Consider the following 66,826-nt stretch of genomic DNA (forward strand, 5'->3'; position numbering starts at 1 on the left):
TTAAATTAACAAAACATTAAAAACAAACTTTTTTTCAAGAAAACCGAAAACATTAAATATTCACACAGAGTCAATTAAATTAATATACTGCAAAATAAAACAGAGACATGATTTGCGGTAGGGAAAAGGAAGCATATAGAGAATCACAAGTGTAAAGTATTACATACCCCAAGAAACCACCTAATAGTTGCACTCATAATTGGCATAAATTTTGGGCATTCATGAACCTCGAATTTGCGAAATTCCCCTGTCTGCAACGTAAACCCTTGGCAAACATTAACAAGTCTTGGAAGACTCCAAAGTTAACAAATAATATAAGGCAAGACGCAAAGAACAATTATTTCCATTCGTTTTTAGATTGATTGATTTAGATTTAAATTTTGATTTGAATTTAAAATCTTAAATTTAAAATTCATACATTTAAATTTCTTTGTTTGGATGGAATAAAAAATTTTAAACTCAAAGACAACAACAACAACAACAAAAAGCAAGATGTGAAATGAAAAGATGAGGAAAATAAGAGATAAGAGTGGCTTAGATTTCAAATGACATTAAGTTTTTTTAAAAGAAAAAATGTTAGGGATTTTAGTAGTGAGGATATCACAGTAAATTGATTGTCATTTAATCCCTCATTTTATTTATAATTTAAACAGTTTTTCACAGTAAATTTGATTTTGACTCCTATATGTTATTTTGTGTAGTTTTTCATATAACAATCCCGTATCAGTCAGAATTTTGAACAACTTTTGCATTGTCACTTAGCTTTTCGAAAAATTAATTGATACAATGCAAGCGTTATTGGCTTAATTATTAGAAAGGATATTGATAGCATAAAAAATGATGAAAATAATTTATGAAGCTACTCAAATATAATCTGATGCATTCGACGAGAGAGAATCTTTTAAAAATACATGATACACAAATATATCATAAAATTTTAAAACAATTGAATAATAAATTATTTTAATAAAACAAAAATCAATGAAGATTTCATAAAATTTAAAATTAAACAAACTAATAATCACTTTTCATTATTCTAACTGAACATAAAATCATGTTTAATTACTTTATATAAAAACCTCTACAAAATAAATCTCTTTCTATAAAATCTCTAAACTATTTAAAAGTCACTTATTTTTTAATCTTAAACAAAAAGATCATTAATTTATGCACTTCCAGCCAGCAAAATGGTACATATGATTCCAATCCACATATTATTCCATGTCATTTGAAGACTCTAATCAACATGATATAGAATATTCTTTCTTACCGAAATTGTTCCCAATTGTTGAAGAGCCCATCCCAAACTTGAATCATGAAATTTGGCGCAGTTCCGTATGCGGATCTCACTCAGTTGCATCTGAATTTGCATCCCTTGACAAACATTGATGAAATTTGGCAAATTTTCAAGCTCTATCTCCCTCAAGCTTGAAAGCACAATTTTCCCACTGTAGTTGGCTGCATCTTCACTACTGTCTCCAAAAATCACCTCTAATTGATCAGCCCCATTTACACGCAAAGAGTGTAGTTGTGGAAAACTAGTGGACATGGATATAGGGAAGAGTCTTATGAGCTTGTCGCACCTCTGAACCTTCAACTGTCCTAGTTTTGGGAAGTGAACTTGATCATTAGACATGACCTGATGTTCCTCGTTATCTTGAATTATTTCCTCCAATTCCTCACAGTCACGTAAAGTCAGGGAACTCAAATTGGAAAGGCTGTTATGAACAATGGTTCTTATTGAGAATAAAAATTTCAACTTTTTGCATCGAACCATTTCTAAGGAATGGAGATATTGAAAGCTCAAAACTTGGGTGGGAACAAGACCTCCAAGCATGCGTTGTTCCGATCTCAACATTTCTGAATCCTTGGTTTCTTCTTGGTCATCATCACCCATGACTTGAACCTCATCATCAACTTCAGGACTTTGAATATCAAGTTCTCCAACATTTAAAACAGGGAGTGGAAGATTGTGAGCTTCATTATTATTTAATTGGCTCCATTTCAACACATACTTCCTTTTAAGTCTCTGTATCCATCAAAGATCAAAGGAGGGGGGAAAGTATTATTAGTTCCTTCAAAAGATAAGGAAAAGAAAAAGAAATCAAATTAACCAGCATATTCATTTTATATTTAATTTGGCAGCTTAAATTTGCACACGCAAGAATATAAGATGTTTCCGTCATTATTTTGTGTACATTTACTAAACTAGAAATATGGAATGCATTGCATGGATGAAAGTTTTCTGCTCTCCAGCTTCTGTTCTTAGAACTTGGACCAATAATTGATAATGATTATTGTCACGTAAATTATTATATTATAAGAACAACTAACATCTTCTATTGGCAGCACTAAAATAGTCTCTAATCGATAAGCTCAACCTCAATTAGTCTTGCGCGTTCTATGTACATATAATAGGATGAAAATACATGTAAAAAGGAAAGAAAAATTACGTGAAAATAGAAACACATAAATAAAGAAATACAAAGGAATATTATATTAACATGTGCGTGTGCAGATATCTAGCGCATATGCATGTGAAAGTAATGAATTCATTGGACCAGATGAAATTAGCTTAAATTAACAAAACATTATTCCAAAAAAAAAACCCAAAACTTTTTTTCAAGAAAACCCAAAACATTAAATATTCACATAGCGTCAATTAAATTAATATACTGCAAAATAAAACAGAGACCAGATTTGCGGTATGGAAAAGGAAGCATATAGAGAATCACAAGCGTAAAGTATTACATACCTCTTTAGTCCACCTCCTAATAGTTGCACTCGTGATTGGCATAAATTTTGGGCATTCATGAATGTAGACGAGGCAAAATTCCCCTCTCTGCAGCTTAAACCATTGGCGAACATTAACAAGTCTTGGAAGCTTTACAAGTGTTACTTGTTTCAAGTTTGGGAACATAACCTCCATTTCATTGTCAATGTCATGATCTTCAATATTAGAGCATCTGAAAATTTCTTCCAACTGAGAAGAATTTGATATGGTCAAAGTGCTTAGTTGTGGAAGCATCGAGGTAGCAACCTTGATCACGAAAGATAAAACGAATTTCAGCTTGTTGCACCTTTCGATTTCCAAATAACTCAATTTCGGCAGACAAGCTTCAGTTATGGATACATTCTTCTCATTTTCTTCATTTCCTAGAAAAATTGCCTCCAATTCTTCACATTCAGACATGGTTACCTTATCTAACATCGGAAGACTTTGACAAATATGAGTAGAGAACACAAATTTCAATCTTGCACATCTTTTCAAAGTTAAAGATTTAAGGTATTGAAATGTTGGAATATGTTCTTCAATCCCAGTCTGACAGAAGAAATTGGATTCTACTGCACAATTATGAAGATCAATCTTTTCAATAACTGCCAGTGGCTTGTATTCTTCATTCCTCAAATGAAGGCCCTTAAATTCCTGCCATTCCTTGGTGAAAGAGGGGAGGAAAGGGAAGAAAAGAAAACAAAAACCATTAACACATTTCTTTAAAAACAACAAATCAGGATTTATTAAAAATTTATGCGTGCACTTGTAGTATTCTAGCATAGACTCAGTATCCACTTTTAGGCAATTTAAACAAAAAAAAAAAAAAAAGCCGTATATCAATAAATTTCACGATAAAGTTAAGGAAAAAAGTATGATGATGGGCCCACAAGAGTGAATTTTTTGTGGGCCATAAAAATGATAAATAAATTGAATGACCAAATATTAAATAACAACATATAATTGTTTGATTATCCGTGCATTAAAATATTTTGCAATGACGGCGGTGGTGGAGTACAAGGACAAATTGGAGCACCAAATTAAGAGTGATAGCAAATAATGTAAGGAAAGATACAGAACAATTACTTCTATTAGTATTTAGATTGATGGACTTTGATTTCGATTTTCATTCGCATTTAAAATTTCTTCATATGTGTTTTTAAAAACTTAAAAAAAAAAATCTTACTTCTATTAGTATTTTAATTCCTTTGTTTGGCTAGTATAAAAAAATTTTAAATTCAAAAATAACAAAAAAAAAAGATGTGAAATGAAAAGATGAGGAGAATAAGAGGTTAGAGTGGCTAACATTTCAAATAACATTTAAGTTTTTTTTAAGGAAAAAATTTAGGCATTTTAGAAATGAGGATATCAAAGTAAATTGATTGTCATTTAGTCCCTTATTTTATTTATAAGTGAAATAGTTTTTCATAGTAAATTTGAATTCTATATGTCATTTTGTGAAGTTTTTCTAAAAATTAATAGATATAATACAAGTGTTGGCAGCATAATTATTGCAAAGGATATCGATAGTTTAAGAAATGACGAAATGGAGCATAATGTACATTCTTTGTTGATATTGGTAATTTTATGTTCACTTGCATAATATGCGGAGCACTTCTAAACCAAAAGCAAAATGAGTTAAAATAAAATGATAGATGACGTTTGACATTTTCTTGACATCGAGATAGTAGGCTTTTTATGAATGCAAATTTATGGGTCATTTTCTTATTTCATTTCTCATTCTAAATAACAAAATGCGAATGAGTAAGTACAAATTAATAGACTAGATCATCACTTAAAATAAATTGACATGAACACTGCTACTTTGTTATATCACGCATGCTTAAAAAAACCCATAATTATGCAAACAAGGATATTTAAAACAACTTTAGTTCTTTTAAATATTGTATAAAAATAAAATTAAAGCATCAAAGAGTAAATGCATACCATATTTGGACAATCCTGGCAGACTACTTCCTTAATAGATGGGCACCTTAGATGATACCTTTCTGAGCAAATCCTGACAAGATTTGGAAGATTTTGTAGTAAGAGATGTTCCAAGCAAGGGAGCTCTATCAAAGTCTCAATTTGAGCACGCAATGCTTGTTCTTCCTCTCCCTCTAATACATTCTTCAATTCACTACACTCCTTTATCTCGAGCTTCTTTAGGGACAACAGAGTGCGAGCAACAGAGACAAGGAACACGGGGAGCAACTGAGGGCATTTGGATATACTTAGACTTTCAAGCTGTTGGAACAAGCTAAGACGAGAAGGACCACGGCATAGTTGTTTTAGATTAGCCATATCCTTCAATTTCAACTCCTTCAATTTTAACTCATCCAATTTTGGGACAACCACATTGTTACAAAGAGTAGTTTCATCAATAATGCAATCTATCTCTGAACAGCATTCAAGATGGAGTTTAGTTAATTCATTCATGCCTCCCACAGCTTGAACTACATTAGGAATGAAAGTTTTGCAGCCTCCTTGAAGCTTGTAAAAATAAACTGAAGTTGCTCTTTGCACAAGATCCTTAATTATTTCACCTAAGATGGAGATATTTAGCTTACCCAAGCATAAAGATTGTGTGCCTTCATTCCAAAATTCGACGTCATAGCCATGATCCCCCATGTCTAACTTGTACCTTTTCAATTTCGCCAAAGTATAGTCATGGCAACTTTTGCCTTTTGGATGCGGAGAATGTGGATAAACATACAACTCTTCTAGCTGCAAACAACTCCCTAATACTTCATAACAACACTCATCTATTTTACACTTTGATAAATCCAGCAACTTCAACTTCTTTAATTTTTCAATTCCATTTGGAAGTTTTTCAAATTTACTACCTTGCAAGTCAAGAATTTCAAGTCTTGTAAGGCTTACCACAAAAGAGATGTCACCTAAATCCCAACATCGCAACCTCAAAGTCCGAAGATTAGACAATTGTTGGATTGATTGAGGCTTTACCATCAATGAGGGAAGACTATATCCTTTGTTAATAATAGCCACAACCTTGAGTCCTTTGGCACCTTCAAATGAAGCATGTGATAAATCCAAGGATAAGGTTGAATGTAACAGTAGAATCTCAAGTTTTGGAGCATTCAATTGAGAAGGAAATTGAAGTGATTCCTTGTGATGATACCATGAGCCTATTGCATAGCAATCTTTTACCACATCATCATCAAGAAATTCTTCCAGTTCTTTTGTACAATTTACCTTGATGGCACAATCCTGATTAGATGCTATCCATAATGCTACATCACGAACCACGTCATGCATTGTCAATTGTCTTTCCCCTCTAAAATTTGGAGAATACATCAATAATGAGGAGTCAACAAGAATTTCTATGGCTGTTGCAACATAGCTCCTTGCTATTTCAAATGAGTCTACATCTTTGCAAAGGTCCAACCCTACTCCATATCTAAAAAGGTCTTCAATGACAATTTTATGATCTTCAGGAAACATTGCACACATCAAGAATAATGACTTGGCTTCTTTGGATTTCAAATAACTGTAACTTAGTTCGAGACAAGCAAAAGCATCTCTCACACTTTTATCCTCATGGTCTATTGGTTTTGAATGCTTCAACTTGTGCAGTACCACCTTCATCTCATCAAGTCCTTTTGCTTTCAGGCAAGTTCCAACAGCTACAATTGCAATGGGAAGTCCTTTACATTCCTTAGCAACTTCCCGTGCCACGACTTCTTTAGCACCAGCATCAACATTAGCATGAGTTTGAAATAGTGTCCAAGCTTCATCTTCTTTTAAGATGTCTAACCGAATTATATTTCCACAATTCATCAATGTACATACCTCTTTTCGGCGTGTGGTTAGGACAATTTTGCAATTTCTTTGATGATTTCCCCCAAAGAGAATCCCTATATCCTCAAGATTTAGCTTACCCCATACATCATCCAATATTATCAAAATCCGTTCTCCACTTTGTAATCTTTCTGCTATTCTTTGTGCCCTTCCAATTTCAGATTTTTCCTTCAAGTCAAGTCCAAACATGTCAGCAATTTCACCTTGAACTTTTCTGATTTCCAGGTTTTGAGAAATTGTAATCTTCACAACTCGATCAAATAGCTTTGATTCTTTGGCTTCCTTCCCTACTTCTGTCACCAAGGTGGTTTTCCCTGAACCGCCCATGCCCCATAGCCCAACTATGGAATTGCCATCATCTTTCAATGCCTCCAGCAGATCATCAAAAGCCCTTTGCGTAGAGTTGAAGAACGTAAAATTGGGAGAAGAGTGATACTCTATACCTGGGATAATAGTAGGATGAGAAAATGGATTAAGATTACCACTTTCCGTATTTAGCACTACCATCCTTTGAGTTATCTTGGCCAACTCTTTGCAAAGACAATATCTCCTCCAAATAGGACACCACCTTTTAAAGCAGCCATTGTTGACCTTTAGTTTTTCCTCCAAATTCTCCAAGTCTGCTATGAGGCTCTGCACATCATCCATCCACTTGTTAACCACACCATCAATCCTCTCAGTCTTGTTGATGGCCTCTTGAACACGTGCTTGCACCCTCTCTTGTGTGAGCATGAGCTTCTCCTTTTTTATCCTGACATTTTTGGTGATTTTGCCGACACAGAACAAATATTCCAGCTGCTGTAAAGTTGGATCCACCAAATATTCAGCAAGTTTTGCTGCCACAGATACTCCCACCTCTGCCATTTTGAATTAATAGCAACCTGAAAGAGAGTCATTCATCATCGTCGAATGATTATTTCAAAATTTCATTTTGAAGAACTGAGGCATCTTTCAAAATTATATAAAAGAATGACTTTTTTACACTCGAGTAAAACAAGAAAAATCAATTGTTCTTGTACAACCTTCTTGCTCCGGTATCTTGCTTGTTTTTCACCCAGCCATGTTAAGAGATTAGAGTAACTTCATTTAATGTTTTCTTTCTAACAGATCGACCAAAAGGTGAAGTAAAGAAGAAAAAATGTAGTCTACAAATGATAGCAGCAATTATTTGGAACTAACAAGCTACTCATACTTTGAGAATTGAGAGCAATCACATATATGTATGGAAAAACAAAAAGAAACATAGTGGGGAAAAGACAGAAAAAGAAAAATCTGAAAGAAGAAAGCGATTCGGGAGAGATCTTGCTTCATTCATACCTAATAAGATGAACTTCCACTTGCAAAATTTCAAAGAGTGAGATGAACAGAATTGCTCTGCGATGACCAAAATTTCGCTTGAGATGAGTCGTCAACTTAGTTGGAACTTGAGGGTTCAGGAGTCAGTACCTAGTTAAGATGTTGCAGGCTTTGACCAGTAGGTGGGTGGTGTACATTTTCTATTTCCAAAAATTCAAAAGTGAAAAGGCAATCTTATGATGCATTTTTTTACTTTCCAAACGTTCGATGTATTTGTATTTGAAATTGAAATTTCAGATTTTCATAACGTTTTAATGTTATAAATTAGATTGTATCGTTTTAAAAAAATTAAAAAAAATATTATATAAAAAATAAATGTAAAATTTTAAATATTCTTAAATTTATAATTTAAGAGCTAATTTATTCTTTTACTCAAAAAATTTACCATAATTTAAAACAAAAAAAAAAGTTATCTTTTTTAAAAGCAATAAAATTAAAATAGAAGGATGGGTTTTCGTTTAAAAAAAAAAAAAAGAAAGAAGAAAGGAAAGAAGGGCGTGCCATTTAAAAGTGGATTTTTTTTACCTCAAAAGAAAAGTAACTAATTTTTTTTCTTTTTATTTGAAGGTATGATTGTGAAGGATAACTGCACTAAAAAAAAAAGTTTGATGTCATCTCGTTTTATAGCGTATCAAGCACCAAAACTACTCTTGTAAAGGAATGAGTTATGGGCACCTTATCAGAGATGAGATTTGAATCATTTAAATTTTAATTTAAATAATTAAAAATTAAAAAATTTTTATTATATTTATTAAAATAAAAAATTATAAAATAATTTTACTAAATTTTTTATTTTAAATTTGGTCTATATTTAATTTATAAAGTCTAATTTAATATTAAAATTTTTATAATTGATATATATTGATTATTCAAATATGCTCTAAATAATTAATTATAAAATCTTTTGAATTATAAAAAGTCAGATTAAAGATAAAAATTTATTAAAATTATTTTATAATTTTTTATTTTAATAAATATAATGTAAAAATATATAATAATATTTTAAATTTAAATTATTCAGATTAAAATTTAAATAATTTAAATTTCATCTTAAATATGAGCAGTAAAGAGATACGCTGCCCCCTTACCAAGGAGGGTGCTTACTTTAGTTTCTAAAGTTTATGGAACCAAAAAAAGAAAATGAAATTGGAACTGAAAAAGTTAAAAAGAAATGACGCGTTCCAGCTGGTTGTTGTCCGGTTTTTGGGTGCAAGTCAGACTGTACTGTTTCAGGGTTTGGACCCCACAACACTGCAATCCTTCGTAAAAGGCAATCTCATTGCTGTGTGAAATTTCTGAGACATTTTTCTGGGATATGTGTGTTTAAAAATACTCAATTTGTTTAAAAATGTAATATATTTTTTAAAAAATTAAATATTTAAAAATATAAAATATTTTTAATTTTTTAATGTGTAATTATTTTTTTAAAAATATCTCTATTAATAATAATTTTATATTTATTATAGAATATTTAATAAAAATAAATATAAAAAAATAGGGTTAGTTTGAAAATAAATTAAAAGGTAAATCAAATCATAGACTTATTATGATTGCACATGGGGTTAATGGTGGTGAAGCTAATGGAAGGAGCCTGTTTAAATATCATGCAGCCTGGGCATTAGAGGAAGGTTTTGGGGACTTAGTCAAGAATGCCTAGTCTAGCAAATCATAGCTTGACGGTCTTACTTCTTTTCAACAGGAGGCTGATGAGTGGAATCATAAAACTCTTGGAAACATTCCGAAACAGAAAAGGAAAATTATTGGGAGGTTAGAAGGTATTGACAGATCAAGACTTTCAAGGAATAGGACTAGTCTTTTCCGTATCGAACAAAAGCTTTGGACCAAATACCAGAAATTCACAGCCCAGGAAGAGTTAATTTGGTTCCAAAAAGCTCGTTGCAAGTGGCTTCAATGGGGGAATAAAAATTCTAAATTTTTTTATGCCTCGATCAAAGCACGGCGCGGGCGCAATAATATAGATGCTCTTCAAAATGAACATGGAGAGTGGATTCCAAATCAGTATGTCCTACAGAACATCGCAAGTGACTTCTTCCATAAACTATATTCCTCTGAAACTACCTCTCATTCTGTCACATCTTGGCCTACAAACTTTCCTCCTCTTTCAGATATTCAGATTTATGAAATTCAACAAGAGGTATCTGACACTAAAATTAAAAATGTGGCTTTCTCCATTGGTGCCTTTGAAGCCCCAAGGCCAGATGGTATTTCTGCGCATTTGTTCCATACCCAATAGAATGTCCTAGGTTCTCGAATATACCAGTTTGTTAAAGAGGTCTTTTTTAACCTAGATAAGATTAAGGAATACAACCAGACCAATATTGTGCTTATCCCTAAAGTTGATTTTCCTAATTCCTTAAAGGACTTCCAACCTATCTCTTTGTGTAATGTTTGCCTCAAGATAGTGACCAAAATTCTTGCCAACGGACTATGTGTGCACCTTGACCATTTAATCTTACCTAACCAATGCAACTTCATTCGTCGGCACAACAGTGACAACGTTATCCTGGCACAGGAGGCTCTTCATACTATGAGGTATAAATATGGACAGAAAGGGTATATGGCTTTGAAGATTGATCTAGAAAAAGCCTACGATCATCTAGAATGGTCTTTTATAGAGGACACTCTTACAAGCTTGGGTCTGGGACCTTCCTTTATCAACATAATAATGAAGTGTGTCTTTACAACCACTATGAGGGTCCTTTAAAACGGGACAAAAACTAAAGCTTTCTCTCCAACAAGAGAAATACAACAGGGCAATCCTCTAAGTCCATATCTGTTCGTCTTATGTATGGAAAGACTAGGACAACTAATTCAAAGAGAATGTAATAATAGAAGATGGAAACCTATCAAATTCAGTGTCAATAGTCCCCACCTTTCACACCTCTTTTTCACCGATGACCTTATCCTTTTTGTGAAGCCTCCACTTCTCAAGTAGCTCTTATAAGGGATGTTTTACACAAGTTTTGTCTTGTCTTGGGGCATCAAGCTAATTTACTGAAATCTAAGATCTTTGTTTTCAAAAATGTCCATTTTAATAGAAGGTTGGAGCTCAGCCACATATTGGGTATTGGCCTTACTGCAGATTTAGGGAAATACTTAAGTATTCTGCTAATTCATAAACAGTCACTAAAATAATGTTCTCACCCATCCTCACAAAAGTTCATTAACGTCTTTCCTCCTGGTAGAGCATATTCCTAATCATAGCAGGGAAAACTACCCTGATTAAGGCCGTTCTATCTGCTATGTCCTCGTATCACATGCAAACAAATCTCTTACCATCTGGGGTGTTGAAGGAGATAAAGAAACTCTATCGAAGCTTTCTTTGGAGTCAACAACCAGAAAAAAGGAAAATCCATCTGATCGCTTAGGATACCGTGAAACGGACTAAACCAAAAGGAGGGCTAGGCATTAAAGATCTTAAACGCCAGAACACTGCATTCATTATGAAACTCTGTTGGGCCTTAATCACAAAACCATCTGTGATGTGGGTTAAATGCCTGAGGACCAAATATAAGTGTGGGGAGAACGAAATGCCTTCTGTCATCAGAAAGACGAGGTTATCTGCAACTTAGCGCAACATTTGCAATGTATGGGAAACTTTCAAAATGGGTATGGGTTGGAAAATCAATAACGGGTGAAATACCAAGTTTTGGTGGGATCTTTGGTTGCCTCTAGACCAACCTCTAATCCACTATGTAACACGTAATGAGAGTAGCTTGAATCCTATTGATGCTGTTGCTGATTTTGTGTTGCCCTCTAGAATATAGGATATAAACAAATGCCTTCTATTTCTCCCACGAGAGGTTGTTAATAAAATTCTTAATGTTCGTGTATCAATGGGAAATAACCCGGATGTGTTTTGTTGGCAGGAATCTGGAGATGGCTCTTTCTCTGTGAAGTTGGCTTATCAGTTTATCCATCATCCTGATAGAGGCTTGACTAATAACTTCCTAAAAAACCTCTGGCACTGGCCCCTTCCAGAAAGGATTAAATTCTTCCTATGGCAAGCTTCCTAAGAGAGGATTCTCACTAATTCTCTAAGAGTGAAAAGGGGTTTAGCCGAGAGAAACACTTGTGTTTTTTAGTGTAACTGTGAAGAGAGTGTTATCTATATCTTGAGGGATTGCTGTGAGGCTAAAATTTTTTGGAACCATTTACTTAACCACAATCTCTCTTCTATGTTTTTTGACATGAGTTTACAGGGTTGGCTTAAGAACAACATGACAAACTCTTTTGGAAATGAAACTTTTAGCAAATGGCCATGGTTCAAAGTTTTCAGTCATACTTGCTAGCTACTTTGGAAAGCTAGGCATAAAAAAGCTAAGGAAGACAAATATACAAGACGTCTAGACTTGAAATTCCAGTGCCTTTACAAGCTAAGGAAGTTTGTAGTGCAGGGAAAATACAAACGAAATATTCCAATGTGAGGGTTCCAACCTCACCCGCTGGACCCCGCCGCCAGGTAATACTCTTAGAATGGATGTCAATGGTTCTGTTGACAACCAAAGGCATGCGGTATGTGGAGGAGTCATACGTGACAAAAAGGGAAACTGGGTTCTGGGCTTTAAATGCTCGCTAGGGTTTTTACCTAGTGTATTAGATAAAATTCAAGTTCTGGTCTTGAAGTTTGCCAACGGTTTAATCTTAATCATGTTACCATCTGCTCGAACGCTGCTAAGGCTATATCTCTTCTTAGAACCGGTGTTTATGATAACCACCCAATGTGTGCTAAAATCAATTCAGCAAGAGACTTCCTATCCTCCAACTTCAATGTCAGACTAGTTTTGCTAGGCGTGAAACAAATAGGGTTGTGGACTGTTTGGCCAAGAATGCTCACTTGGAAAGTGATAATCTGATCGTGTTGGCAAATGTTCTTGCTAAATGCAGCGATCTAGTTCTTGTGGATAAGCTACAGTTTGCTTAGTTCGATTTGGGTTTATTTCCTTTCTAACTTTACTTAACTGTTTGTTTCTCCTTCAGGCTTTAGCCTATCGTATCTATTAAAAAAAATACTCGGTTTATTTAAAAATGTAATATATTTTTTAAAGAATCAAATATTTAAAAATATAAAATATTTTTAATCTTTTAATGTGTAGTTGTAATTTTTTTAAAAGTATCTCTATTAATAATAATTTATATTTATTATAGAATATTTAATAGGGATAAATATAAAAATATAGGGTTAGTTTGAAAGTAGGTAATTACTTTATTGAGGAATAAAATTTAATTAAAAATACCTTACATTTTTAAATGGAGGGAGTATAATGTTCTTCCAAGATGAAATTATTATTATTTTTAAAGTGTTCCTATTAAGTAAATAATTTTATATTTATTTTAAAATAAAATATTTTATTAAATAAAAATAAATATGAAAAATATCATTAATTTGAAATTAAAGTAATTATTTTATTAAAAGTAAGATTTGGTGCAAAAAATATTTTAATAGATGAAGTATTTTTTTGCATTAACTTCGTCGGTGCTTAAAGTGGCTGGCAAGGATATGTAATTAGTACTTTCTCCATTTAAAAATGTAAGATATTTTTTGAGGAGTTGAATATTTAAAAATGTAAGGCATTTTTAATATTTTGAGGTGTAATTATTGCCTTTTTTTTAAAAGTGTCCCTATTGATAATGGCTTTATATTTATTCTAGGGTGTTTAATAGGAGTAAATATGAAAAAATAAAGTTAGTTGAAAAGTAGGTAACTACTTTATTGGGAGTGAGATTCGATTAAAAATGCCTTATATTTTTTAGCAGAAGGAATATATTTGTATTTATATTTTGTATAATTGAAAAAATTAATTCTTAAATTATAAATCCAAAAATATTTAGGATTTTTAATTTATGTTTTGTATAATATTTTTCAATTTTAATCATTAATTGATCATAAAATAATTTAAGAATATTAAAAATTATTATAAATATTCTAAAAATTATAGATAAGGGCCAAAAAAAATTAAGAAAATTTTATTGATTCTTCTTTATAATTTTTGAAATTATTTTCTTATCAATCAATAGTCAAAATTAAATTATATTAACAGTGAGATCAAATTGTATCATTTTCAAAAATTAAAGAGAAATTACATTAAAAATAAATTTAGAATCTTAAACACTTACCTTTTATTAAACATAATTAGTTCACTGCTTTCTATCTTAATTTTAAGATAAATTTAATGAACTTTGTGATTATTAAAAAAATGGAGTTATTTCTTTACAGTTGTTAAAAAAATATATAACTTCTCAATTTTACTCTTTTTTACTATCAATACCATAATAAATTACTATTTAGGAACTAAAGTTCTCACAAATAATTTGTTACAATTATCAACATAAAAACTAAGCTAGTAAGCCAATAAAAACCATAAGTTTTTTTTGGCCAAAATATAAAACCGTAAGTTATTGTAAACATAATTAAACTCTAAATAAATAAACAAGAGATAAAATTGAAAAAAAAAAAATAACTGCTTCAATTTTGCCCTAGACTCCATCTAGCCTTTAATATAAATAGTACTTACATCTTTAAAATTGTAAAAAAAATATAAATTTTCAATTTCATTTTATTTTAATTAATAATCATAATAAATTATTTTCTAGAAATTCAAACAATAATAAATTAACAAAAGATAAAATATCAATAATTAAAATTTTAAAATTTATCTTATATTCTTTCAGTCCTCTTTATAAGTCATTTATATCAACTTCATCAATACCAATATAAAAAGATACGAAGAATAAAAGTGTATAAAATTTTAAATATGCTCTGATAAATTAAAAAAGTAATATCATTAATTTTTTCTCTTTCATGATGGATAATTTTAAAAATATTTTTAAATACTATCTAAAAAGCTATATCATGATTTATAAATAAAATTAAGTGAATTTTTTAAAATGTGATTTATAAATAAAATTTAAGAGAATATTAAATATGAAAAAAATATTAAGGATGATAAAACTTTTAAAAGTTTTTCTTATATAATTAGCACACGAGAGAAGAGAGTAGATATTCCATGTTTATTAAAACAAAATCTGAAGACAGCCAATATTGTAAGATGAAATTTGGTTATTGATAAAAAAATATATAGTTTTATGAGTGTAGAGATATTAAGTTTCCTGAAAATAGAAAAGGAGAAAAAAGGCTTGTGGGGGGACAAGGCACGGCGTTTCAGCTAGCCACAGTCCTTTATCAATCTTTATTAGAAGTGAATGCAAAAAGATTCTTGAAAATGACCCTTCTTTGTTTCTTCACTGTCACGTTTCGCTCCTTGCACTTTCGTTTTCTTTTTCTTTTTCTTTTTCTTTTTGAATAAAATTAGAGCCCTTCATTCATGAAAGAATGTGCCCGAGAAAGAAGCCTATATACAAACGAAACGTAAAGTGAAAAACAACAAACCAAATCAAATTATTATTTTACTTGAATGATCACAAAAATTTAAATAAAATTTTATCTTTTATTTTTTTTAGTATCATCCTTGTAAATATTTTTAAATAAGAATTTTTGAGTCTCTTTTTTTAAAATTGAGACTAAGATCCAATGTAAAAATATGAAAAAATTAATCTTTTAATCCTCTAACTATTAATTCACTTGTAATTTAATCCCTCAATTATAACTCATTGTGACTCAGTCCTTCAACTATGATTCAGTCCTTCAACTTTTGAATCACTTACAAATTAGTCCCTGAACTTTTGTTAATTTTTTTTCATATTAGCTTATATCTCACATCAATGAGTAAGAAGAGGGTATTTTAGAATAATATATGAGCATTTTTTATCCCTCTTATTTGATAAGAATTTTTTTTAAAAGAATAAAAAATAAAGACCAAATTATAAGTGAATCAAAAGTTGAGGAACTGAGTCGCAGCGAATTATAGTTGAGAAGCTGAGTCGCAGCGAGTTATAGTTGAGGGACTGAGTTACAAGTGAGTTAAAAGTTGAACGATTAAAAGATTAATTTTTTCTAAAAATATTGAATAAGTTGATGCATTGTGAGTTTTGTAAACCTGAAAATAAATGACCTTTGATTAAAATTGATGGGAAAGTATTAGATGATTTGTTTTTTTATACTTGATAACTTTCTTTACACCAACAAATGGTAAAGGATACTTAGTGATCTTTTAAAAAATAATTTATGATTAAATTTATATCTTTAGCTTAAAAAAATACTCCCTTAAATTTCATTTATAAGGCACATTTGATTTTATTTATAAGTTATAGTATAATTTTTTTGGTAATATTAAAAAGATATTTTTAGAATTATCTTTCATGAGAGATAAAAAGTGACATAAGATCACTTTCTAAATTTGTTATATACAAGTATATTTAAACTTTTACATACTTTTATTTCTTGCTTTTTTTATATTAGTATTAATAAAATTTATAAAAATGATTTATAAAGAAAATTAAAATAGTCGTTATTTGCTGAGTGCTGTGTCATGTTTTTTGGTTAAAATTTTATCAGCCTCACATAAAAAGTTAAAGTCCCTAGAGTAAAAATTCACAACATCTTTTGCAACACCTCTCATTAAGGTGCTGCATGCTTTATTTTGTAAAAGTTAAAAAGTGTATTTCACAACATCTTATATTATAAGTTATTTAATATTTCTGAAAAAATAATTAATGGCGAAATTCGCACTTGATCTTTTTAAAAAGGCAAAAGTCAGGACCCAGGACCGAAAGGACGGACAGCAGATGCTTTATGGGACAGGACACGACGCTACAGGCTCAGGGCTAGACCTTGTCCCTTCTAACATGCTTTCTTTGAATTCGAAAGTTAATGCAAAAGGAGCCTTCGTTACTTTTTTTCCCCACCCCCCCCCTTAAAAAAGGATTCAATTCATTAAAATAAAATAAAATATATAATAATCTTATGCAAATAAGTTTGTGTGTGTTTGGATAGGGGAAAAAATTCCCTCCAAAATCGATTTCTTCAGTCAATTAGCCAAACGGTCAGAAAAGGTGAAAATTGATTTTGACCCCCATACGCGCGTTTTCCCGTAAACTACTTCGATCAGCTTTTTGATAAACGTTTGTAAAAAATGTTGGGGAAAATTACAAAAACAGGCCCAGGAAAAAATTACAAAGAAAACACATAATTTAATAAAAATAAAATTAAACTCTCTTCTTTTTCCTTAATAAAATTTAAACTTTGTATATTTAAAAAATTAATATTTGATATTTAAAAATTAAATTATATAGTAATTTATATAGGTAAAAATTAATTTTGATTAAATTATCCAAATATCTTTAATTCTATTAAAATCAATTTTAGAAAAATAGTATCCAAATAGATTGCGTTATAACATAATCAATTATGATTAAAATTTACCACTTAGTCAATTATTTTCATAATCTATTATACCCAACTGAAATCTAAACGGACCCTTTAAATGGGGGTTTTGAATTCGAAAGGATATCACCCAACAAAAATAGAAAATAAGATTAAAAAAAGTGCTGAAAGAAACTACTCTGTTTAAAAATATAAAATATTTTTTAAGAATTAAATATTTAAAAATATAAATATTTTAAATATTTTAAAATATAATCATTGTATTTTTTTAAAAGTATACATATTGATGAATGACTTTATATTTATTATAGAGTATTTAATAAGGGTAAATATAGAAAGATAGAATTAGTTTAAAAGTAAATAATTATTTTATTAAGAAGGGTGAGATTTGATTAAAAATATCTTACATTTTTTAACAAAAGGAATATTTATACCTCTTAATTATTGTGGTGCAATTTTTTTTAATCGTTTGAAAATAGTGAAATTTTTACTATTAGTTCACTTAGAAATTATAAAAATTGATTCATAAAATTACACACAAATATATATAAAAATTAGTATCAATTAAATCTCATAAATTACATATAAATTATAGAATATAAATGTTATTTCTTGCTCATGTAAAATTTTAAAATATAATTTTGATCCACCATTATTTTAGAGACTTAATTAATATTAATTTTTTATAAAATTTTTATTTACAAATTCATGGGTCTTTTTTTATAATTTTTATATTTTTTTGTAAATTTTGTAATTAACTAATGACCTAAGTTAACGCTTTTTAGTGAAGGAAAAAATTGCACTACTTACAAATTTAAAATACTGAACATTTCTAGTTACATAATTGAGGGGTAAAAAAAGTGCTTTAATCCGTAGCAAAACAAACTAAGCAAACAATTGAACAACCCATTTTACAAATAATTTCTCATGAATTTATTGGTGCTTTGATTTTTTTTTCAATGAGTTATGATAGAATATGTCTAAATTATCTCACCAAATGGGCAGAATGGCTAATCCAATGCTAAAAATATTCACGGTTTTCAATATTTTATCAATGGCTTCTCTTGCGTTGCCAAGCATGAGCGATTTTCTTGAAAAATTGATAGGTCTTTTTGGAATAATTACTAATCAAAAATATCTTTTAATAACAAAAATACTAATCACTTTTGTAATGGCAATTGGAATGATATTGATTCCTATTTATTTATTATCTATGTTATGCCAAATAGGGGTGAGCAAAACCGAACCGAAACCGAATTGAACCAAATTGCGTTTGATCTGTTCGGTTCGGTTTATTCGGTTTAAAAGGTCGGTTCAGTTTTTTTAAAAAAAATATTATGGTTTGAATGGTTCGGTTTGGTTTGAAGATTGTGAAACTGAATAAACCGAAGTAACCGAAATTAATTAGATACATGTATAAATATTATAATTGATTTATATTATTAAAGATTATATCTTTTAAAATACTAATATCATATATTTATTGAAAGAGGGTAGGGAAAAAATGTAGCCTAGTTGACAGCCCAGTCCATTATCAGTCTCTGCCACGGACCCACAGTGCCATTATTTTTTTTAGCAAAAGCTACAGTGATCAGACATTATAAAATTACTAAATCCACACAAAGACTCAGATTCAGTCTCGGCCCATGATCAGTCTCAGCCCAGTCCTCGTCAGTCATCACTTCTCGCTCTCGGCTCTCGCTCGATTGCTCCCAGAGTCTGGAGACTCAGATCAGACATCAGAGTCACTTAGGTTCAGCTTCTATCTCCCACTCGGCCACTCCATAATCCACACAAAGTCGTGATTCACGACTCACGAACCCTAACAAATAGAAATCTCTGCGAGATTGTGACTCTGTATCTGAGTATCTCTATCTCGCATTCACGATTCACGATCCTTTGCAGACTCTGTATCTGAGTATCTCTATCTCGCATTCACGATTCACGATCCTTTGCAGACTCTGTATCTGAGTATCTCTCTCTCGGTCTCGGCTTTGTATCTGAGTATCTGTGAGACCGTGACTCTATATCTGAGTATCTCTCTCGGTCTTGGCTTTGAGTCTTTTTTCTCTTTCAGCCCCACTCCACGAAGCACGAACCATAGATCGCCTCAGGCTTCGTCTCCCTCAACTCTATCATTCTCTCGATCTCGGCTCAGATCAGCGTTAATTTCCCTTTGCCTCAGATCAGCGTTCATCTCCTTTCATTTTCTCAAGTCCAGTTTGTCTAAGCTCAGGCTTCATCTCCCTTCTCAGATAAGGGCAACTCATAGATGCAAGGTATGGTTCCAGCTAGCAACTTTCTTCATCTCATGCTGATCTCTTCTTCCTTCTCTAAAATGTCTCTATTTTTAAACTTTTGATAAGTGTGTCTCAAGCTTTGTTTTGTTGAATGGTTCAGATGTCTGCCTCCCGTGAAGGTGAAGGACAAACAATCACTCCAAATAGCCAAACACCAACTCCATCTTCAACATCTAATACTAAAGTGAGTTGAAGAAAAAGGAAGGCCATACAGCCAAGGTTTGAAGTTTGGGAGCATTTTCACAAATATGTTAATGAGCATGGAGAAACCAAAGGTAAGTGCAATTATTGTGAAAGGGAGTTTTTCTGTGATCCAAAAAGGAATGGGACTACTGTACTTAAAAATCATATGGGTGTGTGTAAGAAACGGCCTCCTCCTAAAGAAAGCATACAAACCCACTTAAATTTTGGTATAGATGATAATGCTTCTATTCTTGCTAACTAGAAATTTGATCAAGAAGCAATTAGGAAATCTTTGGCAAACATGGTTATAACTGATGAACTTCCTTTCAAATTTATTGATGGGTTTGGGTTTAAATGCTTTATGGTTGCTGCTCAACCAAGATTTAAGGTTCCTTCTAGATGGACAATGGCTCGTGATTGTTTTAAAATTTACATGGATGAAAAAATTAGATTCAAAGACCACTTGATTATAAACAAACAAAGGGGTTGTCTAACAACTGACACTTGGACTTCTATTCAAAGAATCAATTACATGTATATTACTGCTCATTTTATTGATGCTGACTGGAATTTGACTAAGAGGATTTTGAATTTTGTTCCAATATCTAGTCACAAGGGGAGGGATATTGGAATAGAAATTGAGAAGTGTTTGCTTGAATGGGGAATTGATAGAGTGTTTACTATTATAGTAGACAATGCTGCTTCTAATGATGTTGCTTTATTGTACTTGAAAGAAAAAATTTCTAATTGGGGCTTTTCTATCATGCAGTGTCAGTTTCTACACATAAGATGTGTTGCTTACATTGTAAATTTGATTGTTGTTGATGGGTTGAGATTAATAGGGAGTTCTATGAAGAGACTTAGGGAGGTTATTCAGTCTGTTAGGCAATCTGCCTTTAGGATGACAAAGTTTAAAGAGAGTTGTGAGGATGAGAAGATTCAAAGTAAGAGCCTTTTAACTCCAGATGTCTTTACTAGGTGGAACTCCACTTATTTAATGTTGGAGAGTGCTCAAAAATTTGAGGCAGCTTTTAAGAGGTTTGAGGACAAAGACCCTTACTTTCGCATTGATCTTGAACAAGGGGAGGGGGTGCCTGATGCTGCTGATTGGAGGAATGTTAGAAGGATGGTGATGTTTTTGAGTCATTTTTATGAGATGACCTTGCGTGTGTCTGGTGCTTTTTATGTTACATCCAATAGCTTGTTTTATGAGATTTACATGATATATCGCCTTTTGGATGGATGGACAAAGTGTGATGATTTTGAGCTATCATCAATGGCTTTTAAAATGAAAGAAAAATATGACAAGTATTGGGGAGATCCTTTAAAGATGAACCAACTCATTTATATTGCTGCTGTTCTAGATCCTCGATATAAGTTGGAATGGGTTCAATTTGCTCTTTGTAAAATGTTTAATGATGAAGGTGAAAATTTGGCAAAGCAAGTGAAGGATGTTTTCATTGCTTTATATCATGAATACAAAGAACATGTCTCTCCATTTAAGCAATCTGAAAAGGAGCAGCTTGTGGATGAAATCCAATTTGATTTTGGTAATGAGGATGACCCTGCTATGAAGGTTAGAAAGTTGCTTGAATCAGAAAAGAGAAAATCTTTAAGTGACCGCCTTGGTGGAAAAAGTAATAGGATTGAAGTTGATAAATATTTGAATGAGAAAATTGAAATAGATAGACCTAACTTTGATATCTTGGGCTGGTGGAAATTGAATGGTCCTAGATTTCCCATTCTTTTAAGGTTGGCAAGTGATGTTTTGACAATACCAATATCCACAGTTGCTTCAGAATCTACGTTTAACACTGGAGGACATGTTTTGGATGCATTTAGGAGTTCTTTAACTCCTAAAGTTGTGCAAGCCCTTATTTGTGTTGAAGATTGGCTTCGTTACTCCATTCCTGTGGTTGTGGAAGAGAAATTAGATGAAATTGAAATGATTGAAAGAGGTAAAAATTTTATAATGTTATGTATATGCAATGTGACCTTTAAAATTCATTTGTTTATGATTTAATTTAACTCCTAAATTGATTTATTGATAGATTTCTAAAGAATTAGATTAGAATCAGCAATGGATATAGTTTGAACTCTTTAAGGTAACTCTTCATTATTGCTGTCCATAGAAATTGGTTCATGTAGTTGTGATGTTTGTTTTATTGTTGCTTTTTGTAGTTTTCTAACTTCTGGTGCCTGGTGGACTGTTGGTTCTGTTGCTGTCTTCTTCTAGTCTTTTTGGTGGTTAGTTTTGTAATAAGCTTGTTTATTTTTTTAATTTTGTAATATTTTGGCCAGGTGTTTAACTATTTTCCTTTATAATGTAGGTTGGAGCAAAGATTTTGTGTTATTGACAGCTGACAACTTGTGATGAGCTAATGGATTAGTTATTTTAGATTATATTAAAACTCTTGAACTTATTTGCAATTTTTTAAGGGATTATTGTTGTTATTTGGTGGATTATTTTGGATTGTTAAGAATTTATATTAGATAAATTATCAATTTATAAATTATGTGTCTTTTGCTATGCTTCTTCAACTTATAGGTGTAGATCTGAATGACTGAATTTGATTATTTTATTTTTTGACATTTCCAGATTTTACAGCCTCATAAGGTCTATTTAAAAATCCCTTAATTCCCCCTTTTAGGATTTAGTGTTTTAAATTATTTGTTAATCAATATTTTTTTTGGATAAGCCCAAAATACTACCAAAAAAGGTCCAAAATGCTTCGAAAAATAGGCCCAAAATGCTGCCAAAATCAGGCCCAAAGTGTTGTAAATAAGGCCCAGTAACCGAAATACAAAAGCCGAACCGAACCACTAAACTTCGGTTCGGTTTTACTTCGGTTTTTATAAACTTTCGATTTGGTTCGGTTGAATAAATTGATGAATTTCGGTTCTTTCAGTTCACTTAAATCAGAATCGAACTGAACCGTTGGAACCGATGCTCACTCCTAATGCCAAATGTTCTATGATACAAGTTTTTTAATAAACCAAACTCTTTATTTCTTAATTCTAGACCCCAAGAGTTATTTATTTAAATTTCTAACCCTCTTTACTTCTCTAGTGGCAACACACCTGCCCGACTGTTCGTCGTTGTAATCCTCCTCCTCTCATTACCTTCATCAGATGTTCAATCTTTGGACAGAGCCCTTCTTCTTCCACTTAATCTATGGGACAAGTTTGGATATGTGTGGTTGTGTTGGTTAATCATGAGTTCACGAGTGATTTTTTTCCTGTCAATTCATATATAATTTGATACATCACCTTGAATTTACTTTTATCTAGACATGATTGCACGTTTCAGGTAACTTTAAAAAAATGTTTCTATAAAATTGAGACATCCACTTATCTATATTACACTGTTTACCCCACTTATATTATTGTACAATAATCACATGTTTGTGTTGGATATTTTGAAGTCGTGTTGATTATTTTTACCCGAATTTAAGAGAAAATATAACTTATAATTCTTAAACTTTTACTCAATTATTAAGTTAATTCCTAAATTTTAACTCAAAATAACTTAATTTTTATGGTTTATTAACTTAGAACGACAAGGTCATTGTAGTTTCTTAATTTGGTATAACTCAATCTGTATAATTTCTTAAACTATCACAAAGATTAAGTTGTAATAAATCAAAATTTAAAAAATAAATTGATAATTAAGGGAAAATTTTGGAATTAAAAGTCATATTATTTTTTTAAATTTAATTATAAAAAATTTTATACTCGGATGATTATGATTCCATGCATTACTGAAATTTCTTATAAAAAAAATTAAATGCACAACACTGATTGTTAATAAAAGTTCTTTGCATTAGGGAACAGAAATGTCTTTTTTTGTCTAATTTTTTTCTTTTTTTTCTATTTTCTTCTCATCATACATGACATGGGTTCTCGTTTAAAAAAAAAAAATGATTGCAGATTCAATTTTCTAACTCTTATGTATGTAATTAACTTAATTATAAGAAGCACGCCCTTTGGCCTCTATAAAATCTAAGATTTTACTCAAGGGAGAAATGTGCTGAAAGATCTAAACCAATTGTTATTAGTACTAGATAGCTTGTTGTTCTTCGCTTTCTAGCTAATTTGTAAAAACACACACCTACATATTTGTGTGTGTTAAGTTTGTTATTGATCATATTTATAAGATAAAGAGATGTGTTTATTTTAATTATATTTATAGGACACTTTAATTATTATTGCATCTATCTTTATCCTTTTATTTCTTTTAAATATTGCAAAAATTATTAAATGCTAGGGTGTTTTATTTTTAAAGTATCCATATTTAATATGAGTAAAATTTAAAACTTGTTAATAATTTTTAGACATAGTTAATGAATGTTAATGTTTTTTTATTTTAGTGAAAATATTAAAAGTGATTTATAAAAAAAAAATAAAGGGCGTATAAAAACACGGATAAAAAAAAATCCTCTCTCACCATACAATCATATCGAATGAAATCGTAACTGAGATTTGCCAGATAGATTGCTCAATTGCAATTGAAAAATGAGGTACTCGCTTAATTTTTCAACATTAGAGAAAGTGTTTCATTATATTTGTTTTTATAAAATAAAATTACACATTTCAATAAATATTTATTACAAGTTTTCTAAACTACCCCTAATAAAATTATATTTTGAGCCAAATATTTTTTAAAAATATCTTATAATTTAAAATGAAAAGAGTATTTTATACATTATAACTTGGGCTAAATAGAATATTTATGTTTGTATTTTATATACATTTTGGTAATACAACTAAAAGTATACTGCTTTCTATCTTAATTATAAAATAAAGTTAATCAACTGATTATTAAAAAAATTGGAGTTATATCTTTAAACTTGTTAAACAAATGTATGACATTCCAATTTTACTCTTCTTTACAATCAATATCATAATAAATTACTATTTAGAAATTAAAGGGACTCACAAATAATTTGTTGCAAGTATCAATAAAAACACTAGTTATCATAAATATAATTAGACCCTCAATAAAAAAATAAGAGATAAAATTGGGAGGGAAAAAAATAACTACTCCAGTTTTGCCCTATACTCCATCTGGTCTTTAATATAAAGGTAAACGTAACTATCTCCACATTTATAATCTTTTCAGTTCAAAAATATATTCAGTTTAAAATATAAATAGATTTTAATAAAAATCTGCATATTCATAAAGTTTTATTCTCAAAAATATATACTCCATCTATTCAAAAATATAAGATATTTTTTGAGGAGTTAAATATTAAAAAATGCAATGTATTTTTAGTTTTTTTAAAGTGTAATCATTATTTTTTTAAAGTATCCCTATATTTTATATTTATTTTAGAGTGTTTAATGAGGGTAAATATGAAAAGATAGGATTAATTTAAAAATAAGTAATAACTACTTTATTAAAGGATAAAATTTGATTAAAAATACTTTACATTTTTTAACGGATGAAGTAATATTGTATTTTTATTCTTAATCTGAGTTATCAATATATTTCTAACTTTATACAAGAATTTAGGTTAATAAATATAAGGAATAAAATGAGAAAATAATTTTATATGTACTAAGTTATTTATATTTTAAACTAAAATTAGCTAATGAAAAATGCTCATATTTTCTAACAAAAAACTTTTATTGGTCTTTTTGTAATTTTTAAGGTTTTATTTTTTAGTGAACTAATAATAAATATTAATTTTAATTAATATTAGGGTTTAGGGTTAAATTGCACCATTTTAACAGTTGAGAAATTAATTAGCTATTTTACTCAAAGGATAACCATAATTTAAAACAAGACACCCCCCTCCAAAAAGTTACCTGTTTTAGAAGCCATAAAATTAGGACAGAAGGACGTGTTATTTAAAAGAAAAGTAATTAATGTAATCCTTTATTTTTTCCTATAAAAGAAAAGTAACTAATTTTATTATTTTATTTAAAAGTTGAAGGATAATAGAAAAGTAATTATAGTTACTCAAATTAAGTTGAATTAATGTTTCTATTTTTTTCTCAAAAGAAAAGAGGCTAATTTTTTCTTTCTTATTTGAAAGTATGCTTATGAAGGATAATCTGCAATGAAAAAATAACTTTAATTCTTTCAGTCTCATTTATAAGATATATTTTAAAAAATTTATTTAATTTTATTTATAAATTACAATGCATCTTTTTAAGTAATTTTTAAAAAATATTTTTAAAATTATTTTTATGAGAGAGAAAAATAATATAATATTATTTTTTAAATTTATTATGTAAAAATATATTTAAAATTTTATCGCTTTTAGTTTTTATATTTTTTATATTAATATTGATAAAATTTATGGATATAATTTATAAGAGAACTAAAAGGATATACTTTATGTCATCTCACTTTACAGCGTATCAGGCACCAAAACCACCCTTACCTAGGGGTGAGCATCGGTCGGTTCGATTCGGTTCGGTCTCAAAATATGCAGAACCGATTGATCGAATAACACTGAAAATGAAAACTGAATCGAACCGAATAAGCCAATCGAACCGAACAAGAACCGAACCGAAATTTAATAATTCGGTTCGGTCGGTTAATTCGGTTTTTCGGTTTGGGCCTATTTTTTAAATATTAAAACAAACAACACTATAAAATTGGGCCTTTTTTTCTATTCATTTCTTTAATATGAGCCCATTCTAATTATACCCATATGACATAAAGTCCAAATATTATAAAGGCATGGATAATCAAATAAACAACCATAAATAAACACCGATGATCAAATAATAGCCTCATAATCCAGTCACAATACCTACTGATGAGAGTGAGTGATTGAAATGGGGTTTCAAGTGATGTTATTATTTTTTATTCTTTATTAAAATAAAAAATAAAAATAAAAATAAAATAATTTATAAATTAAATATATTTTATAAATTAATAAATTATATATAATTCAGTCGGTTCGGTCTATTCGATTTTAAATTTTACTAACCGAATCGAACCGATCAATTAAAATATTTAAAATAAAAAAATTGAATCGAACCGAAAAATCAAATAGACCAAATCAAATAGACAAAATTCAATTCGATTTTCGGTTTCGATTTTGCTCACCCCTACCCTTACCGAGGAGGGTGCTCAGTTAACTTTCTAGATTATATGGAACTAAAAAATAAAATGAAATTGGAACTGAAATTTTTTTTTTAAAAAAAAAAAAGTGTTCCAACTGCCTCTTGTCCTGTTTTTGGGTGCAATGCATACTGCACATGTTTCAGGGTTTGGACCCCCCAAGACTGAAATCCTTCGCAGATAGCAATCTCGTCGCAGTCACTTCTTTGAGTGACTTTCATTAATGACGGAATCAGATTGCATTCTTTTTAAAAAAATTAAAAAATAAATTCAAAATCTTAGACGCTTAATTTTTATTAAGCGTAATTAGTATACTGCTTTTTTTCTTAATTATAAGATAAATTTAATGAACATTGTGATCATTAAAACATTGGAGTTATATCTTTACAGTTGTTAAAAATATATATAATTTCCCAATTTTACTCTTTTTTACTATCAATATCATAACAAATTACTATTTAGGAACTAAAGTTCTCATAAATAATTTGTTACAATTATCAATAAAAACACTCAGTTAGTAAGGCAATAAAAACCATCAAAATATAAAAACCATAGGTTATTGTAAACATAATTAGACTCTAAATAAATAAACAATAGATAAAATTGAAAAAAAAAATAACTACTTCAATTTTGCCCTAGACTCCATCTTGTCTTTAATATAAATAGTATTTACATTCTTAAAATTGTAAAAAAATCACTTTTTAATTTTACTTTATTTTGAATTAATAAGTATAACAAATTGTTGTTGAGAAATTCAAACAATAATAAATTAACAAGAGGGGAAAATATTAATGATCAAAATTTTTAAATTTGTATTGTATTAAATATCAGAAAAATATCAAGGATAATAAAATTTTTTCTTATATAATTAGCACATGAGAGAAGAGAGTAGATATTCCATGTTTATTAAAACAAAATCTGAAGACAGCCAATATTGTAAGATGAAATTTGGTTATTGATATAAAAATATAGTTCTGTGAGTGCAGAGGTGTTAAGTTTCCTAAAGATGGGAAAGGGAAAAAGAGGTTTGTGGGGAACAAGGGACACTGTTACAGCTAGCCGCTGTCCTCTATCTTTATCAAAAGTGAATGCAAAAAAGGAGGCATGAGCAATTTTGTTGTTGAATTGATAATTTTTTGGAATAATTGCTTTTTTGGAATAATTGCAAGTTAAAAATAATTTTATCTTCATTGTAAAGAATGAAGGAGACCTTGATTGTGTATTATACACCAATTATGATTTTATTAAGGGTAAAATTAAAATAATTATTGTAATTTATATGATTTTAATTAAATAATAATCTTTTATTGATATGTAAGATCTAACTGAAAATTTCTTATATTATATATAGGAAGGCAAAGAGTATTATTTTGCATTAGTTTCATCAATGACACGTATAGAGCCAGTAATTCAGGTAAAGTAGATTTATTTGGATCCAGATTAAAATATTATATTCCTATTTTTTTAAAAAAACTTATATAATTAAACTCGACTCTAATATTTTTTAATCGAGTTCGAACAGACTCGTCGGACTCGATCAAAATTATGACTCAAAAGCAAATGCAAAAGGACTCTTGAAAATGACCATTCTTTATTTTTTAACTTTCACATTTCACCCCTTGCACTTTCTTTTTCTTTTTTCCTTTTGAATAAAACTGGAGCCCTTCATTCATGAAAGAATGTGCACAAAAAAGAAGCCTATATACGAACGAAAGCTTAAGGGAAGAACGACAAACCGAAAGCAGAAACCAACCCCAATCAAAATTTCATTCGGATCGCAATTCAAATGATTACTTTGCTTAAATTGTCATACAGATTTAAATAAAATCTTATTTTCTTTATCTTCTTCTATTTCTTTAATATCATTCTTATAAATATCTTTAAATAAAAATTTTTTGGGTCTCTTTTTTTGAGCTAAGACTAAAAAAAATAAGAAGATTAAAAATATTAACACGTTATGAGTTTCACAAATTTAAAAATAAATAACATTTAATCAAAATTAAAGAAAAAATATTGAATGGTCTGCCTTTTATAGTTGATAATTTTTTTTTACCATCTGACATTAAAAGCTGTCTAGTACTCTTTAAAAAATAATTTATTGCTAAATTTATATTTTTACCCTAAAAAAATAGTTATTTGCTAAGGTGGCATGATATGTGTCATTTTTTAGTTAAAATTTTGTGAGCCCCATATGAAAAGCTAAAGTCAATCAAGTAAAAATTAATTATGAATGTTGGATGCTTTATTTTTAAAAATTAAAAATTTATTTCACACCACCTACTATTAAGTTAGTTAGTGTTTCTAAGAAAATAATTGATGGAAAAATTTATACTTTATCTTTTTTTAAAAAGCATACTTAGTATGTTTCTTTCTGTCTTAATTTCAAGACAAATTTAATGAACTTCGTGATTATTAAAAAAATTGGAGCTATATCTTCACAATTGTTAAACAAATATTCCCTCCATTTAAAAATAAAAAATATTTTTTAAAAAGTTAAATGTTCAGCATGTTTAACCTTTTGAGGTGGAATTATTGCCTTTTTTCAAAAGTGTTGCTATTGATAATAACTTTAGATTTATTGTAGGGTGTTTAACAGGAGTACATATGAAAAGATAAAGTTAATTTAAAAATAAGTAATTACTTTATTGGGGGTAAAATTCAATTACAAATGCTTTATTATTTTTAACGGAGGGAGTATATAACTTCCCAATTTTACTCTTTTTTACTATAAGTATCATAATAAATTACTATGTAGGAACTAAAGTTCTCACAAATAATTCGTTACAATTATCAATAAAAACACTAAGTTAGTAAGACAATAGAAACCATGAGTTTTTTTTTTTTTGCCAAAATATAAAAACCATAAGTTATTGTAAACAAATTAGACTCTAAATAAATAAATAACAGATAAAATTGAAAAAAAAAGTTAACCACTTCAATTTTGCCCTAGACTCCATCTAGTCTTTAATATAAATAGTATTTACATCTTTACAAGTGTAAAAAATATACTCCTTTTATTTAAAAATGTAAGGCATTTTTAGTCTTTTGAGATATAATCATTACTTTTCTTAAAAGTGCATCTATTGATGAATGACTTTATATTTATTGTATCGTATTTATTAGAGATAAATATAAAAAAATAGGGTTAGTTTGAAAGTAAGTAACTATATTGGGGTGAGATTCAATTAAAAATGCTTTACATTTTTTAACGGAGGGAGTATAACTTTTTTATTTTATTTTATTTTATTTTCATTAATAATTATAATAAATTTTTGTCTAGAAATTTAAATAAGAAAAAATTAACAAGAGGTAAAACATTAATAATCAAAATTTTAAAATTTGTCTTATATTAAATATCAAGGATAAAAAGTCAAAAAAATATCACATGAGAGAAGAGAGTAGATATTTCCTGTTTTTTTTTTAAAAATCTGAAGACAGCCGACAATGATTAGTTTAGTTAATAAAATTTGATACGTAATCTATTGTAAGATCAAATTTTATTATTGATATAAAAAATATTGTTTTATGAGTCCAGAGATGTTAAGTTTCCTTAATAATATAAGGAAAGGGGAAAAGAGGCTTGTGAGTAGCAAGGCATCATGTTACATACAGCTGGTTGTTGCCCGTCCTTTTTTTTTTTTTTTAACAAACTGGCTGTTGTGCTTTATCTTTGTCAAAAGTGAATGCAAATGGACTCTTGAAGGGACCGAGGAACCTTGTCAAACGTGAATTTCCGGAGTAATTCAATTAGTGCGGACATGAAGGGATTGAAAGGGGTTCCAGTACCGTAGAATATGCATGGATTGGGAAAACGTCAAGTTTCGATGACTCATCGTGGGGCTACATGTTACCGTCTTAGAACTCTTCAATTATGGAACCGTGTTTAAAGTGATCAATCACTTAATTTTTATTAAATCAGCTGAATCCTTAAAATGTAAGAAAAAAAATTAAGAAACTTAAACATAAAAGAGAGTTTGGATGAAAAAACTTAAAAGTTTAAAACTTTAATTATTTTTTTTTGTTGTTTTCAAATGAGGAATTGTAAGAGTATTTATAGGCCTCTCTCTTTCTCTAAAAAATTCTCACCTCTTTAATAGACGGTAGAGATTAATCTAATCCTGCGATTTATATTCATTCTCTAGAGTGTTCCATAAAAATATCTACAACAAATATCTAAATATTTATAAAGATATTTCTAGAAACTAACCTTCAAGCTATGTGTGAAATATTTTAAAACATCTTAGATTATTCTAGAATATTCTAGATATATTCACCTTCCTTCATAAATTTATAGAACTTTTTAAAAAATTTTAGATCTTTTTAGATTTTTCTAGATAATTTTAAATTATTCTAAATACTTTTAAAATATTTTAGAATATAACTCTTCCTGAATATCTTAGATTCTCTTAAAAATCTCTCCATGATCCTGGACATCTCCAAAAATATCATAATCTTATAATTTTTTTTTTTGGACAGAGATTGTGACATACAGCTGGGGAAAGTCAAATAATGGATGCAAGAAATCAAGATTTTAAAGATATGGTGGGCCTGACGCAATAATTTGGGAAAGGGAGGTCAAAAAGCTAAATATGAGTAGGCCCCTGATGGCACTAAAGTAAAAACATTAGCAAGTTCAAGCCCCATTGCAGAGAAAATATACCCCTACAGGGAAGGATAATAAGAAATTGGGCCGAGTTAGCAACTAAAAATGTTATAATTTTATTAAAATTTTTAAATTTTTTTATTATTAATAAACTATATAAATGAACAAATTATCTTCATTAAAAATAAAATGATAACAAGTTTTATTTAAATAATAATAATAATTTTTCTTATATTCACAATAATGTAATAACAAATCATAATTTTGCATGTTAAATTTCTAATTTATTGTTACATTATTATGAATGTGAGAAGAAAAGTTGTGATTATTTAAACAAAATTTATTATCATTTTATTTTCAACAATGACAATTTAATTATTTATATAAATTCATTAATGATAGAAAAATCTCTAAAGACTTTAGTAAAATTATGACATTTTAAAAGATTAAATTATCATTTATATATTTCAGAGAAATTTTATTGTCATTTTTTTAATGAAAGCTTCATCTTTACAATCTATTTTCACACTTTATTTGTTGTACTGTGGGTAATTAATATGCTTAGCTTCCTCAAGATATCCACAGCTTAGCTTGAAATGGTGTTCTTGGATTATTTGCAATCTGAAAGGAAGAGTGTCGGGGGAAAGTATTTTGATGTGATAATGCAAAGTATGGAGTTATAGTAATGTTAGATTCATAAGTACGCAAATATTAAATGATTAATCTCGGGGTCTAATTATAAATGAATCAAAATGCTTCAGAGACATGAATTGGTGGTGTGGAAATAGAAAAGAATCAAGAAAAACAAGAAAAGTTTTACGTTTAATTATTTTTAAATTTTTTCCATTTTTTGTTAATATTAATTATTTTATTACTATTTTTCATGAAATATATGGATCTTAGGATTATCACGAAATTTTTTAAATTTTTTTGAAATTTTAAATTAATTTTTAATGTGTTAAAATAATTTATAAATGTTAATATATATATATATATATATATATAATTTAAAAATGATTTCTATTTATTACATTATTTTGATTACTATTTTTCATATAACATATGGATCTTATGATCATCTCCAATTTTTTTATGTTTTAAATTTTTTTTAATTTCACTTGAAATTTTAAACTAATTTTTGCTAAAGTGTATCTTTAGTTATTTAATTTTACACAAATTTTTATTTTGATCTCCTAATTTTATAAAATATTTTTTAATTATTTAACTCTAACACCATTATTTTTATCACAAAAAAATTTTATATTAGAATTTCAAATAGTAATAAAATTTTTAAATATTAATATATTAATTTTAATTTTTAAAAAATAATAATGGTTGGCACAAAAAATAATCATTTTAAAACAATGGTGTTAGGGCAAAGGACAGAAAAATACTTAATAAAATTAAGAGAACAAATTAAAATCTCATATAAAATCAAAGGAATAAAAATATACTTTAACCATTAATTTTTAATATGTTAATATATATAATTTAAAAATGAGTTATACAATTATTTTGATATTTTTTTAATAATTATTTTATTTTATTTTTGAAGTTGGGCTAGGCCCAGTCGAAACTGGCTTATGTATATTGGGATGATTACTGTGACCTTACTTGTTATGCATATCGGTTTACGAGAGTGGCCTTAAATGTAGATAAATTTTCAATAAAGATCCCTTAACTGTATTAATAGAAAATAGAACCTTAAAAATTCTAAAAATTTACTGCAATCCAAGGGTACTTAATTGAAATTAAAATGATGAGGGGAATTTACCAGGATATCCTTACTGAAAGGTAGTTTATTAATAGAAATTGTTTATTTCCTTACGTACTACTGTTTATTATCCTATATTAAAGTGTTCATTTTGTTATTATCTGTTGTTTATGCATTATTTTCAATTGGTTTAATTCCAAATGTTATCATCATGTTAATATGAGTTGTTTGTTTTTTCATTGTCTATTATTTATCCCTTACTTTTAGATTTACATTTTTAGGGTTGTCATCATGCTAATACGATTTGTTCATTTCTCTACTCTCTGTTGTCCATTATCTCATATTATGTTTATTCATTGTTTTGTTCATTTCTCTACTCTCTATTGTCCATTATCTTATATTATGTTATTCATTGTTTTACTGTTTGTTTTTAGTTGAGAGTGTGACTGAGAGGGGATGAGGGACAATCAAGTAATTTTACTCAACATTTTAATCTTATTGTAGTACCGTTGAATTGCAGTGAATTTGTAAAGTTTTTGGGGTTTTCTTTTTCACTCACTATGGTCAAGAAATATTTTTTTAAAAAATTTAAATTTATGTGACCAAATTTTTTAATAATATTATAATATAAACTCAATATACTCTAATAAGACTGCTCAACCAAAAAAATAATACGAAGTCTTTGAAAATTTTATTCATTGAATTGGAAAAAGCATTGACATGTTAATTTCATCCATCATTTTTTAATCACGATAACCTTTTAATTCTTTTAAGCAAAAAGTAAAATAAAAAAAAAGGTAAAACTCTTTCATTGTGAAAGGTAAAAGGAAAAAAAAAACTTTTTATAAAAAAAAAAAATCATATATCCTGCATCACCAAAACTATTGCACCGAAAATGAATCAACGATTATTATATTCACATAAAAATAGAGTAGTCAAAGTCAGAATGTACTTGTTAAGACTATTTGTTCAAAATCACATATATTAAACTTCTTCTTGTGTCTCTGGGCGTGCGAAGTAGAAAGCGATTGAAGATATTAAAGGAGTACATGAAATGGTAATCTTAATTTACGTGAAAACGAAGGATACAAAAATTGGACGACAATTATCACAAATACTAATCGAATTCATATCCACCTCCGTAATAGTAAGAGTCATGTTTGTCATCATCTGTGGCTTCGCTTTATTGTCGTTACCGCCTTCTTCGACTGTGCAAATACGAGAAAAATTGCAAATCCCAAAATCAATTTACAATAAGCATTTACCATATGTAAAAAAAAAAAAACATTTCATAACTATAATAGGGTCAAAACTTAATTATATATCAACTACATCTTTTCAAAAAGAAATTGGAAGAATGACGGAGCACATAAATAAAGTCAAAAGTAAAAATGAACAAAAAATTTGAAGTTGCGTAGAATAGCTAGAAAGATATCGCACCTGTCACCAGAGAAGAAAAAAAGCTCTCATGCTATCAAATATGCATACCTGCGTATGGAGGTTCGAAGAGCAGCGAGTGTGGTTTCGGAGAACATGGGGCAACCCTCAACTACAAGTTTGAATAGCTCTGGAAGTGGGCTGTCGTAGAACCATTCCTCTTGGATTTCAACTTCACGACTAAAAACTCCCTCCAGCTCAGAGCACTGTGTTATGTCTAGACATCCCAACAGTGGAAGATGTTGAGTAGAGGGCAGAGAGGGGAAGAGCCATTTCAACTTTCTGCATTTACTGACCCAAAGCTGTTGAAGTTGTGGGAAGCAACAGACGGAAGAAGAGGATGCATTTGGAAAGTGAGGCTCTGATGACATTATTTCCTCCAGCTCTTCACAGTCTGACATGTTTAGATACCGCAAACATGGAAGGCTTCTGATGACAGTGTTGGAAAAGATACACTTCAATTTCTTGCATCCTTTCACCTCTAACGAACTAAGATTTTGGAAGCTGATGAAAGTGGGACCCTCCCATACACACACGAGGCTCCCTGAAGCAATCAAACGCAAGGATTTTACGCTTGAGGTCAAGATCATCCCTTTTTCTTCATCTACAGGCAATTGTCTTCTAACATCTGCTATAGGTTGGAATTTTGAATTTTCAGTAGAAACCTGCGAGAACTGCAACTTCAATTAACAAAAAGAATAATTTATTCACATCAATTAAGTTTCATTCTAAAAGTTTTTATTTCTACCTAGATTTAAAAAGATGATTCAGTCTATTGAAAATAGAAGTTCAAGAATACCGACCTAATTTTATACACATTCAAATGTGTTTATATCAATGTGTGATTATTGCAGGCAAAACAGATATCAATTTCTAATTAGTTTAGTTTACTATAAAATAATTTCTCATAAAAATATTTCTAATCACGCATCTATTATATTTTGATTTTTTCCTAGTGTCCCTACATCTCATTGCAACTTGAAAGTTTTCTATATTGAAAATCACTTATTTTTTGAAAAAAAAAAATATTCTGTAAGTTTCTATCATATTTGTTTAAACATTTGAAAATTATCAGAATAAAAAGAAATAGACTTTTGATTTTTTTTTCAAGAAGCTAGTTTGAGTAGTTTCTAAAATAATCTCGTTCAACACATGAAAGAACATGTTTTTAAAATGCAGGAAGCTAGTAGATATTATAAAATTTAAAAATAGCTGAATAATAAACCATTTTAATAAAAAACTAAATCAAGAAAAATATTATAAAATTGAAAAATAAACGAACTAATAATTATTATTTTTATTATAATCAAGCATAAAATATTAGCTAGCCAAATGGTATATATTATTCCATCTCATTTTGAAAACTCTAATCAACATGATATAGAATATTCTTTCTTACCAAAATTGTTCCCAATTGTTGAAGAGCCAATTCCAAACTTGAATCAAGAAATTTGGGGCAGTTGTCTATGCAGATGTTACTCAGTTGCACTTGAATCTGCATCCCTTGACAAACACTGATGAAACTTGGCAAATTTTTAAGCTCTATCTTCTTTAGGCTTGAAAGCATGATGTTCTCGCTGTAGTTGGCTTCATCTTCACTACTATGTCCAAAAATCACCTCCAATTCCTCACAATCAGATAAGGAAAGGGAACTTAATTTGGGAAGGCTGTTATGGACAATGGTGCTTACTGAGAATAAAAACTTCAACTTCTTGCATCGAGTCATTTTTAAGGAATGGATATATTGGAAGATTAAAACTTGTGTGGGAACAAGACCTCCTGGCATTTGCTCTTCCGATCTCAACATTTTTGAGTCGTCGGTTTCTTTTTGGTCATCATCTTCTTCGTAGTCATCTCCCATGACTTGAAACTCATGGTGAACTCTGGGACTTTGAATATCAGGTTGTCCAACATTTAAAATTGGGAGTAAAAGATTAAGAGCTTCATTATTATTTAATTGGCTCCGTTTCAACTCATATATCCCATCAAGTCTCTGTATATATCAAAGATCAAAGGAGCAGGGAAAGTATTATTAGTTCCTTGAAAAGATGAGGAAAAGAAAAAGGAATCAAATTAACCAATATCTTCATTTTATCTTTAATGTGGTTGCTTAACTTGTATGTGTAGGAATATAATATGCTTTCGTAACTATTTTGATTAAATTTATGAAACTAGAATCATGTTAAAACAAAGAAATATATAATGCATTGCATAGATGAAAGTTTTCCGCTCTCCAACTCCTGCCGTTAGAACTTAGAACAATCATTGATGATGATGATTGTCACATATAAAATATTGTATTGTAAGAACAATTTACCTCTTATATTGGTAGCACTAAAATAGTCTCTAGTTGATAAACTAAACCTTAGTTTTTCTGACATGTTCCATGTATATAAAATAGGATGAAAAATATATGCAGAACGGAAGGAAAAATTATGTGAAAATAGAAACATCTAAAAAACTACCAAGGAACATATATGTATGCATGCATGTAGAATTGTAGATATCTAGTCAATATTTAAGTGAAATTAGCTTAAAACTTTTTGAGCTATTTAAGCATTAAACCAGATGAAATTAGCTTAAATTAACAAAACATTATTCCAAAAAAAAAAACCGAAAACATTAAATATTCACAAAGCGTCAATTAAATTAATATACTGCAAAATAAAACAGAGACAAGATTTGCGGTATGGAAAAGGAAGCATATAGAGAATCACAAGTGTAAAGTATTACATACCTCTTCAGTCCACCAAATAGTTGCACTCGTAATTGGCATAAATTTTGGGCATTCATGAACCTTAACTTCGCAAAGTTCCCCTTCCCGTGTCTGCAAAGTAAACCCTTGGCAAACATTAACAAGTCTTGGAAGACTCCAAAGTTAACAAATAATATAAGGCAAGACGCAAAGAACAATTATTTCCATTAATTTTTAGATTGATTGATTTAGATTTAAATTTTGATTTGAATTTAAAATCTTAAATTTAAAATTCATTTATTTAAATTTTTTTGTTTGGATAGAATAAAAAATTTCAAATTCAAAGACAAAAAAAAAAAGGAAGATGTGAAATGAAAAGATGAGGAAAATAAGAGATAAGAGTGGCTAACATTTCAAATAACATCAAGTTTGTAAAAAGAAAAAATGTTAAGGATTTTAATAGTGAGGATATCACAGTAAATTGACTGTCATTTAATCCCTTATTTTATTTATAATTTAAACAGTTTTTCACAGTAAATTTAATTTTGACTCCTATATGTTATTTTGTGTAGTTTTTCATATAATAATCCCATATCAGTCAGAATTTTGAACAACTTTTGCATTGTCAGTAAGCTTTTCTAAGAATTAATTGATACAATGCATGCGTTATTGGCTTAATTATTAGAAAGGATATTGACAGCATAAGAAATGATGAAAATAATTTATGAAGCTACTCAAATATAATCTGATGCATTAGATGAGAGAGAATATTTTAAAAATACATGACGCACAAGTATATCATAAAATTTTAAAATAATTGAATAATAAATTATTTTAATAAAACAAAAATCAAGGAAGATTTCATAAAATTTAAAATTAAACAAACTAATAATCACTTTTTCATTATTTTAACTGAATATAAAATCATCTTTAATTACTTTAATATAAAAACCTCTACAAAATAAATCTCTTTTTATAAAATCTCTAAACTATTTAAAAGTTACTTATTTTTTAATCTTAAACAAAAAGATCATTAATTTATGCACTTCCAGCTAGCATAATGGTACATATGATTCCAATCCACATATTATTCCATGTCATTTTGAAGACTCTAATCAGCATGATATAGAATATTCTTTCTTACCGAAATTGTTCCCAATTGTTGAAGATTTTGCATCCCTTGATAAACATTGATGAAATTTGGCAAATTTTCAAGCTCCATCCTGATCAAGCTTGAAAGCACAATTTTCCCACTGTAGTTGGCTGCATCTTCACTGCTATCTCCAAAAATCACCTCTAATTGATCAGCCCCATTTATACACAAAGTGTATAGTTGTGGAAAACTAGTGGACATGGATATAGGGAAGAGTCTTATGAGCTTGTCGCACCTCTTAACCTCCAACCATCTTAGTTCTGGGAAGTGAACTCGATCATTAGACATGACCTGATATTCCTCATTGTCTTGAATTATTTCCTCCAATTCGTCAGAGTCACATAAAGTCAGGAAACTCAAATTGGAAAGGCTGTTATGAACAATGGTTCTTATTGAGAATAAAAATTTCAACTTTTTGCATCGAACCATTTTTAAGGAATGAAGATATTGAAAGCTCAAAACTTGTGTGGGAACAAAACCTTCAAGCATTCGTTGTTCCGATCTCAACATTTCTGAGTCCTTGGTTTCTTCTTGGTCATCATCACCCCTGACTTCAACCTCATCGTCAACTTTAGGACTTTGAATATCAAGTTCTCCAACAATTAAAACAGGGAGTGAAAGATTGAGAGCTTCATTATTATTTAATTGGCTCCATTTCAACACATACTGCCTTTCAAGTCCCTAAATATATCAAAGATCAAAGGAGCGGGGAAAGTATTATTAGTTCCTTGATCGAAAAGATAAGGAAAAGAAAACGAGATCAAATTAACCAATATCTTCATTTTATCTTTAATTTGGCAACCTAAATTTGTACACGTAAGAATATAAGATGTTTCCGCAATTGTTTTGTGTATATTTACTAAACTAGAAATATGGAATGCATTGCATGGATGAAAGTTTTCTGCTCTCCAGCTTCTGTTGTTAGAACTTAGAACAATAATTGATAATGATTATTGTCACGTAAATTATTATATTATAAGAACAATTAACATCTTCTATTAGCAGCACTAAAATAGTCTCTAATCGATAAACTAAACCTTAATTTGTCTTACGCGTTCTATGTACATATAATAGGATGAAAATATATGTAAAAAGGAAAGAAAAATTATGCAAAAATAGAAACACATAAAGAAATACAAAGGAATATTGTATTAACATGTGCGTGTGCAGATATCTAGCGCATATGCATGTGAAAGTAATGAATTCATTGGACCAGATGAAATTAGCTTAAATTAACAAAACATTATTCCAAAAAAAAAAACCAAAACTTTTTTATAAGAAAACCGAAAACATTAAATATTCACATAGCATCAATTAAATTAATATACTGCAAAATAAAACAGAGACAAGATTTGCGATGTGGAAAAGGAAGCATATAGAGAATCACAAGTGTAAAGTATTACATACCTCTATAGTCCACCTAATAGTTGCACTCGTGATTGGCATAAATTTTGGGCATTCACGGATGTAGACGTTGCAAAATTCCCCTCTCTGCAACTTAAACCGTTGGCGAACATTAACAAGTCTTGGAAGCTTTACAAGTGTTACTTGTTTCAAGTTTGGGAACATAATCTCCATTTCATTGTCAATGTCATGATCTTCAATATTAGAGCATCTGAAAATTTCTTCCAGCTGAGAAGAATTTAATATGGTCAAAGTGCTTAGTTGTGGAAGCATCGAGGTAGCAACCTTGATCATGAAAGATAAAACAAATTTCAGCTTGTTGCAGCTTTCGATTTCCAAAATCCTCAATTTCGGCAGACAAGCTTCAGTTATGAATACATTCTTCTCATTTTCTTCATTTCCTAGAAAAATTGCCTCCAATTCCTCACAGTCAGATATAGTTACCTTCCATAACATCAGAAGACTTTGACAAATATGAGCAGAGAACACAAATTTCAATCTTGCACATCTTTTCAAAGTTAAAGATTCAAGGTATTGAAATGTTGGAATATGTTCTTCAATCCCAGTCTGACAGAAGAAATTGCATTCTACCGTACAGTTATGAAGATAAATCTCTTCAATAACTGCCAATGGCTTGTATTCTTCATTCCTCAAATGAAGGCCCTTAAATTCCTGCAATTCCTTGGTGAAAGAGGGGAAGAAAGGGAAGAATAGAAAACAAAAACCATTAACACATTTCTCAAAAAACAATAAATCGGGATTTATTAAAAATTTATGCGTGCACTTGGAGTATTGCACTTGGAGTATTCTAGCATAGACTTAGTATTAATTTTTAGGTAATTTAAACACAAAGAAAAGTCGTATATCAATAAATTTCACAATAAAGTTGAGGAAAAAAGTATGATGATGGGCTCACAAGAGTGAATATTTTTGTGGGCCATAAAAATGATAAATAAATTGAATGACTAGATATTAAATAACAACATATAATTGCTTGATTATCCGTACGTTAAAATATTTTGCAATGACAGCGGTGGTGGAGTACAAGGACAAATTGGAGCACCAAATTAAGAGTGATAACAAATAATGTAAGGCAACACACAAAGAACAATTACTTCTATTAGTATTTACATTGATGGACTTAGATTTAGATTTTCATATGCATTTAAAATTTCTTCTTCTGTGTTTTTAAAAACCTTCAAAAAAAATATTACTTCTATTAGTATTTAAATTCCCTCATTTGGCTAGTATAAAAAATTTTAAATTCAAAAATGATAAAAAAAGAAAGAAAAATGTGAAACGAAAAGATGAGGAGAATAAGAGGTTAGAGTGGCTAACATTTCAAATAACATTAAGGATTTTTTGTAAGGAAAAAAATGTTACTCTCTCCATTCAAAAATGTAATGCATTTTTTAAGAAATTAAATGTTCAAAAATGTAAGACATTTTTTATTTTTTGAGGTATAATCATTGCTTTTTTTTAAGTGTCTCTATTGATAATGACTTTATATTTATTATAGGACATTTCATAGGAATAAATATGAAAAGATAAAGTTGGTTGAAAAGTAAGTAACTACTTTATTGAGGGTGAGATTTGGTTAAAAATGCCTTACATTTTTTAACAGAGAAAGTAGGCATTTTAGAAATGAGGATATTGAAGTAAATTGATTGTCATTTATTAGTCCCTTATTTTATTTATAATAAATAGTTTTTTATAGTAAATTTGACTCCCATATGTCATTTTGTGTAGTTTTTTTTTTTAAATTAATAGATACAATACAAGTGTTGGTAGCGTAGTCATTGCAAAGGATATCGACGGTTTAAGAAATGACGAAATGGAGCACAATGTACATTCTTTATTGATATTGGAAATTTTAATTTCACCTGCATAATATGCGGAGCACTTCTAAACCAAAAGCAAAATGAGTTTAAATTAAAATAAAATGATAGATGACGTTTGATATTTTCTTGACATCGAAATAGTAGGCATTTTATGAATGCAAATTTACGTGTCATTTTCCTATTTCATTTCTTATTTTAAATAACAAAAGGTGAAAGTAAGTACAAATTAATAGACTAGATCATCACTTAATATGCGTTGACATGAACACCGCTACTTGCTATATCACGCATGCTAAAAAAACCCATAATTACGCAAACAAGGATATTTAAAACAACTTCAGTTCTTTTAAACACAACATAAAAATAAAATTAAAGCATCAAAGAGTAAATGCATACCATATTTGGACAATCCCAGCAGACTACTTCCTTTAGAGATGGGCACCTTAGATGATACCTTTTTGAGCAAATCCTGACAAGATTTGGAAGATTTTTTAGGTTGAGATGTTCCAAGTGAGGGAGCTCTATCGGAGTCTCAATTTGATCATGCAATGCTTGTTCTTCCTCTCCCTCTAATACATTCTTCAATTCACTACACTCCTTTATCTCGAGCTTCTTCAAGGACAACAGAGTGCGAGCAACAGAGACAAGGAATATGTGGAGCAACTGAGGGCAATTGGATATACTTAGACTTTCAAGCTTTTGGAACAAGCTAAGAGGAGAAGGACCACGGCATAGTTGTTTTAGATTAGCCATATCCGTCAATTTTAACTCATCCAATTTTGGGACAACCACATCATTACAAAGAGTAGTTTCATCAATAATGCAATCTATCTCTGAACAGCATTGAAGATGGAGTTTAGTTAATTCATTCATGCCTCCCACAGCTTGAACTATATTAGGAATGAAAGTTTTGCAGCCTCCTTGAAGCTTGTAAAATTTAACTGAAGTTGCCCTTTGTGCAAGATCCTTGATTATTTCACCTAAGATAGAGACATTTAGCTTACCCAAGCATAAAGATTGTGTGCCTTCATTCCAAAATTCATTGCCATAGCCATGATCCCCCATTTCTAACTTGTACCTTTTCAATTTCGCCAAAGTATAGTCATAGCAACTTTTGCCTTTTGGATGCGGAGAATGTGGATAAACATACAACTCTTCTAGCTGCAAACAACTCCCTAATACTTCATAACAACACTCATCCATTGTACATGTTGATAAATCCAGCAACTTCAACTTCTTCAATTATTCAATTCCATTTGGAAGTTTTTCAAATTTACTACCTTGCAAGTCAAGAATTTCAAGTCTTGTAAGGCTTACCACAAAAGAGATGTCACCTAAATACCAACCTCGCAACCTCAAAGTCCGAAGATTAGACAGTTGTTGGATTGATTGAGGCTTTACCATCAATGAGGGAAGACGACTAAAATGACTATATCCTTTGCTAATAATAGCCACAACCTTGAGTCCTTTTGCACCTTCAAATGATGCATGTGATAAATCCAAGGATGAGGTTGAATGTAACAATAGAATATCAAGTTTTGGAGCATTCAATTGAGAAGGAAATTCAAGTGATTTCCATTGATGATACCATGAGCTTACTGCATAGCAATCTTTTACCACATCATCATCAAGAAATCCATTCAGTTCTTTTGCATAGTTTACTTTAATAGTACCCTTCATATTAGATGATATCCATAATGCTACATCACGAACCATGTCATGCATTTTCACACATTTTTCACCCTTGAGATTGAGAGAATACATCAACAATGAAGAGTCAATGAGAACACCTATAGCTGTTGTAACTTGGCTCCTTACTATTGCAAACGATTCAGCATCTTCACATAGGCCTAACCCTATTCCATATCTAAAAAGGTCTTCAATGACAATTTTATGATCTTCAGGAAACATTGCACACATCAAGAATAATGACTTGGCTTCTTTGGATTTCAAATAACTGTAACTTAGTTCGAGACAAGCAAAAGCATCTCTCACACTTTTATCCTCATGGTCTATTGGTTTTGAATGCTTCAACTTGTGCAGTACCACCTCCATCTCATCAAGTCCTTTTGCTTTCAGGCAAGTTCCAACAGCTACAATTGCAATGGGAAGTCCTTTACATTCCTTAGCAACTTCCCGTGCCACGACTTCTTTAGCACCACCATCAACATTAGCATGAGTTTGAAAAAGTTCCCAAGCTTCATCTTCTTCTAACATGCCTAACTGAATTACATTATTTCCACAATTCATCAATGTACATACATCTTGCCGGCGTGTGGTTAGGACAATTTTGCAATTTCTTTGATCATTTCCCCCAAAGGGAATCCCTATGTCCTCAAGATTCAGCTTAGCCCATACATCATCCAATATTATCAAGATCCGTTCTCCCCTCTGTAATCTTAGTGCTAATCTTTTTGCCCTTCCAATATCAGATTCTTCCTCCAATTTAAGTCCCAACATATCAGCAATTTCACCTTGAACTTTTCTGATTTCCAGGTTTTGAGAAATTGTAGTCTTCACAACTCGATCAAATAGCTTTGATTCTTTGGCTTCCTTCCCTACTTCTGTCACCAAGGTAGTTTTCCCTGAACCGCCCATGCCCCATAGCCCAATTATGGAATTGCCATCATCTTTTAATGCCTTCAGCAGATCATCGAAAGCCCTTTGCGTAGAGTTGAAGAACGTAAAATTGGGAGAAGAGTGATACTCTATACCTGGGATAATAGTAGGATGAGAAAATGGATTAAAATTATCACTTTCCATATTTAGCTCTACCATCCTTTGGGTTATCTTGGCCAACTCTTTGCAAAGACAATATCTCCTCCAAGTAGGACACCACCTTCTAAAGCAGCAGCCATTGTTGGCCTTTAGTTTTTCCTCCAACTTATCCAGCTCTGCTATGAGGTTCTTCACGTCACTCTTCCACTTGTTAACCTCACCATCAATCCTCTCAGTCTTGTTGATGGCCTCTTGAACACGTTCTTGCACCTTCCCTTGTGTGAGTATGAGCTCCCACTTTCTGACCTCAACATTTCTTGTGATTTTGCCGACACAGAACAAATATTGCAGCTGCTGTAAAGTTGGATCCACCAAATACTCAGCGAGTTTTGCTGCCACAGATACTGCCACCTCTGCCATTTTGAATTGATAGCAACCTGAAGGAGAGTCATTCATCATCGTCGAATGATTATTTCAAAATTTCATTTTGAAGAACTAAGGCAACTTTCAAAATTATAAAAAAGTTTATACTCAAATAAAAGAAGAAAAATCAATTATTCTTGCACAACTTTCTTGCTCTGGTATCTTGATTAGTTTTTGACCCAGCTATGTTAAGAGATTAGAGTAACTTCATTTAATGTTTTCTTTCTAACAGATCGACCAAAAGGTGAAGTAAAGAAGAAAAAATGTAGTCTACAAATGATAGCAGTAATTATTTGAAACTAACAAGCTACTAAATACTTTTGAGTTTTGAGAATTGAGGGCAATCACATATATGTATGGAAAAACAAAAAGAAACATGGTGGGGAAAAGACAGAAAAATAAAAATCTGAAAGAATAAAGTGATTCGGGAGAGATCTTGCTTCATTCATATACCTAAGATGAACTTCCACTTGCAAATTTTCAGAGAATGAGATGAACAGAATAGCTCTGCGATGACCAAATTTTCGCGTGAGATGAGTTGTCAGCTTAGTTGGAACATGAAAGTTAGGGGGTCAGTACCTGGCTAAGATGCTGCAGGCTTTGATCAGCAGGTTGGTGGGGTACATTTTCTATTTCCAAAAATTCAAAAGTGAAAAGGCAATCTCATAATACATTTTTTTCTTTCAAAGTTGTTACATGTATTTGTATTTGAAATTGAAATTTTAAATTTTCATAACCTTCTTTAAAATTTTACGGGTACTTATATGAATTTAATTTTAAAAAATTATCGTTAGCTTTCAAATGTTAAGAAATTATTTTAACAGACAAGAACTAAGAAAAATTTATTATTTTTTTATAATTTTTGAAGTATATTTATATCTATTCAACTAACAATTAAAATTAATTTTTTAATATTATTAGTTAAATTTATCATTTTAAAAAATTAAAAAAATATAACATAAAAAATAAATTTAAAATCTTAAATACTCTTAAATTTATAATTTAAAAGTTAATTTATTTTTTCACTCACAAAAATTACCGTAATTTAAAACAAGAAAAAAAAAAGTTATCTTCCCTAGGAGCAATAACATTAGAATGGAAGGATGTTTTTATTTAAAAAAAAAGAAGAAGAAAAATGCTCTTTCATTTAAGAACATAATACATTTTTAATTGAATCTCATTCTCAATAAAATAATTACTTACTTTTAAATTAACATTATCTTTTTATATTTATCACTATCAAACATCCCATGATAAATATAAAGTCATTATTAATAAAGACATTTATAAAAAAAGCAATGATTACATTTAAAAAAATTAAAAATATTTTATATTTTTAAATATATAATTTTTTAAAAAAATATTTTATATTTTTAAAGGAATGATATTGAAGGCATGATTTCAAAAGATAACCTGCATTAAAAAAATAACTTTGATGTCATCTCGTTTTATAGCATATCAAGTACCAAAACTACCCTTGCAAAGGGATGGGTTTGCTTGCTTGTCATTAAAATAAAATCTAAACCATTTAAATTTTAATTTAAACAATCTAAATTAAAGTATTTTTTATTATATTTATTAAAATAAAAAATTACAAAATAATTTTAATAAATTTTTTATTTTAAATTTAATTTAAATTTAATTAAAAAGGTTTAATTTTTTATAAGATTTTTATACCTTTACTTTGAAAAATAGCTATTTGCATAATATTATGTGTAATTAATGATGGATGTTGAATATTTTGTTTTTAAAAGTTATAAATTTATTTCATATCACTTCATAATATAATTTATTTAATATTTTTTAAAAAATAATTAATTACGAAATTTGTACTTTATCTGTTTTTCGAAAAAGCAGAAGTCAGGACTCAGGACCGGAAGGATGGAACGCAGATGCTTTCGGGGACAGGACACGGTGCTACAGGCTCACAGCTAGCTCTTGTCCTTTCCGACGTCCATTCTTGAATTCAAGAGTTAATGCAAAAGGACCCTTGAAAACGACCCTTCTTTACTCTTTTTTTTTTTCGCCCTTTTAAAAAAGGATCCAATTCATTAAAATAAAATATATAATAATCTTTTGACCTTTTCCAAAATACCTATTTATATTTACATATACACACACAAATATAAGAATAATGCAAATGAGTTTAAATAGGGGTTTTGAGCTCGAAAGGATATCAGCTATCACCCAACAAAAATATAAAATAAAATAAAAAAGTGCTGAAAGATAATTAAAATAGCAGAATTTTTACTATTCGCTTAAAAATTAAAAAAATTTAGAAATTATAAAAAATAACTCATAAAATTACACACAAATATCTTATAAAAATTAGCATCAATTAAGTCTCATAAATTACAAATAAATTATAAAATACAAATGTTATTTTTAACTCATGTAAAAGTTTAAAATATAATTTTGATCAACCATTATTTTAGGGACTTAATTAATACTTATTTTTTCATAAAATTTTTATTTACAAATTTATGGGTCTTTTTTATGATTTTTATATTTTTTTTTAAATTTTATAATTAATTAATGATTTAAGTTAACTTTTTTAGAGAAGGAAAAAATTGCACTACTTCAAATTTAAAATACTAAACATTTTTTTTCTTGGCAAGAATGACTTACAATAGAATATGTCTTTATTATCTCGCAAAATTGGCACAATGGCTACTCCAATGCTAAAAATATTCACCGTTTTCAATATCTCATCACGGCTTCTCTTGCATTGCGAGGCGGGAGTAGTTTTGTTGCAAAATTGATAGTATTTTTGGAATAATTAGTAATCAAAAATAATTTTATCTTTATTTTAAACAATGAAGGAGACCTTGATTGTGTATTATACACTAATTATAACTTTATAAAAGGTAAAATTAAAAAATTATTGAAATTTTATATAATTTTAATTAAATAACAAACTTTTATTGATATGTAAAATCTGATTAAAAATATCTTATATTATATATAGGGAGGTAAAAAGTATTATTTTGCATTAATTGCATCATTGACACGTGTAAAGTTGATAATTTGGCTAAAGCAGGCTTATTTGAATAGAGCTCAATTCGAGCAAGCTTGTTTGAATTGAGGTTAAAACATCTTACTTTTTTAAAAAATTCATATAGCCAAGCCCCGGCCTTAACATTTTTTAGCTGAGTTCAAGCTACCTCGTCAATCTCAACCAAAATTACTAACTCTACATATATATAAACTCAAAAATTTTAGTAGCCAACCTTATTTAAATCGGACTCAATTCGAGTTGGGTTTATTATGAAATAACTTAAAAAGTTCATATAGTTAAGTCTGCTCTTAACTTTTTTCAAACGGATTCGGACTTTGCCCAAATTACCAGCTCTAGACACATACTCAAAGAAGCTGATAAGGAAGTCATGGCTAGTAACTTCTCCATCTAAAATTACAAGATACATGTGGATAATATCTCACACACTAATCAATATTATTAAATATACTTAATAATTTTATTTTTTTAAAATAAAAATATAAATAGATAAAAAGAAGACAATATTGAAAGGGGAGGGCAGAAATTAAATAAAAAAAGATAATATTAAAGTAAGTATATTTAATAAAACCATAATCATCTCAAAGCATTTATATTTTAAAATATAATTTTTTTAAAAAATATTTTATAATTTAGGATGGAAAAAGACATTTATGTTTGTGTTTTTTTATAAATTTTTGTTGTGCAATTAAAAGTATACCGCTTTCAATCTTAATAATAAAATAAGGGTAATCATCCCTGTGATTATTAAAAACTGGTGTTGCATCTTTAAACTTGTTAAAAATTTATGTATAACTTCCAATTTCACTCTTCTTTGCAAATTACAGTCAATGTCATAATTACTATTTAGAAATTAAAGGTGCTCACAAATAATTTGTTGTAATTATCAATAAAAACACTAGTTATCATAAACATAATTAGACCCTCAATAAATAAGCAAGTGGCAAAATTGGGAAAAAAAATGAACTACTTAAATTTTGCCCTGTGCTCCATCTAATCTTTAATATTAAGGTAGACGTAACTATCTTCAAGTTTATTAAAAAAATAGTATCTACATATTTAAAATTGTAAAAAGAACATATAACTTTTCAATTTTACCTTATTTTCAATTAATAATAAATTATTGCTTAACAATTCAAATAATAATAAATAAGCAAGAGGTAAAATATTAGTTTTCAAAATTTCAAAATTTATCTTATATTAAATATCAGAAAAATATCAAGTAAAATAAAATTTTTTTCTTATAATTAAGAGATGAGGAAAAAGAGTAGACATCTTATTTAAAAAAAAATTCATGGCAGCCAACAATGGTTAGTTTAGTTAGTAAGATTTAACACATAAATTATAAGATGGTAAGTTAAAATACTGTTATTAATATAAAAATCTTATTTTATAAGTTTAACAAGTTTTCTCAATATAAAGAGTAGTAGGTCATGATTTTAACAAGTTTTCTCAATCTAGTCCATCTAAATTTTACAAAGATAAAAAAAAATATCAAGACAGATCCAATCTCATTATTTATAATGAATGCAGATTATAAAATTATCTTAAATTCTGATATAACTTCGTGTATATTTGGGTATTTCACTTTTTATATTTCAAAAAGACGTTTGTGACTTTTAAAAGGTAAATGTTGTTTGTCTATCATTGTACTTTTAAATATACATTCTAAAAATTCATTCATATTAGCATTGAAAGTCTTTTTGCAAAAAGTCAAGGAGAGTTACTCTTGCCGTTTCAAATATAGAGTTAAAATTTTTAGCCACCTCTTTTTCATATTTTTCCTTGCTAATATTTTTTAAAATGTAAATACAAATATTATATATTTTTTAATAAATCAACATTAACATAACAAAAATCACATATTATAAAATTTATCTTTTTTAGTAATTACACATTTAAAAGTACTTTCTATCATATATTATTTAAATAATTTTTAATTTATCAAATGGACTTTTAAAAAAATATATTCAAACATAAATTTCATTATATTAATTAATTTTTAATAAATTAATTTTTATCAAATAAATTTTTAACAAATAAATTTTTATGAGACTAAAAATTACATGCACCCTTGCTCTTTGTATCCCTTACATGATTTTTGTCACGGTCTTATAAAAAAAAATGATTAAAAGTGAAGGCAAGAGGACGCTTGAAAACGACCCTTCTTCGCTTTTTCATTTTCACGTTTCACCACTCGCGCTTTCGTTTACCGGTCTCTCTCTGTTTTTTTTTTTTAACCAAACGTATGCTGGTCTTACTACAACTCCTGTCTCTCAAAAATAAAAGCAGTTTTTTAATTAATTTTAATACAAAATATATTCTCAATTCAAAATATATTCGGTTTAAAATATAAATAGATTTTAATAAAAATCTGCATATCCCTAAAGTTTTTATTTTCAAAAATATATAATACATTTGTTATTTTTAATCTCAGTTATCAATGCATTTTAGTGAGAGATAACTTTATGCAAGAATTTAGATTAATAAATATAAGAGATAAAATGAGAAAAAAATTTACATGTACTAAGTTATTTGTGTTTTGAATTAAAATTAGTTAAGAAAAAATGCTTATATTTTTTACCAAAAAACTTTTATTGATCTTTTTATAATTTTTAAGGTCTTGTTTCTATTATTTTTTGATTAACTTTTATTAACATTAAGGTGTAGGTTTAGATTGCACTGTTTTAAAAGTTGGATGGAAATTAATTTACCTTTTTATTCAAAAGAAAAACTATAATTTAAAACGAGACCAAAAAAAAGAGTTATCTGTCTTAGGAGTTGGTAGCGATAAAATTAGAACAGAAGGATGTGTTATTTAAAAGAAAAGTAATTAATGCAACGCTTTATTTTTTATATAAAAGAAAAGTAACTAATTTTATTATTTTATTTAAAAGTCCACATTTAAACGTTGAAGGATAATAGAAAAGTAATTATAGTTACTCAAATCAACTTGAGTTAATGTTTTGGTCAAAAAAAAAAACTTGAATTAATGTTTCTATTTTTCCTCAAAAGAGAAGTAGCTAATTTTTCCTTTTTTTTCCTTTTTTTTCCTGTTCAATGGACATTATGATTATGAAGGGTAATCTGCATTAAAAAAAAACTTCAGCAAGTATATAGTTAGGACCCAGGACCCAGGACCCAGGACCCAGGACTCCAGCAAGTAATCTGCATTAATTTATCTTCTTTAAAAAAGCAAAAGTCAGGACCCAGGACCGAAAGGACGGAAGCAGGTGCTTGAGGGGACAGGACACGGTGCTACAGGCTTATAGCTAGCTCTTGTCCTTTCTAACGTCCATTCTTGATTGAATTCGAAAGTTAATGCAAAGGACCCTTGAAAACGACCCTTCTTTACACTTTTTTTTTCCCTTTTAAAAAAGGATCCAATTCAATAAAGTAAAATAAAATATATAATGATATTTGACCTTGTCCAAAATACACACACATATATAAAATAATGCAAATGAGTTTGAACGGGGGTTTTGAGTTCGAAAGGATATCACCCGACAAAAATAAAAAATAAGAATAAAAGAAAGTGCTGAAAGATACTCTTCCATTTAAAAATATAAAATATTTTTTAAAAAAATTAAATATTAAAAATATAATTATTATATTTTTTCAAATACATTTTTATTAATAAATAACTTTATATTTATTATAAATATTTATTATAAAATATTTAATACGAGTAAATATAAAAAGATAGAATTAATTTAAAAGTAAGTAACCATTTTATTGAGGGATAAAATTTAATTAAAAATATTTTATATTTTCCAACAAAATGAGTATTTATGCCTCTTAATTATTGTGGCGCAAATTTTTTTTAATCGTTTGAAAATAGTGGAATTTTTAATATTAGTTCACTTAGAAATTAAAAAGATTATAAAAATTATAAAAAATGATTCATAAAATTACACACAATTATCCTATAATTTTTATATCAATTAAATCTCATAAATTACATATAAATTATAGAATAAAAATGTTATTTCTTACTCATGTAAAATTTTAAAATATAATTTTGATCAACCATTATTTTAGAGACTTAATTAATATTAATTTTTTATAAAAATTTTATTTACAAATTCATGGGTCTTTTTTTATAATTTTTATATCTTTTTTTTTGTAAATTTTGTAATTAACTAATGATCTAGGTTAACGCTTTTTAGTGAAGGAAAAAATTGCACTACTTACAAATTTAAAATACTAAACATTTTTAGTTACATAATTGAGGGGTAAAAAAAAAGTGCTTTAATCCGTGACAAAACAAACTAAGCAAATAATTGAACAACTCATTTTACAAATAATTTCTCATAAGTTTATTGGTGCTTTGCTTTTTTTTTTTTTTCAATGAGTTATGATAGAATACATCTTTATTATCTCACTAAATGGGCAGAATGGCTAATCCAATGCTCAAAATATTCATGATTTTCAATATCTTATTGATGGCTTCTCTTACATTGCCAAGCATGAGCAATTTTTTTGAAAAATTGATAGTTTTTTGGAATAACTACTGGTGAAAAATATCTTTTAATAACAAAAATACTAATCGCTTTTGTAATGGCAATTAAAATGATATTAAATCCTATTTATTTATTATCTATGTTATGCCAAATGTTATGTTTTATGATACAAGTTTTTTAATAAATAAACTCTTTATTTTTTGATTCTAGACCCCAAGAATTATTTATTTCAATTTCTATCCTTGTTTACTTCCCACTTTCACCCCCTGCCAACGGGGTTGGGGAGAGTATGATATTATATTAATATTATAAACGAAAAGGGTTTGTGTTTTGAAACTGTTAATTCTAAGAAAGGTTCATATATATTTTAAAAATAGAAAAGATGCATATGTAATTAAGATAAATTATAAGGGAGGTCAATGTATTTGACTCAAAATTTATAATATTTATCAACTTTATCCCTATTAAATATACATGTATTAATAGTATATTTTTTTTTTTAACGTTCAGTGAGGGAAAATGGAGAAATTTTTAATAAAATTTTAATAAAGTGATTTATAAATATGAACCCAAAAAAGATAAAATCTCACCTCTCTTTCTTATGAATAGGATTAGAAAAAGCATGCGATAAATTTTCAATTAATGTTAGGCCCTTGCATGGATTTATGCAATAAGTTTTTTGAATTAACTAGTTTTTTTCTGCAATGTAAGAGATATTTTAATATTTAAAATATAAAAATAAAAAATAATTTATTTTTGTGTACTTAAAATAACATATTTTGTTGATTTACACAAATTAAAATTTAAATAATAATTTATTCTATAGTAAAAATTGTCTTTGCCCATACATTTTAAAGACAAAAATAATTACCCATTTTATCTTAAAGTGTGTTATTTTATTTATAGAATAAATTTTTATTTTTTATTAATATGTGAAAAAAATTTGAATTCAAGTTAAAAAATATACTTCTTACAATGTCTCCCTCATAATTAATCAAAGAAAAATTGCCCTTATAAAATATTCCTGAACCTATATTAATTGTCCCGCGCAAATCAAAATTTAGGTAATGATTTCTATTATACAACATGCCATCTTTATCATGAGGCTAACAATTTAATATACAGTTTCGAATTCAGGAGGCGGGTTAAGAATATAACGTATTTTTAATCGAATCATATTTTTAATAAAATAAGTATTTATTTTTAAACTAATCTCATCTTTCTATATTTACCCCTATTAAATACCCTACAATAAATATAAAGTTATTATTAATAAAGGCATTTATGAAAAAAAAAAGGTAATAATTATACTTAAAAAATTAAAAAAATTTATATTTTTAAATATATAATTTTTTAAAAAAATATATTATATTTTTAAATGGAGGGATATTGAAGGCATGATTCCAAAGGATAATCTGCATTATAAAAATAACTTTGATGTCATCTCGTTTTATAGCCTATCAAGTACCAAAACTACCTTTGCAAAGGATGGGTTTCCTTGCTTATCATTAAGATGAGATGAGATTTGAATCATCTAAATTTTAATTTAAAGAATTTAAATTTAAAGTATTTTTTATTATATTTATTAAAATAAAAAATAAAAAATAATTTTAATAAATTTTTTATTTTTAATTTAATTTAAATTTAATTAAGAGGGTCCAATTTTTTATAAGATTTGTATACATTTACTTTAAAAAATAGCTATTTGCATAGTGCTATGTGTAATTAATGATGGGTGTTGGACATTTTATTTTTAAAAGTTATAAATTTATTCCATACCATTGCATAATATAATTTACTTAATATTTTAAAAAAATAATTAATTACGAAATTTGTACTTTATCTTTTTTTCCAAAAAGCAGAACTCAGGACTCAGAACCGGAAGGATAGAACGCAGATGCTTTCGGGGACAGGACACGGTGCTACAGGCTTACAGCTAGCTCTTGTCCTTCCTGACGTGCATTCTTGAATTCAAAAGCTAATGCAAAAGGACCCTTGAAAACGACCCTTCTTTACTCTTTTTTTCCCCCTTTTAAAAAAGGATCCAATTCATTAAAATAAAATAAAATATGTAATAATCTTTTGACCTTTTCCAAAATTAGAACAGAAGGATCTGTTATTTAAAAGAAAAGTAATTAATTTTATTATTTTATTTAAAAGTCTATATTTAAACGTTGAAGGATAATAGAAAAGTAATTATAGTTACTCAAATCAACTTGAATTAATGTTTCTATTTTTTCTCAAAAGAGAAGTAACTAATTTTTTCTTTTTTCCTTATCATTTGAAAGTGTGATTACGAAGGGTAATTAGCATTAAAAAATTAACTTCAGTAAGCATATCTTTTATGTCATCTCGTTTTACTTTTACAACGTCTCAGGTACCAAAACTACCCTTGCAATGGAGGGTGCTTAGTTAACTGTCGAAATTTTATGGAACCAAAAAATAAAATGTAATTTGAACTGAAAAAGTTAAACAGAAATAACGCGTTCCAGCTGGCCTGTTTTTGGATACAATTCATACAGTACATGTTTCAGAGTCTGGACCCTACAACACTGCAAACCTTCGTAAAAAGCAATCTGATCACTTCAGGAAATTTCTTGAATTCTTATTATTCCGCATTCACTCCGTCGGTGAAGCGTACTCGAAGAAGTCGGTAAGGGTACGTAATGAGTATATTTATGCTTGTATTTTGTATGATTGAATAAATTAATTTTTAAATTATAAATTCAAGGATGTTTGAAATTTATTTTTTATATAATATTTCTTTAATTTTAATCATTAATTAATAATAAAATAATTCAAAAAACTCTTAACAATTATAAAAAATTAAAAATTAAAATAAATATCCTAAAAATTATAGATGAGGACCCCAAAAAGTTAAGAAAATTTTATTGATTTTTCTTTTGAATTTTTAAAATTATTTTCTATCACTTTTATGTTAATTAATAGTTAAAGGTAATTTTTATTAACGACAAAGTCAAATTATACTATTTTTAAAAATTAAAGAAAAATATTATATAAAAAATGAATTTAAGATTTTAAATGCTTAACTTTTACTAAGCATAATTATTATACTGCTTTCCATCTTAATTATAAGATAAATTTAATAAACTTTGTGATTATTAAAAAATTGGAGTTATGTTTTCACAGTTGTTGAAAAAAATTAATTTTTTTGGCCTGAGTTAATATATATATATATATATATATAACTTCCTAATTTTACTCTCCTTTTCCCTCAATATCATGATAAATTACTATTTAGGAACTAAAGTTCTCGCAAATAATTTGTTGCAATGTCAATAAAAACACTAAGTTAGTAAGACAATAAAAACCATAAGTTGTTTTTTTGGCCAAAATATAAAAACCATAAGTTATTGTAAACATAATTAGACTCTAAATAAACAAACAAAAGATAAAATTGAAGAAAATTTAAGTACTTCAATTTTTCCCTAGACTCCATCTAGTCTTGAATATAAATAGTATTTACATTCTTAAAATTGTAAAAAAAATATAAATTTTTAAGTAATAATTATAACAAATTGTTGTTGAGGAATTCAACCAATAATAAATTAACAAGAGGGGAAAATATTAATGATCAAAATTTTTAAATTTGTATTGTATTAAATATCAGAAAAATATCAAGGATAATAAAAGTTTTAAAAGTTTTTCTTATATAATTAGCACATGAGAGAAGAGAGTAGATATTCCATGTCTATTAAAACAAAATCTGAAGACAGCCAATATTGTAAGATGAAATTTGGTTATTGATATAAAAATGTAGTCTTGTGAGTGTGGGCATGCTACGTTTCCTGAAAATAGGAAAGGGCTAACGAGGCTTGTGGCAGACAAGGAACAGCGCTACAGCGAGCCACCGTCCTTTATCTATCTTTATCAAAAGTGAATGCAAAAGGACCCTTGAAAATGACCCTTCTTCGTTTTTTTTTTTTTTTTTTCACTTTCACGTTTCACCCCTTGCACTTTCGTTCTTTTTCTTTTTTCTTTTTGAATAATACTGGAGCCCCTCATTCATGAAAGAACGTGCACAAAAAAGAAGCCAAATCAAATTATTATTTTACTTGAATTGTCAGAGATCTGGATAAAATTTTATCTTCTTCTATTTCTTTAATATCATTTTTGTAAATATTTTTAAATAAAAATTTTTGAGTCTCTTTTTTTCAAATTGAGGCTAAGATCGAGTGTAAAAATATTGAAAAAGTTGATGCATTGAGAGTTTTGTAAGTTTAAAAATAAATGACTTTGATGGAAAAATATTAGATGATTTGTTTTTTATAATTAATAATTTTTTTTACACCATCAGATAATAAAGGATACCTAATAATCTTTGAAAGATAGTTTATAATTAAATTTATACCTTTAATCTAAAAAAATATTCCATTAAATTTCATTTATAAGGCACATTTTAAAAAATTTATTTGATTTTATTTATAAATTACAGTGCAACTTTTTAAGTAATATTTAAAAGATATGTTTAAAATTATCATTCATAAAAAAAATAACATGATATTACTTTTTAAATTTATTATATACAAACATATTTAAATTTTTACATATTTTTATTTTTTATATTTTTTTATATTAATATTAATAAGATTGATAAAAATAATTTATAAAAAAATCAAAACAGCAGTTATTTGTTGAGTACAATGTGTCATTTTCGAGTTAAAATTTTGCGCCTCCCAGGTGAAAAGTTAGAGTCTGTCACGTGAAAATTTACGATGGATGTTGTATGTTTTATTTTTTAAAAGTTAAAAAGTGTATTTCACATCATTTTATAATATAAGTTACTTGGTAGTCTTTCGGTTCAATATATAAATTATTTTTTAAAAATATAATCTAATTTATTTTATAAATTATTTGTTGATAGAATTATTTTATTTTAAATTAAAATTTTCTTGAAAATTCCCTTGAAAACGACACGGTGCTACAGGCTTGGAGCTAGCTCTTGTCCTTTCTAACGTGCATTCTTGAATTCAAGAGTTAATGCAAAAGGACCCTTGAAAACGACACTTCATTACTTTTTTTTCCCCTTTTAAAAAAAGGATCCAAGATGTTGATGCATTCTTGCAAATATTTCTAGATGAGAATTTTTGAGTCTCTTTTAAGCAAATTGAGACAGAGTTTTATAAGTTTAAAAATAAATAATATTTAATTAAAATTGATAGAAAAATATTAGATAATTTGTTTTGTAAAATTAATAATTTTTTTACACCATTTAATAGTAAAGGATACCTAAGGATTCTTGAAAAATAACTAGTGACTAAATTTATACCTTTAGTCTAAAAAAATACTACCTTAAGTCTTATTTATAATGTATATTTGATTTCATTTATAAGTTATAGTACAGTTTTTAGGTAATATTTAAAAGGTATTTTTAAAATTACTTTTATGAGAGATTACTTTTTAAATTTATTATATACAGATATATTTGAATTTGTAAATATTTTTATTTCTTATTTTTTTATATTAATATTAATAAAATTGATAAAAATAATTTATAAAAAGAATCAAAACAGTAGTTAATTGCTGAATGCTATGTGTCATTTTTTTGTTAAAATTTTGTGAGTCTCACGTGAAAAGTTAAAAGTCCGTCCAGTAAAAATTCATGATGGGTGCAGTATGCTTTATTTTTTAAGAGTTAAAATGTGTATCTCACAACATCTTATAATATAAGTTCTTTAATATTTCTGAAAAAAAAATTGATGACGAAATTCGCACTTTATTTTTAAAAAAAAATGCAAAAGTCAGGACCCAGGACCGAAAGCACGGAGAGCAGGTGCCTTGGCGGACAGGACACGGTGCTCCAGGCTTAGAGCTAGCTCTTGTCCTTTCTAACGTGCATTCTTGAATTCAAGAGTTAATGCAAAAGCACCCTTGAAAACGACGCTTCATTACTTTTTTTCCCCTTTTAAAAAAATCCAATTCATTAAGATAAAATAAAATATATAATAATCTTTTGACCTTTTCCGAAATAAATACATACATATATATATATATATATATAAAATAAAATAATGCAAATGAGTTTGGATGGTGGTTGAGTTCGAAAGGATATGACCCGACAAAAATATAAAATAAAAAAATATTAAAATATATTCTTCCATTTAAAAATATAAAATATTTTAAAAAGTTAGATGATTAAAAATATAAATTTTTAATCTTAAAAAAATATATTTATTACATTTTTTTAAAATGTACTATTGATAAATTATTTTATATTTATTATATGATATTTAATAAAGGTAAATATAGAAAGATGAGATTAGTTTAAAAATAGACAATTATTTTATTGAAAGTAAGATTCAATTAAAAATACCTTATATGTTTAAATAAAATGAGTATCTGTGCCTCTTAATTATTGTGGTGCAATTTTTTTTAATCATTTGAAAATAGTGGAATTTTTACTATTAGTTCACTTAGAAATTAAAAAAATTATAAAAATTATAAAAAAATTATTCATAAAATGACACACAAATATCCTATAAAAATTAGTATCAATTAAATCTCATAAATTACATATAAATTATAGAATACAAATGCTATTTCTCACTCATATCAAATTTTAAAATATAATTTTGATGAACCATTATTTTAAAGACTTAATTAATATAAATTTTTTTAAAAAAAATTATTTACAAATTCATGGGTCTTTTTTATAATTTTTATATCTTTTTTGTAAATTTTGTAATTAACTAATGATTTAAGTTAACGCTTTTTAGTGATGGAAAAAATTGCACTATTTACAAATTTAAAATACTAAACATTTCTAGTCACATAATTGAGGGGTAAAAAAGTGCTTTAATCCGTAACAAAACAAACTAAGCAAACAATTGAACGACCCATTTTACAAATAATTTTTCATGGATTTATTGGTGCTGCACTTTTTTTTAATGAGTTATGATAGAATACGTTTTTATTATCTCACCAAATGGGCAGAATGGCTAATCCAATGCTAAAAATATTCACGATTTTCAGTATTTTATCAATGGCTTCTCTTGCATTGCCAAGCATGAGCAGTTTTTTAAAAAAATTAATACTACATCTATTTAAAAATATAAGACATTTTTTAAAGAGTTTGATATTAAAAAATATAAGACATTTTTAGTCTTTCGAGGTGTAATGATTGTCTTTTTTTTTTAAGTAACTCTATTAATAATGACTTTATATTTATTATAAGGTGTTTAATAAGAGTAAATATGAAAAAATAAGGTTAGTTAGGAGATAAGTAACTATTTTATTGAGAGGTGAGATTTAGTTAAAAATACCTTATATTTTTTAACTAAGGGAATAATTTTTTGAAATAATTACTAGTCAAAAATATCTTTTAATAACAAAAATACTAATTATTGAAATGATATTAACTCCTATTTATTCATTATCTATGTTATGTCAAATGTTCTATGATACAAGTTTTATAATAAACTAAACTCTTCACATTTTGATTCTAAGCCTCAAGAGTTATTTATTTTGATTTCTATCCCTCTTTACTTCTCACTTTCACCCCTTGCCCATGGGGCCGAGGAAAGCATGATATTGTATTAATATTATAAAAGAAAAGGGTTGTATTATCTATTATGGCATGACAACCAATAGAAAATTGTAGAATAAATTGTAATGACCTTTGCTAAAATTACAGAGACTCTTTTTATTTTCAAAACCCACACTTTAATTCAATTTTTTAATACTGTTGGTAATATTTTGTTAAATATTATTAGATACTTTAATTTTTAGTTTTAATTAGGCTAAAAAATTAAAATGACTAATTTGACATCATAATCTAATTTTATTTTCTCTCTGCCTCAATTTAAGAAACTGTAAATAATTATAAAAATAGTTAAATAAATAATTTAAAAATACTTTTTTTAAATTAAATAAATTTAAAGAATATAAATATAAATTATATTAACTCATTTATTTTTATTATATATTACACTATTATTTCATTATGTTTTTTATCTACATTGTTGAAATATTATTTTAGAAAAATTTTATATATTCTTTAAAAATTTACTAAGTAAAAGTTTCTAAAATTAATTAAAAGTTTAAAATATGAAAAAAAATAAAAACGTATGCATTAATTTTTTTGGTATTTTAAATGATTTTTAGATAATACTTCAAAAGGGTATTTTGATCCAATCTATATGATTTATGGTCAGCTAGCAGTTGAACGAATGAAAATAAATTTTTAAAAATAGAAAGGAGGTTTGTGTTTTGAAACTACTAATTCTGAGGGAGATTCATATGTATTTTAAAAATAGAAGGGGCGTATTTGTAATTAAGATAAATTAAAAGAGAGGTCCATGTATTTGACTCAAAATTTTATCAAATCTCACAAGGATATATTTTTTTGGGCTATTTATAAATTACTTTTAATATATTTTATTAAAATTAAGAAAAATATTAAAACAAATTAATTCTATATAAAAATTTAATAACTTATTAATTTTATCTCTGTTAAATATATATATTTTAATAATATATTTTTTTTTAACGTTCAGTGAAGATAAATGAAAAAAATTTTAATAAAAATTTAATGAAGTGATTTATAAGTGAAAACCAAAAAAAAAAAATCTCACCTCTCTTTCTTATGGATAGGACTAGAAGAAGCATGCGATAAATTTTCAATTAATGTTAGGCCCTTGCATGGATTTACGCAATAAGTTTTTTGAATTAACTATTTTTTTGTGCAATGTAAGAGATATTTTAATATTTAAAATATAAAAATAAAAACAATTTATTTTTGTGTTCTCAAAATAATATATTTTGTTGATTTACACAAATTAAAATTTAAATAATAATTTATTCTGTAGTAAAAATTGTCTTTGCCCATGCACTTTAAAGACAAAAATAATTACCCATGTTATCTTAAAGTGTGTTATTTTATTTATAGAATAAATTTTTATTTTTTTATTAATTTGTGAAAAAAAAATGAATTCAAGTTAAAAAATGTTCTTCTTACTAAGTCTCCCTCATAATTAATCAAAGAAAAATTGTCCCTATAAAATATTCCTGAATCTATATTAGTTGTCCCGGCAAATCAAAATTTAGGTAATAATTTCTATTATACAATATGCCATCTTTATCATGAGGGTAACATTTTAATATACATTAGAGCATTGTGTATATTAAAAAAATATAAATAGTATTTTTTTAAATTTCTCACTTCCTGCAAATTAAAATATAATTAACTATTTTCTTTAAGAATTTGTTGGCCTATGCATCATTCTTAGACAAAATATATACTATAATAAATTCTATGCTATAATTTATATCATAATAGTATTTATAAATTACAATTATATCTAAAATTAAAAATAAATAAAAAATAAGTATATATTAAATAATGATTTTAAATTAAACAAATAACAAAGCCAATGTTATAATACTATCTTCTTTCCTATATATAAACCACTTTTAACCATTTCCTCTTTCCTTAAATATCAAATGCTTTTTAAAAATTCATCTTGTCCAAGGGTGCTATAATAATTTTAAATAATTGAACATTTTTGCTCTTATTGTCTTGAGAAAGGAGACGTGATGTTAATTGTGGGTTTTCTCTACCTTCATGGTATTAATTGTGATGTTAGTAGGAGTAAAATTATAAAATTATTGTGATTTTATATGTTTTCAACTAAATAATACCAAACTTTTATTGATATACTTGATTTAGTTAAAAACATTTTATATATAAAGACAAAGAAAGTACTCCCTCCATTTCAAATTATAAGACATTTTTAGATAAAATCTCACATACTAATAAATATCATTAAATACACTTAATAATCTTATTTTTTCAAAAAAAAAATATAAACTTTTCAAAATATCCATCATTTAATATATTCAAAAGAAAAGTGATAGAAATTAATCATAGAGAGAGAAAAGAGTAATATTAAAATTGATGCAGTTAATGAAACCTTAATCTACTCAAAATGTCTTATATTTTAGAATGAAAAAACTTCCTTAAAGGTGCCCTATAATTTAAAACGGAGGGAATTTCCTGTAATTAATGATACATAGTTAAATAATTAGTTTTGTTAAAAAAAGAAAAAAAAATCAAATTACGTTTATTAAATGTAGTATATTTAAAAGATAATTTCTCTTGTATATATAACTTTTTCTTCTATTTATAAAAAATATTGAAGGATAAAACTAAAAAAATAATTAATGATTTATTTTTTATGCAAAAAAGACTTATCAAATAGACCACCAATTACTTATAAAATGTGATTCATGTGTATGATTCAGGTAGTACTATTTATCAATCATATGTATCACATGATACGAAAAAATAACAATTAAATTAAAATAAGTTTAAGAGGTGCATATGAAAAGTAAATTTTATTTTAAAAGTTATTATTTTATGCTCCCAAAAAGGTGCCCTCAATTGCCAATCAGATTAATTTGCGTCAAACACTTGGAATAACAGAGTGCACGCAAGAAAATAAAATTATATTTTATAAATTAAAATTTAAAATATGTGGTACATACTAAAAATTAAAATTTAAGTAACACCTTGTCTTATTTTTAATTTTTTTTATCCATGAACATATTCAAGACATAAAAAAAACCCCATAAATATATATATATATATATATATATCTGTTACTCTGTAGTACTTAAAAGAATAATTTATCATCTCGAGATGTGTTATTTACTCATAAATTAAAATTAAGATAATAAAAATATTTTATAAATTGTTATTTAGGTTTGTATTTTATTCTACCATTTATTACCTTACAGATATATATATATTTATATAATACAATCAACGCATAATAGGTCTTTTGCATATCATTTTTACTACAAGCCACACATGACCTTTTAAAATGTGATTTTTAAAAAGAAGAAGCCAATATTCATCCCATATAAATTTATTTTATTTTATAATTAATTATCTTGTATATTTTAAAAATAAAATTCAAAACTTATTTCATGTAAAATTTATTATTCCATGTGAGTTGAGATTTGAAACAATAAAAAGTATCTATTACATTATACATTTTATAATTTATATAAATTAAGTTTGTAAGTTCACTGTAATAAAACGTTACATTTTATAATTTATTATTTAAATTTATAATTTGTAATACAATTAACTATCTTACGCATACACAAACTATAAGTAATAAATGATAAGTAGACCTCTTATCTCTACAAAAAAAATTAGGTTTTATACTATTTTTTATTATAAATCTCATATCCACAAATATTTTTTATTATGGGTCTCACACTCTTTTTTTTCTAAATCATGGTTAGTGTTCATCCATCTGTATATAAACAGTGATCATGATGCACCAAACAGAATATAGATAGATACTAGGTCATTAGCTTTAAACAATATTTTAAAAGTTAGACTAGATATTAAATTAAAAAAATAAACAAATCTTGATTTATATGATCCAATTGATTAGATGGAGAGGTCAAACATGTAATATAATAATTAAATTAAAATAATATTAAATACATATAATATATATATATATATATATATAATAAATTCACAATATGTCTAATTGTCAGTAAAATAACACAATATAATTCTAAATTAATAATATTATAAATTATAATTTTATAACTTATTAAATATAAGTGAATATTTATCAAATTAAGTACAAATAAATTTTAAAGTATTTATATTTGTATTTATAATTGTCAATATTTTTTTAAAAAATATTTTAAATCATATTTTATAAATGTGAAGAGTTTGAAAATGAAGTTGACTTTTAATAGAAGGTCTATTTATTTTTTTTCCAGTTTTAAATCTTTCTTTTGTTTTACATTCGTTCAATTTTTTGACAATCATTTCAGTCTGTAGCTCAATAGTGACTAAATTTTAATCCAATCTAGCTCACCTATGAAAATGATTTTTTTGGTCTAGATCGAGCTTTTAACAGTTCTAGTTGACAGTCCAACAGATCCAATTGTCTAATTATAAGAGAAAATAATAAACTCTGTTTCTAAATAATGACAATTACATTTTTTTTTCAATTATATTCTTACTAGATATCCTTAAATTTCTTAACAATGGCAATTAAATTTTTAATACTCCCCTCCATTTTTAAATTTAAAGGAAAATAACTAACTCACATAATTTAACTGTTTAAACAAGTTATTTAACTATAATAATTATGTCTAAAAATAAAAAAATTGAATAAAAATATCCCTATGCTTAATCAAATAAGTCTGCATTAATATTTTGTCTTGTGAATGAAAGCTATAATTTTATTAGGGGCAGTTTAGAAAAGTTGTAATGAATATTTATTTAAATGTGTAATTTTATTTTTTTAAAAAAATATTTTGAAACACTTTCTCTAATGTTGAAAAATTAAGCGAGTACCTCATTTTTCAATTGTAATTGAGCAATCTATCCGGCAAATCTCAGTTACGATTTCATTTGATATGATAGTATGGTGAGAGGATTTTTTTTTTTTTGGTTATCCGTGTTTTTATATTCCCTTTATTTTATTCATAAATTATTTTTATATTTTCACTACAATCAAGAAAAACATTAACATTCATTAACTATGTCTAAAAATTATTACATTTTTTTAATTTTACTCATATTAAATATGGATACTTTAAAAACAAAATATCCCAGCATTTAATAATTTTTGCAATATTTAAAAGAAACCAAAGGATAAAGATAGATACAATAATAATTGAAGTATCCTATAAATAGAATTAAAATAAACACATCTCTTTGTCTTATAAATATGATCAATAACAAACTCAATACACACAAATATGTAGGTTTGTGTTTTTACAAATTAGCTAGAAAATGAACAACAACAAGCTGTCTAGTGCTAATAACAATTGGTTTAGATCTTTCACCACATTTCTCCCTTGAGTAAAATCTTAGATTTTATAGAGGGCAAAGGGCATGCTTCTTCCAATTAAGTTAATTACATCCATAAGAGTTAGAAAATTGAATCTCCAATCATTTTTTTAAGAAATGAGAATCCATGTCATATATGATGAGAAGGAAATAGAGAAAAGGGAAAAAAATTAGATGAAAAAAACACATTTTCTCTTCCCTAATATAAAAAACTTTTATTAACAATCAGTGTTGTGCATTAATTTTTTTATAAGCAATTTCGATAATGTATGGATTCATAATCATCCGAGTATAAACCTTTTTATAATTAAACTTAAAAAAATATGATTTTTAATTCCTAAATTTTTCCTTAATTATCAATTTATTTTTTAAATTTTGATTTATTACAACTTAATCTTTGTGATAGTTTAAGAAATTATATTGACTGAGTTTTACCAAATCAAGAAACTACAATGACCTTGATGTTCTAAGTCAATAAACCATAGAAACTAAATTATTTTGAGTTAAAATTCAAGAATTAACTCAATAATTGAGTAAAAGTTTAAAAATTTTATATTTTATTTCCTCTTAAATTCAGGTAAAAATCAATCAACACGATTTCAAAATATCCAACACATACAAGTGATTATTGTATAATAATATAAGTGAGGTAAAAAGTGCAGTATAGATAAGTGAATGTCTCAATTTTATAAAAACATTTTTTAAAAGTTACTTGAAACATGCCAACATGTTATAATTAACCAACACAACCACACATTTCCAAACTTGTCTCATAGATTAAGTGGAAGAAGAAGAGCTCTGTCCAAAGATTGAACATTCGAGGAAGGTAATGAGAGGAGGAGAATTATGACGGTGAACAGTTCGGCATGTATGCTGCCGCGAGAGGACGGGCTCCGACTAGAGCTGGGAATATGAGTGGGTCCGGCCCTTAAGGGCTTGAGCTCTAAAGCTCGGTTTTCTATTTTGAACTCTATTTCTCAAGCCAAGCCCTTGTGTGAAAGACTCAGCGTCGGGCCCACAAGCCTTTTTTCAAAAAAAAATAAAAAAAATTAAACATTATAAATTAATTAAAATATTTTAAAATAAAAAAATAAAATGCTCATAATTTTTTAAAAATTAAACAACACACATTTAGAAGTCTAGTAATAAAATTTAAATCTTGGTTAAAAAATAATTTATTTTTTTATAAATACACAAACATAATAATTATAAAAAAATAAAAAATATCAGGAATTTTATACTATACACTGATATTTATTAAATTATATTAAAATAATTTTAGAATAAATTAAAATTAATAATATATAATACGTGTAGAATTAAGTGAACAAGTCATTGGCTTCAAATACGTGTTCCACCAAAGAAAATAAAAATAAAAATAATATAACAAGGCTTGAAGGGCTACCCAAGCTCGAGCCCTTTTTTACAGAGCTTATCAGGGCCAAGCCTTCAAACCCGATTACTTTAAAAAAATTATTTTCAAAGTCCGAACCCTTATTTAAACAGGACCTTCAAGCCCGATCCTTATTTCCGGTTCTTGCTCCGACATGGTAGTGGTAGCTTCTAGAATCTTTCTTCTTCCCAAAACATCCGTTGAAAGCATTGATTGAATCTAATATATAGAAGAAGAGATTTGTTTGTGAAATGAACTAACAAAAACAGAATCTTTAACTAAGAGAAAAGGGTA

General features: G+C 27.7%; 4 protein-coding genes across 6 annotated transcripts in view; 1 reads left to right on the top strand and 3 right to left on the bottom strand.

Annotated features, from left to right (window-relative positions):
- The window catches only part of LOC129317821 (uncharacterized), a 13,765-nt gene extending 5,731 nt beyond the window's left edge, over positions 1–8,034 (bottom strand). For both annotated transcript variants that reach the window (XM_054962207.1, XM_054962206.1), the window contains exons 1-5: positions 7,913–8,034; positions 4,721–7,476; positions 2,756–3,436; positions 1,271–2,029; positions 168–251 (exon numbers count right to left, since the gene is read on the bottom strand). In XM_054962207.1, the coding sequence (XP_054818182.1) occupies positions 168–251; positions 1,271–2,029; positions 2,756–3,436; positions 4,721–7,459 (4,263 nt within the window). In that variant the 5' untranslated portion in view covers positions 7,460–7,476; positions 7,913–8,034. The remainder of the gene's footprint in view (positions 1–167; positions 252–1,270; positions 2,030–2,755; positions 3,437–4,720; positions 7,477–7,912) is intronic.
- Positions 8,035–18,901: 10,867 nt separating this feature from the next.
- Positions 18,902–27,043, top strand: LOC129317329 (zinc finger BED domain-containing protein RICESLEEPER 2-like). Its single transcript, XM_054961673.1, has 5 exons — positions 18,902–19,031; positions 19,161–19,534; positions 19,656–19,739; positions 20,001–21,653; positions 26,966–27,043. Exons 1-5 carry the CDS (start codon positions 18,902–18,904, stop codon positions 27,041–27,043), a joined length of 2,319 nt encoding a protein of 772 aa, XP_054817648.1.
- Positions 27,044–34,032: 6,989 nt separating this feature from the next.
- On the bottom strand, positions 34,033–43,014 carry LOC129317714 (uncharacterized). 2 transcript variants are annotated; one of them, XM_054962077.1, is made up of 7 exons: positions 42,063–43,014; positions 39,829–40,506; positions 38,413–39,102; positions 37,311–37,400; positions 35,973–36,566; positions 34,625–35,238; positions 34,033–34,344 (listed from the first exon to the last, which is right to left on the bottom strand). In XM_054962077.1, the coding sequence occupies exons 1-7, from the start codon at positions 42,867–42,869 to the stop codon at positions 34,329–34,331; spliced, it is 3,489 nt and encodes a 1,162-aa protein (XP_054818052.1). In that variant the 5' UTR covers positions 42,870–43,014; the 3' UTR covers positions 34,033–34,328. The 2 variants fall into 2 exon arrangements, with proteins under 2 accessions (XP_054818052.1, XP_054818051.1); XM_054962076.1 differs by having other exon boundaries at positions 34,625–35,247.
- LOC129317715 (probable disease resistance protein At4g27220) lies at positions 42,909–45,345 on the bottom strand. The gene is made up of 2 exons (XM_054962079.1): positions 45,261–45,345; positions 42,909–44,821 (listed from the first exon to the last, which is right to left on the bottom strand). The coding sequence occupies exon 2, from the start codon at positions 44,802–44,804 to the stop codon at positions 42,909–42,911; it is 1,896 nt and encodes a 631-aa protein (XP_054818054.1). The 5' UTR covers positions 44,805–44,821; positions 45,261–45,345.
- Positions 45,346–66,826: the final 21,481 nt, after the last annotated feature.

Source organism: Prosopis cineraria, unplaced genomic scaffold (assembly GCF_029017545.1).
Source record: "Prosopis cineraria cultivar Desert tree isolate PC_DT_omini unplaced genomic scaffold, ASM2901754v1 PC8, whole genome shotgun sequence".
Lineage (NCBI taxonomy): Eukaryota > Viridiplantae > Streptophyta > Magnoliopsida > Fabales > Fabaceae > Prosopis > Prosopis cineraria.

Bases quoted from the DNA above. Each gene is read 5' to 3' on its own strand.
- LOC129317329 (XM_054961673.1), top strand. From the start codon at position 18,902: ATGATCAGTCTCAGCCCAGTCCTCGTCAGTCATCACTTCTCGCTCTCG. The intron at 19,032-19,160 runs GCCACTCCATAA...GATCCTTTGCAG, and splicing joins CAGCTTCTATCTCCCACTCG to ACTCTGTATCTGAGTATCTC. The intron at 21,654-26,965 runs GTTGTGGAAGAG...CACATGTTTCAG, and splicing joins TTCGTTACTCCATTCCTGTG to GGTTTGGACCCCCCAAGACT.
- LOC129317714 (XM_054962076.1), bottom strand. From the start codon at position 42,869: ATGGATGAGTGTTGTTATGAAGTATTAGGGAGTTGTTTGCAGCTAGAA. The intron at 39,103-39,828 runs GTATGTAATACT...TGATATATTTAG, and splicing joins CTATTAGGTGGACTATAGAG to GGACTTGAAAGGCAGTATGT. The intron at 35,248-35,972 runs GTAAGAAAGAAT...TTGAAGTTGCAG, and splicing joins AACAATTGGGAACAATTTTG to TTCTCGCAGGTTTCTACTGA.
- LOC129317715 (XM_054962079.1), bottom strand. From the start codon at position 44,804: ATGGCAGAGGTGGCAGTATCTGTGGCAGCAAAACTCGCTGAGTATTTG.